The sequence below is a fragment of the Panicum virgatum genome, chromosome 2K (assembly GCF_016808335.1).
Source record: "Panicum virgatum strain AP13 chromosome 2K, P.virgatum_v5, whole genome shotgun sequence".
Taxonomy (NCBI): domain Eukaryota; kingdom Viridiplantae; phylum Streptophyta; class Magnoliopsida; order Poales; family Poaceae; genus Panicum; species Panicum virgatum.
Genome location: NC_053137.1, coordinates 61333976 through 61400452, shown reverse-complemented (window position 1 = coordinate 61400452; position 66477 = coordinate 61333976). Strand labels below are relative to the sequence as shown.

General features: G+C 46.7%; 8 protein-coding genes and 1 long non-coding RNA gene across 11 annotated transcripts; 4 read left to right on the top strand and 5 right to left on the bottom strand.

The window, feature by feature from the left end:
• Positions 1-17021: 17021 nt before the first annotated feature.
• LOC120692288 lies at positions 17022-17905 on the bottom strand. Its single transcript, XR_005682563.1, has 2 exons — positions 17747-17905; positions 17022-17666 (listed from the first exon to the last, which is right to left on the bottom strand). It is a non-coding gene; the product is annotated as an uncharacterized LOC120692288 (long non-coding RNA).
• Positions 17906-22954: 5049 nt separating this feature from the next.
• LOC120695556 (uncharacterized protein At4g14342-like) lies at positions 22955-24750 on the top strand (the record flags this gene model as incomplete). Its single annotated transcript, XM_039978775.1, has 3 exons — positions 22955-23061; positions 23137-23260; positions 24479-24750. Coding segments are annotated over 3 exons (279 nt in total), but the record flags the coding sequence as incomplete, so codon positions are not given.
• An 11562-nt stretch (positions 24751-36312) lies between these two features.
• Positions 36313-40712, top strand: LOC120692272 (organic cation/carnitine transporter 7-like). 2 transcript variants are annotated; one of them, XM_039975552.1, is made up of 5 exons: positions 36313-36680; positions 36991-37228; positions 37948-38065; positions 38946-39148; positions 40128-40712. In XM_039975552.1, the coding sequence occupies exons 1-5, from the start codon at positions 36403-36405 to the stop codon at positions 40335-40337; spliced, it is 1047 nt and encodes a 348-aa protein (XP_039831486.1). In that variant the 5' UTR covers positions 36313-36402; the 3' UTR covers positions 40338-40712. The 2 variants fall into 2 exon arrangements, with proteins under 2 accessions (XP_039831486.1, XP_039831478.1); XM_039975544.1 differs by having other exon boundaries at positions 37948-38443.
• Positions 40713-40903: 191 nt separating this feature from the next.
• Positions 40904-41828, bottom strand: LOC120695555 (GDSL esterase/lipase At5g03600-like). The gene is made up of 2 exons (XM_039978774.1): positions 41516-41828; positions 40904-41402 (listed from the first exon to the last, which is right to left on the bottom strand). Exons 1-2 carry the CDS (start codon positions 41826-41828, stop codon positions 41188-41190), a joined length of 528 nt encoding a protein of 175 aa, XP_039834708.1. The 3' UTR covers positions 40904-41187.
• Positions 41828-42836, bottom strand: LOC120695554 (GDSL esterase/lipase At3g09930-like). Its single transcript, XM_039978773.1, has 2 exons — positions 42304-42836; positions 41828-42171 (listed from the first exon to the last, which is right to left on the bottom strand). Exons 1-2 carry the CDS (start codon positions 42374-42376, stop codon positions 41828-41830), a joined length of 417 nt encoding a protein of 138 aa, XP_039834707.1. The 5' UTR covers positions 42377-42836.
• Positions 42837-44283: 1447 nt separating this feature from the next.
• Positions 44284-46657, bottom strand: LOC120695553 (GDSL esterase/lipase At5g03600-like). The gene is made up of 5 exons (XM_039978771.1): positions 46543-46657; positions 45332-45586; positions 44957-45225; positions 44597-44858; positions 44284-44498 (listed from the first exon to the last, which is right to left on the bottom strand). The coding sequence occupies exons 1-5, from the start codon at positions 46655-46657 to the stop codon at positions 44284-44286; spliced, it is 1116 nt and encodes a 371-aa protein (XP_039834705.1).
• A 1883-nt stretch (positions 46658-48540) lies between these two features.
• LOC120692265 (fatty-acid-binding protein 1-like) lies at positions 48541-51581 on the top strand. The gene is made up of 4 exons (XM_039975532.1): positions 48541-49054; positions 49141-49390; positions 50239-50330; positions 51130-51581. The coding sequence occupies exons 1-4, from the start codon at positions 48709-48711 to the stop codon at positions 51507-51509; spliced, it is 1068 nt and encodes a 355-aa protein (XP_039831466.1). The 5' UTR covers positions 48541-48708; the 3' UTR covers positions 51510-51581.
• A 2073-nt stretch (positions 51582-53654) lies between these two features.
• Positions 53655-58360, top strand: LOC120692249 (vacuole membrane protein KMS1-like). 2 transcript variants are annotated; one of them, XM_039975520.1, is made up of 8 exons: positions 53655-54021; positions 54830-55041; positions 55440-55518; positions 55618-55905; positions 56379-56509; positions 56857-56973; positions 57104-57289; positions 57807-58360. In XM_039975520.1, exons 1-8 carry the CDS (start codon positions 53934-53936, stop codon positions 57987-57989), a joined length of 1284 nt encoding a protein of 427 aa, XP_039831454.1. In that variant the 5' UTR covers positions 53655-53933; the 3' UTR covers positions 57990-58360. The 2 variants fall into 2 exon arrangements, with proteins under 2 accessions (XP_039831454.1, XP_039831447.1); XM_039975513.1 differs by having other exon boundaries at positions 53657-54021; positions 56367-56509.
• A 6700-nt stretch (positions 58361-65060) lies between these two features.
• On the bottom strand, positions 65061-65763 carry LOC120696202. Its single transcript, XM_039979338.1, has 2 exons — positions 65345-65763; positions 65061-65237 (listed from the first exon to the last, which is right to left on the bottom strand). Exons 1-2 carry the CDS (start codon positions 65757-65759, stop codon positions 65191-65193), a joined length of 462 nt encoding a protein of 153 aa, XP_039835272.1. The 5' UTR covers positions 65760-65763; the 3' UTR covers positions 65061-65190.
• Positions 65764-66477: the final 714 nt, after the last annotated feature.

The window sequence follows — 66477 nt, the reverse complement described above, 5'->3', positions numbered from 1 at the left end:
CGATGTACGATGTTACCACCACATTCTTGGCGTTTGAATTATTTCAATACACATAGGCCAGCCTGAGACAGACCTCTACACATAATATAGTTTTTTTATTATAATTTTTCATACCACAAGCGCTAAGGCGCAATTTGTCATGTCTGGGCAATGGTGCCAGGCATGACGAAGCATAGACTGCAGAGGCAGGTGGGGAGGGAGGGATGGACAGATGCCTCGAATGGGGAGGGAGATTGGACGGTGAGTAGCGGACGGGGCCTGTTTGGTTGCTGCCTGCCAGGCAGCTCGCCGGCCAGGCAGCATCATCCAGCCCCAGGCCACCCAAATCCAACGCCTGGGATTGCTGCCTGAGCCAGGCAGCTTTCCCAGGGTCGGAAGCAAACAAGCCCGGAGGACCCACATGTAAGCGGCTATTGACAGACCAAAAGTCAAAATACCGCAGAAACGGTCCGCTCTTTATAAATATGTAACGGTCCGCTCTTTATAAATATGTACTCCCTCCGTCCCAAAAAACAAGTTATTCTAGGATTCGAAATTTGTTCCAAAAAATATGTCATCTTACCCTATTTAAAAAGTGTATATGCATGCAAGAATCAATTAGTGCCAAATATGAGACGTAAATAGGAGCAAATATGGTCATTTTGCCTTTTTGTTAATTTGTCTTAAAATTCCTAGGATGACTTGTTTTTTTGGGACGGAGGGAGTAGAAATTTCAATACACGGAGACGGAGAGACGCCAGACTGAGAGACAGACCTCTACACATTATATACATTTTTTTTATTATAATTGTCGCATCGACCTCTACACATTATATACATTTTTATTATAATTTGTCGCATCGCCAAGGCGCAATTTGTAAGTATTGAAAACTGTGGGAGAGATCATGCTCTAACGAAATAGCTAGCGCTACTGCTTCACTATATATCAGAAGACAGGGATAACTGATATATATCCGTGAATAATAAACTCATCAAATACACTAGTATGAATAATAATAATCTACCAGGTCTTGAGTACTCTTGGGGCGTTGAGACGATAGAATGAACTCACTTTGAGGGTACGTACGGTGCTAAGCTCCATTAATTATTATCTGGATTCCTCCATGAAGGCGTACTAAAAGAGCGGGTCCCCCAATTCATCTTCAAAGAATCGCAGGCACGGATAGCCTACATCACTCATCTCTTTGATATCATCGGGCAGTGGGCGCTTGATCATTAGCATATCATACGCGACTATCCATTGATAGCTCTTTGTCCGGTTTGACATGGATCGACCAATAGTGCATAAGGCACTTGGGAAGCCTCGACACTGCAACAATCTTTTTTGCAATGTCCTCCATCCGTGCATTGGGATAGAGGATTTCATGGCCTACATAACACTTGAAGAGGTCCCATGCATCATCTTCTCCCAAGCACTGCATTTGGATGGTGTTGGCTGCAGTGCAGCCCATGGCGGCGCAGACAGCCTGATCCCTGGTGGTGAAGACGACTTTCTATCGGTGCCCAACAAGCGGCATTGGCAGGCCGATAGCTGAGAGATCAATGCCGCCGTCGCGCACATTATCCAGCAACAGCAGAAATCTCTTGTGTTTTAGACGCCTGGAGATGATCTTGGCGAACTGCGCGTCTGACATGTTAGGGCACCGGCCGCCTAAACCCATTAGGCCTCGTTCGGCAGTCCTGGATTCAGACAGCAGCCGGAATAGTTCCTGGAGAGGAACCAGTGAATCCGGCTGGTTCACTTGATCCAGCTGCTTACAAGGAATTGTTCCAGTGCAATTAATTCCAGCCCCACCAAGCTGTTTGGCAGGACAGTTTCATTCCGGCCAGATTTCACAAAGGAACTATTTCAATACTTTTTTTTTCGCGACCGTGCCTGAGCATATTTTTCATTAAAAGGAAGAGAAGCAAATTACAACCTACAAGTTAGTTTCGGAGAAAGGAAATCAACCTAAAACACAGCTATACACGATTATACAATAGATAATGTGCGACCCGAGCTTCTACCTAGAGCCGACATCATAGGTTCAAGCCAACGGAACCCTGCAAGATACCAGGCTACAATCTCCTCGACCACCCACCCTAGCAGTTCTAAAACTGATCTTCCAATGCGCTCAAAAGTTCTATTATTTCTTTCCTTCCACAACATCCAAGAAACCAGGATTACCACCGAGTCGAAGCACCGCCGGTTCTCTTTATGAATACTTTTTCTAGCAACAGTCCACCAAGCTGCCAGCCCAAGCTCGTGAGCAGAGGGAGAAATGGACTCCCAACCCAACTTGCGGGGTAAGTTGAACCAGAGCTCTCTAGAGAATGGGCAATTAATTAGCAAGTGATCGATGGTCTCTTGTGATTGTTCGCAGAGGGCGCAAGAATCATCATCCTGCAGCCTGTGCCTTCTCGTCCGGGCGGCCGTCCAACACCTGTCGTGCAGCACCAGCCATATGAAGAATTTACATTTGGGTGGTGCACGTGCTTTGCGAAGTAACCTCGCACCCTCCACAGGGTGCTGCCCAATGAAGAATGCTTGATAAGCTGAGGCTGTGGAGAAGGTCTTGTCTGCGGTCCATTTCCAGCACAGACGGTCTGCTCTATCGTCAGAGAGTTGGACACCCCGTGTCATGTCCCAAATGAGCAAGTAGTCCAGAATAACTTGTACTGTTAGTTCCCCAGCGATATCCCTGGTCCAGCTGTCCCCAATAAGTGCTTGATCAACAGTTCTCACCTTCTTTACCTGGGATCCCACCGATGCATAAAGACATGGGGCAATCTCAGCTATCGATTTTCCTTGTAACCACCGATCCTCCCAGAATAATGCCTTACGACCGTCGCCTAATTCCATAGAAGTGGAGGCGTGAAACATGGCATCGACCACAGAGTCCCGTTCATCGGGCAGAGAGTGCCAGGGACGAGAACCTTCCGTTCTTCTGAGCCATAACCACCGCATACGCAAAGTGTCACCAAAGTGCTGCAGGTCGGTGATGCCTAAACCCCCCAGTTCCGGAGGGCGACAAACCTTTGGCCAGGCAAGGAGACAATGTCCCCTGATGGCTGAACGAGCGCCTTTCCACAAAAAAGCACGTCTGATAGCATCAATGCACTTGATGGCCCAAGGAGATAGGCTAACAGCGAGCGCACTTGACCGCCGTGACACGAGGGGGGCGGCGCTGCACCTCCGCCGGGGCACGGCGTGCATCCGACATGAATCCGCCAGGGACCGGCGCGGGAGGCCTGGAAGCGCGAAGCTTGCAGTCATCAGAGGGGGATGCAAGCTGTTTACCCTTGAGACGAGCCAGCGATGACCGTGGCGAGTTGTCTTCACTCGAGGATGCCGAGAAGTGTAGCCAATCCGGGGTGCGGTCTGACACCCCAGCACCAGGAGTAGATCCTGCCCGGGGGACAAGGGGAGGGGACAGCCAAGCAGTGGGCGACTGAGATCCAGGCGACGAAGCGGTTGCCAGGTCGGCCGCGACCGCAGCGGCGGCTAACGGAGGTAGATCTGGCAAAGGGGATTCATCCCCATCAGCGACCCGCTCCTTCCTTTCTCTGACATGGGATTCGGGACCAAGGACCAGGACCAATGACCAGGAGCAGTAGGCGATGTGGCCGCCAGACCCGGAATGGGCACCGACGGTGAAGGCTGTGGCCGCCGGGACCGGAGTGGTCACCGGCGGGTGAGAGGGAGAGCGCTCTCGCGGCTAGAGAGAGAAGCTAGAGAGAGACGCGAAAGCTCATTAACTATTTCAATACTGTTTGACATTATTTCATCACTGTTCGATACTACGAGATGAAAATGTGTACGCAACTGATTTTCATATTCCATCTGAATTACCAGCCAAGAGGAAAATACCCGGCAAAAAATTCTCTAACATTCATGCAAAATCTTGCAACCACAGAACAGGTCTGATAAAGTGTGGCACAAATCAGGTACCAAACCTTGATTGCAAAGTTCATCTCACCAACTTAAGATAGGCGCTAATACATACATAGATCCTCAAGGAGTCGATGAACCTTAACCTCGCCTGTTTCTTCCGATGTATGACGTTTCTTCTTTTCACCCCCTCCAGCAGAATCCGTGAGATATAAGGCAGGCAAAATAAACAACATCATGTCATCATCGTCATCCTCCCTCCTCTTTCTAATGCGATCTCGCAATGACATACTCATTGTAGAGCTAAAGTATATAATTCAATGTCAGGTAGATGCTAAATAGAAAAACTAAAGCAGGAGTAACAAGAACTAAAGCATACCGTGTATACATAGATAGAATTCAGTACCTTTTGGAGTTGGTACCGGATCCCAAGAAGGGGGAGCTTCACCTTCTCCAACTCGAATGGGTGCGGGTGGGATCTACAAGTAAAAAAGAATTGATAGAAATTCTTCAAAATGATGTATCTGCTTTGTTGGCTATTGTCGGTACCCTGTAGCAGGGATACCCACTCCTACTGCAGCAAGGCAGGACTCGCGTAGTCATCCATAACTACGCCCTAAGGGGCGGAGCAGCCGGGCCCCAGGGGTTCGGCTCTTACCTCACCAGGCCAACGGCCCCGGACCCGTTCCCCGCTCTGGGAACGGGTCCGGTGACGCCACGTGTCCTTGAGGAGGGGAAGCTCCGCGCCAACAGCCGAGGGCTCGGACCCCCCCATATGGGTAGAGGACCTCCCCGCGTCCGTCCGGACCTCCCACGCGCGTAGAACCAATATACCGCCGGGGCGGGGTCCGGGGGCGCCACGTGTCCCGCAGGCGCAGGCGCGGGCGCGAGTTTTCCGCTTGAAGACTCTCCCACCCACCGCATTCAATGCGGGTGGTTGAGGCGTGCTCTGCCGCCGCGGCACGCGGGGCAACTTTTGTCAGGCCTCACTGTAGATCGCATATTACCAAGGTACACAGTGCAGCCGCATGCGCGCAGAGCCCGTCTACCGCATTAAATGGATACGACGGCACGGCACCCTTTCATCATACCGCCTACGCCGCAAGCTACACGGCCCATTCAGCTACGCGGCAGGCTACGGCAAGCTATGCCGCAAGCTACGCCCTGACTCCGTTTCGACAAGACAGGGCATGGCTATGCCGGACGGAAGATTCCCACAGGCAAAGCAAGGAAATCCAGGAATAAGGTCTCCGTCGTCTGCAACGCCATAATGTCTGTACAATATGTTATTTTATACTACATCGCTGGGCCCATCTGTCGTGGACCCAATGGCTATGTACACTCCTCCCTTGAGATATAAAAGGGAGGAGTGCGTAAAGCCAGGCCAAGCAAGCCAGACACAACACAAACTCGGATTCACTCAGAACAATCACGTTCTCAACCTCTTGAGAGCACAAGTAATACAACACACAGTGGACGTAGGGTATTACGCTCCGGCGGCCCGAACCACTCTAAACCTGATGTGTTCCTCGTGTTCTTGCATCTAGATTGGACTAATCCTAGCTACCCCCCGAGTACTCACCCTCTGAGTTTAGACGGGTGCACTACACCACCCGGCTGTGGGTTTGCACACCACGACATTTGGCGCGCCAGGTAGGGGGAGCTTTGGCTAGTTTTAGTTCATCACTTGCTCATCTCCATGGTTCCGGTGGTTGAGCACTCCCACCACCACCACGACATGGAGATGACGGAGGGTGTGGCGTCATCCGCGCCACGCGCCTCTCGCCTTCCTGCGCCAGGGGCAACCGTGCCCGTTGAGCAGCCACCGTCGGCAGCGGCGCGCGCTGCACGTCGGCGAGAGTCAGGGCGCCCGTCAAGGCCCCCCTCACAAGCTGCGAGCGGCGGAGCGCTGGCGGCAGCTAGGGAGTTGCTTCGCAACCCTCCGGCTGCTGTAGCCTCGCCAGACGCCCTGAGGCAGTGGCGAGACGACGTTGACCGTCTCCTCCATCTGGCTCAGGCCTCCCACAGTTCTGCAAGGACTGGGCAACGACCTCCTCCTGGCAATGCGGTGGTACCCTACCACCAGCGCCAGGGCGGTGCGTCGGCGTCCGTGCGCTCCCCCACGGTGAGGGGTGCGCGAACAGAAGACCTGCGGGCGGAGCTCAACCGCAGGCACGCGGGTGAGGACGCCCGCATCTCCGTGGAAAGAGCGCGAGAACGCCGCCTCAACATCGAGGGCCGCAACCTCAACGCCGACTTGGATGCAGCGGCACCCAAGCCTCCAGGAAACGCCCGGATACAGGCGGGCACCCCGGTGGCTGGGGTGGGTTGTGCTGTGCTGGCGGATCACCTCCGCGCGGTGGCATGGCCGTCCAAGTTCCGCCCGCACCTGCCGGAGAAGTACAACGGTACCACTAATCCGTCGGAATTCCTGCAGGTGTACGTTACCGCCATCACAGCAGCTGGTGGCAACGACGCTGTCATGGCGAGCTACTTTCATGTAGCCTTGACTGGGCCAGCCCGGACTTGGCTCATGAACCTCACTCCTAGGACGACTCAGTCCTGGGAGGAGCTCTGTGCGAGGTTCACTGCAAACTTCGTCAGTGCGTACCAGCAGCATGGTGTGGAGGCTCACCTCCACACCGTGAGGCAGAAACCTGGAGAGACGCTCCAGGCATTCATCCCGCGCTTCACCAAGGTACGGGGAACCATTCCTCATATCTCTGACGCATCTATCATTACTGCTTTCCGTCAGGGGGTACATGATGGGAAGATGCTCGAGAAACTGGCGACGCACGAGGTGGAAAGCGTTACCACGCTTTTCTCCATGGCTGACAAGTGTGCCAGGGCTGCTGAGGGCTGCACATGGCACTCAGCCCCCCAAGACGGAGACGCCAAGGCTGGTGGCTCCGGAGCTACCGTCCAGGGCGGTGGCAAGAAAAAGAAGAACAAGAACCGTTCAGTTCGATGTTGCGGAGGTGAACCTCCCGTTCAATGCCATCATCAGCAGGCCGGCTCTCTACCACTTCATGGCCATTGCCCATTACGGGTATTTGGTCCTGAAGATGCCTTCCCCTGCCGGTGTCCTCACCGTGCGGGGTGACCGTACCGCTGCCGTCACTGCAGTTGAGAAACTGCATGCTCTGGCGGCAGAGGCTGCACGTTCCGAGGAGGACCCATCCACCTCGCGAGCCAAGGTGCCTGCCAGGGCACATAAGGTTCAACCGTCCGACCCGGACAATGTTCCCGTGAAGATCATGCAGGTCGGAGCGGATTCCTCCCGGACCACCCGCATCGCGGGGAACCTGGAGGAGAAATAGGAAGACGCGCTCATCACTTTCCTCCGGGCAAATGTGAAACGTGTTCGCCTGGGAACCGTCACAGATACTCGGGATCCCCAGGGAAGTGATCGAGCACCATCTGAGGATCTACCCTGACGCCACGCCGGTACGCCAGAAACCACGGAAGCAGTCCGTGGAGCGGCAGAACTTCATCCGTGAAGAAGTCCGCAAGTTGCTACACGCTGGCTTCATCGAGGAGGTCCACCACCCCGAGTGGTTGGCCAACCCGGTCGTCATCCCAAAGGCCAACGGGAAGCTTCGGATGTGCATCGGCTACACCAGCCTCAACAAGGCATGTATTAGAGACCCCTATCCTCTTCCACGTATCGATCAGATTGTGGACTCCACCTCCGGGTGTGACCTTTTGTGTTTCCTAGATGCTTACTCTGGTTTCCACCAGATACAGATGTCTAGAGAGGATAGGAAACATACTGTTTTTGTAATAGTGGATGGACTTTATTGCTATATTGTCATGCTATATGGTCTGCGGAATGCCTTACCCATGTTTGTGCGAGCTATGAACAAAACTTTCTGCAATTTAATTAGAGATATAGTTGAGGTGTATGTCGATGACATCATAGTCAAGACTAAGGTAGGGTCAACACTAGTTGAGGACCTGTCCCTCGTCTTCGACCGACTGCGCGCCACGCGCACGAAGCTGAATCCCGAGAAGTGCGTTTTCGGCGTCTCGGCAAGGAAGCTGCTGGGTTTCCTGATCTCACATCGAGGCATCGAGGCAAACCCAGCCAAGATCAAGGCGATCGAGCCGATGAGGCCTCCTGGCCGCATCAAGGACATCTAGAAGCTTACTGGATCTATGGCTGCTCTTAGCCGCTTCATTTCGAGGCTGGCTGAGAGGGCCCTCCCCTTCTTCAAGCTATTGAGGAGGTCCGGTCCATTCTCTTGGACTGAAGAAGCTGAACAGCTTCCAGGAACTGAAGCAGCACCTCACCTCACTGCCAGTATTGGTGGCTCCAGAGCCAGGTGAGACGCTGTTTTTGTATCTTGCTGCGTCTGCAGAGGCAGTCAGCATGGTGCTGGTGGCCGAGAGGATGGAGCAAGTTCGCCAGGGGGACACCAGGGTCCCCCCGGCCAAGGATGGTGAGCCGGACCACGGACATGGGGGTCTGGCAACCACTCCTCTGTCTGAAGGTCTGGACCCCGGACAAGGTGGTCCGGAGGAGCCTCGACCCAGTGGGAACCCAGAACTGCTGGGCCCCAAGGACCGGACGTGGTGGACAAGGGCGAGCCGGACCCGGTGGCCAGGGTCCGGACCATCCAGAAGCTAGTCTACTATGTCAGCGAAGTCCTCCACGAGGCAAAGGCCAGGTATCTTGAGACGCATAAGCTTATCTATGCCATACTTATTGCGTCCAGGAAACTGCGCCACTATTTTCAGGCACACAGAGTTGTCGTAGTGACCTCTTATCCGCTGAGAGCGATCCTGCACAACTCCAACGCCACGGGCAGCATCGCCAAGTGGGCAGCAGAGTTGGCTGCGTTCCAGCTGGACTTCCAGCCTCGCCATGCAGTCAAAAGCCAAATCCTGGCTGATTTCATAGCAGAATGGACTCCTTCCCCAAGCAATTCTGGGGGTCCGGACCTCAACACCGGACCCCCGGAGCCGGAAGTCAGGACACCAGTCTTCACCGAGCCCCACTGGACACTCTTCTTCGACGGGTCCATCCGCAAGCAGTGGGCTGGAGCTGGTGTGGTCCTCATCGACCCAAACGGAGATCAGCTGAAGTACATGGTGCACCTTGAGTTCAAGGCCACCAAAAACATGGCAGAGTACGAAGCTTTGATCTTTGGCCTGACACAAGCCCTGTCTCTGGGGGTCCGGCATCTCCTGGTGAAGGGAGATTCTCAGCTGATCATCAAGCAGGTCTAGGGGGATTGCAGCTGCAACAATCCCCAACTCGCGGCATACCTCATTCACGTGAGGAAGCTCGAGAAGGACTTCGACGCCTTGGAACTGCAACATGTTCCCCACGAATTCAACTTAGCAGCAGATGACCTCTCCACGAGAGCATCTACCTGGGCACCCGTGCCCGAGGGCGTCCTCGAAAGACGGTTGCTGAGACCTATCACCCAGCCTGCCGAACTGGGTGAAGGGGATCAAGCTAGCACCTCAAAGCTAGCGGTCCCGGCGGCATTCCATCAATGGTGTCCGCCCAGGGTTGTGTGCGCTGTTGAGGACCCTGGAGACCTCATAGAGCAACTCCCACCTGCTCAGGGAAGTCCCGATGCATGGATCTCCGAGATCCGGGACTACTTGAAAGACAACATCCTTCTTGAAGATGATGCAGCCGCTGAGCGCATAGTATGATTGGCTAAACGCTACGCGGTGGTAGAAGGGGATCTCTACTACCGTGGCGCCAATGGTATCCTCATGTGGTGCATTTCCCAGGAAGAGGGCCGCGAGTTGCTCGCGGAGATCCATGGAGGCGAGTGTGGAAGACATTCCTCATCTCGCACGCTTGTTGGTAAGGCCTTTCGGCATGGCTTCTACTGGCCGACAGCACTCCAGGATGCAGCTGAGCTGGTAAGGTCCTGCAAAGCATGCTAGTTCCATGCAAAGCAAATACACACACACTGGCTCAAGCTCTGCAAATGATCCCGCCCTCATGGCCATTTGCCGTATGGGGCGTGGATATCCTGTGGCCGTTCCCCCGGGCCGTCGGCGGGTACCGATTCCTCTATGTCGCCATTGACAAATTCACAAAATGGCCGGAGGTTACCCCTGTGGTGAACATCACCAAAAAATCAGCAGTCGCATTCCTCAAGTCCATTGTGTGCAGATTTGGCGTCCCAAGCCGCATCATCGCGGACAACGGGACCCAATTCAAAAGCAGACTCTTCCAAGAGTACTGCGAGGACATCGGCATCTAGCTATGCTTTGCGTCCGTGGCACATCTCCGCAGCAATGGATAGGTCGAGAGAGCGAATGCAGAGGTCCTTAGGGGACTCAAGACCCGCACCTATAACTGCTTGAAGAAGCATGGTGCAAAATGGGTTGATGAGCTTCCGTGCATGCTATGGGGCAACCGGACCACACCCAGCCGAGCCACCGGGGAGCCCCATTCTTCCTGGTCTACGGAGCTGAAGCATGCCTTCCCCCGGAAATTCACCTGGGCTCACCACGGGTCCAGGCTTTTGACGAATCCATGCAGGAACAACTGCGGCGTGACGATGTGGACTTCGTTGACGAACGAAGGTGGCGAGCAGCAATCCGAAATGCACGCTACAACCAGGCGCTCAGGCGTTATCATCAACGGTTCGTGCACAGTAGGGAGCTCCGGGCATGGGACCTCGTCCTAAGGCGGATCCTGAACCGAGCAGGGCTCCACAAACTCTCCCCCAGCTGGGAGGGTCCCTTCAAGATTACAGAAGTATGCCGGCCCGGATGCGTTCGCCTTGCCACAGAAGAAGGGGTGCCGCTACCCAACACATGGAACAAAGAGCATCTGCGTAAGTTTTACGCTTAGACAGAGTAGGAAATGAATTTTTCCTTTGTAATTAGATAGGATCTGCGTGCGGTCTAGAGCGGTGGGGGTCCGTCCTCGTAAACCCGACCTCTGGCATCCATTTCACCATCGGCTAGCATTAACGCGCAACCTAGAGCGGTAGAGGTCCGCTCTCATAAACCCGGCCTCTGGCATCCATCACGCAAGCCATGTATATCAAGTTGCAAAGGAAAGATTTGCTCCCAGTTCTGTCTTTGTGTCAAAATTATATTTCGCATTTCGATTCTCGAGCTTTTCCCTTTCTAACTCCCGCGCGGACTTCCACTCTTGTCGCTACAGCTAAGATCTGTATTGAGTTGCCGGACTGCCGTACAGGTCTGGACCCCCTTACTGCTGGGAGATGGGTCCGGACCCCTAGGGACCTACTCTGGAGAGGGGGTGATTGTTTCCTGGGGTGGTCCGGAGTCCTGTGTAGCTGCTTAGATGGTTTCGTACCCAAAGCCTACACGCTCCACCACCTTGTAACGAGTGCTCTAGTACCCAGAGCTGGGTAATTAGGGGCCCAGACCTCGTTCTAGCTCAAGGGTTGGCTTCCTAAGTCCTACACGGCAGGTCCAGCTCCATATCTCAAAGGATCGAGTACGACAGAATGGCCTCACCCACTGCTATGGAGGGGTCCGGAACGTCGGAGCCAGGTCCGGTAAAGTCGTGCTTGTTTCCTGTAGTGGTCCGGAGCCCTGTGTAGCGGCTTAGCCTGGTTCCGTACCCTAAGCCTACACACTCCACCACTCTGTAACAAGCATCGTGCTGCCTGGACCTGCGTATCTAGAGCTCCGGACCTCATACTAGCTTGGGGGCCGGTTCAGAATAGGTCCCGCGGGCCTGCTACTAAGGTTTGACTTTGAGTGGTATGCAGGTTAAGCCTTGACTGGTGGTAGCTAGCCTCAATCCTTTGAGCCTACCTACCAGGGGGCCCCGGCATCCGCTTTAAGGCTTCATGCAGATCGAGGTCCAGTCTCGGTGGTAGACAGACTCAAACAACTGAGCGTGTCTCCCAGGGGCCCCGGAGCGTTCGCGTTGAGCCAGATACCAAGGATCGATTCTGCATGCGTCAAACAGCTAAGTTGCAGTATCATTACTACCATCCCAGCGAGTTTGATTTTCCTCTCTATAGTTTTTTCTGCTATTCAGGAAATAATTCGCTCGTTTGACTTACAATCTGTGCTACAACTATGCCCAAGAACACTTGTTCAACCTCATAGGGGGGTCCGGAACGTCTTCTCGGCTTGGATGGCAGATAGGTTCTAACAACTGAACCTATCTACTAGGGGGCCAGGGCGCCGAGGTGCTGCATACCGCAAACCAGAGCAACTGACAAACAGCTAAGTTGAAATTTCTTCTATTAAAATTTCAACAAGTACAATGTTTTTACATAACACAAAAAACAAAAGTCCTACTGCTGTGATGGTCCAGCTCAGGAATCTGCAGGCTCCTGCTTGAAATAAGTAGCAACAAAGTCGACGACCTCCCGCACGCTTTCCCGAGCAGAGGCTTCCGTCTCCGCCACTGGACCATCGATGACAGGGGCTAGTGAGATGGCAGGGTCGTTGCTCCGGAGGCAGGTCAAAATGTACTCCGCCACCATCCGGCACAGCTCACGGCCCTCGGCTTCAAAGTGGCCAACGAGGATATGCTCCAGGCGCCAGAGTCTCTCTGAAGCAGAGTCTAGCACCGGGAGGGTGTTTGCAATTGAAGCTGGCGGCTCCGCCACTTGGATTGGACTCATTTCAAGTGGCACTAGAGCTGAGCTTGCTTCGCCCGCCTAGTCGATGATTCGCTAGGCCCCCATGCGCTGGTCCTCCTGCAGCTTCCGGGCTGCCTCCTAGACCGCCTCCTGCACTTGGGCATCCAGTGCCGCCTGAGCCGCCTCCAGCTGGCGGGTCTTCTCCTGGAGTGAGGCCTCCTTCCGCACCGCTGACTCTTTCAGGGTCTTAAGAGACTCGCGCTGGCGCGCAAGGGCCTGCTCCATGCTGGTGGTGAGGGATTCCCGCCGTGCAAGGTACTTCCTCTCCTCCTCGAGATCCATCTCGGCAACAGCCTGCTGGCTGGCGGTCTCCTGCAGCTCCTGGCGCCATCGATGCAGGGACTCGGAGAGTTTGGCGAGCCCTTGCTTGCGGACCTTGAGTCCCTGGCTGCGAGACTCGAGCTCGGATCGCTGGGCCGCAAGGCTGGCCTCCTCCCGCAGCTCTAGGGCTTTCTCCCATCCCACCGCCGCGAGCTCCCAGTCGAACACCTTCCGGAGCCCTTTCCTTTAGGACTCAAGGTCGGCCTCAAGCTCAGACCGGGCGGCAGCGGCACGGGAGGCTTCGGCCTTCGTGCGCTCCTCCAGGCGGATGTGCCAGTCACCGAGACGCTGACGCTCGCTCTCTAGAGCTGCCCACTCCCGCCGGAATGCTGCCTCGGCGGTAGAAGTCGCCTCTTCTATCGTCCGCCGGACCCGGACCAGCACCCGGGGGAGGGGAACCGCATCCTCCTCTGGGGGACCCTGCAAGAGCCGCCTACCAGAGACCACCTCCAGCTCTTCCTCTGCTGTAGGTTGGGAGCTGGGGGTGGGGACATCTGGCACAGACGTCGGGCCCTCGGGTACCTAGGTGCTCGTCGTTGCTGCGTCCACTGCCGCTGTGCTCGCCGTCGCCAAGCCCGGTGTCAGCGCATCTGCCGCCGGGGCCGGGGCCTCGGGGGCCACCGCGTCGGGCGTTGTTGCGCCTGGCACTAGCGCATCCGCCGCCGCCGCGTTGGGCGCCATCAGGTTAGCGGAGGTCGCCGCACCCGAGGTTCCCACATCTGCCGTCGCTTCCGCCGTTGCCGCCAAGGCACCGGTCGCCTGGACCCCCGCTGACGAGCCAGCGGCGGCAGAAGAGCTGCTTGGGCGAAATGCCCTGGCGAAAAAAGAGAAGAAGCTCTTCAGTAAAAAGCGAAGCACCAGGAATAAAGGGAGTGAACGGAAGAACACTTACCCCGAACCGCCGGGCTTCCAGCGTCCACGGAGGCTGGGCGACCGCTGATGCCCTGGTGGTGGCGGTGGTGGTGGAGGTTGTTGCTGTTGCCGCTGCTACCCTGGTGGTGGCGGTGGTGGTGGAGGTTGTTGTTGTTGTTGTTGTTACTGCTGCTGCCGCCGAGGAGAGGCATGACCCGTCGGCGGTGGTGGCGGCGCAGCTACTCCAGGGGTCCCGCGTGAGCCGGGGGCCCGGGAGCTACCCTGGCCCGCGTCCTCAGCGGCCCTCTGACGCTTTGCGGCGGGCTCCTCAGCGGCCCTGTCGCTACGGTGCAACCTGCGCCGGCTAGCCTCCTCCGGCGATGCGCCGGAGCTGCTTCGGGCCTGGCTGGGATCGCTCGCGGCAGAGCTACCAGCCACGGCCTGCTTGCCCTTGGCAGAAGGGCCAGACCCCGCGGTGCTCGGCACGGCCTGTTCCTCGGACGCACCGGGGATCCGGATCCCACGGTCTGGGTCGCCCCCAGTTTGGCGCGGTGCTAGCCCACCGTCGTCGAGGGTCGGCAAAGTGGCCAGCACCGCAGTCCTCAGGCTTGAGTCCTCGCAGAGAGGAACGACACCCTGAGGAAGGATCAGGTGCTCCGAGACGAAGATCTCCCCAGTCACCGCCCGCACCACGACCTCCAGACCTCCCTGGGTCAGATCGCTGTCCTCCCCGCGGTGGGTCCTACTGCAGTCTTGGGGCCCGGTGAAGCTCTAGGCAGGACGCGGCCGCCACTTCAGAGGGGCGATCTGGCGCTTCAGGTAGTCCCCGAGCACGTGCAGCGAGGTGAGGCCGCCCTACGCCAGCGTCTTGATCTTGTTTAGCACGGGGTCAAACGCCGGCGGCAGGGACAGCTTGGCCCTCCAGGACTGGCGGTCGGAGGCGGGTCCCTCGGTCGGCATGGTGAAGCGCTCGTTGGCTTCGGTGGTGGCGATCACCCACTCCTTGCGCCAATCCTCCCACTTTCCGCCAGTAAGCCCGGGGATGTAGGGCGTCTGCAGATCGCTCCTTGTCTGGAAGTAGTACACCCCCACTTCATCCTTGCTCTTCCCGAACTTCACCAGGACGAAGAAGAGGCGGAAGAGAATGACGCAGGGCCGCACCCCCACGAACATCTCGCATAGGTGGACGAAGATCGACGTCAGGAGGATAGAGTGGGGCGTGAGATGCTGGAGCTGGAGGCCGAAATCCTCCAACAGCAGCAGGAAGAACGAAGAAATTGGCAGCCCCACACCGGTGGAAACGTGGGAAATAAACAGCACAAATTCCCCGGCACGCAGATCGCTGAGGGGAACCGAGCCTGCTCGAATTCCCCAGGCGGTCTCCTGTGAACTCCACCCAAGCAGGCGGCGCACCACGTTCAGTTCCGCCTCGGTTTGGAAACGACGGGGACGAACGAGGGACACCATCTTGCTGTGGAGGCGAGGAACAATCTGCGCAGAAGAGCAAGGGGCGAGCAGGCTTGAAGGCAAAGGGGCGCAAAGGTTTGGAAGGAAGAAGACGAATGCGGAAAAGTAATCGCGGCATGCGGTTCGGCCTCTTATGAAGCCTGATCCATCCGGCGCGCCCCGGAACCGTCGCTGGAAGCCAAGCGACGCTCACGACTGGTGTTAGCCGCCCAGTCCATGACAAGGGGGCTCAGGCCCGCCTGTCAGGAGAGGCGGGTAACAAACGAAGGTGTGAAAAGGCGGGATTCGAACCGTCGCGCGCGCGGAGCGAGGCGGAAGCCGAACCGACGCGCCTGTACGAGCGCTGACAGGGTCAGACCTTTCGGGAACCGCACTGGCGAAAAAGAATTCCTTTTACCCCGGCGGCAGTAGTGCCGAGCGACGTATGCGTGACTAGGCGCACCATTGTGCGTGGGGGTCTTGAGTCAGTGAGCTGTTGTGATGTGATGGGCCAGTAGGGAACCCAGTGGATGGACAAAGCCGGACAAGACTCCTGCAGCGCGTACAGTCTAACGCTGGAGGCTTCAAGTTATGCAGAGCTAGATCACAATAGTGGCCCCACCTGCGGGTTCGTAGCCTTTCCCGAGGTGGGCCCGGGCGCCACTGTCGGTACCCTATAGCAGGGATACCCACTCCTACTGCAGCAAGGCAGGACTCGCGTAGTCATCCATAACTACGCCCTAAGAGGCGGAGCAGCCAGGCCCTAGGGGTTTGGCTCTTACCTCACCAGGCCTACGACCCCGGACCCGTTCCCCGCTCAGGGAACGGGTCCGGTGACGCCACATGTCCCTGAGGAGGGGAAGCTCCGCGCCAACAGCCGAGGGCTCGGACCCCCCATATGGGTCCGGGACCTCCCCGCGTCCGTCCGGACCTCCCACGCGCGTAGAACCAATATACCGCCGGGGCGGGGTCCGGGGGCGCCACGTGTCCCGCAGGCGCAGGCGCGGGCGCGAGTTTTTTGCTGGAAGACTCGCCCGGCCCACCGCATTCAATGCGGGTGGTTGAGGCGTGCTCTGCCGCCGCGCACGCGGGGCACCTTTTGTCAGGCCTCACTGTAGACCGCATATTACCGAGGTACACAGTGCAGCCGCATGCGCCGCATCCGCGCAGAGCCCGTCTGCCGCATTAAATGGATACGACGGCACAGCACCCTCTCATCATACCGCCTACGCCGCAAGCTACACGGCCCGTTCAGCTACGCGGCAGGCTACGGCAAGCTACGCCGCAAGCTACGCCCTGGCGCCGTTTCGACAAGACAGGGCATGGCTATGCCGGACGGAAGATTCCCACGGGCAAAGCAAGGAAATCCAAGAATAAGGTCTCTGTCGCCTGCAACGTCATAATGTCTGTACAGTATGTTATTTTATACTACATCGCTGGGCCCATCTGTCGAGGTCCCAACGGTTATATACACTCCTCCCTTGAGATATAAAAGGGAGGAGTACGTAAAGCCAGGCCAAGCAAGCCAGACACAACACAAGCTCGGATTCACTCCGAACAATCCCGTTCTCAACCTCTTGAGAGCACAAGCAATACAACACACAGTGGACGTAGGGTATTACGCTCCGGCGGCCCAAACCACTCTAAAACTGCTGTGTTCATCGTGTTCTTACATCTAGATTGGACTAATCCTAGCTACCCCCGAGTATTCACCCTCTGCGTTTAGTCGGGTGCACTACGCCACCCGGCTGTGGGTTTGCACACCACGACAGCTATTATTATTAACTAATGATTTCTGCTAGAGTTCAATAAGATAAACACTAACAATTCCACTGCCAATGCCAGTGCCAGTTTCAGGTAGACCAAAATATAATAAGAACACAGGGCAAAAGAAGAAATTGAAAGACAACAATTTATAATAGCACATGAACTCCCTCACAGCAAGTAGATGGTTAAAAGCAAGTAACTGGAGTTGTGATAACAGCGGAGTGTTCAGACAGGAACTGAATCAACAAGCAAGGCTAGTAGATGCATGAAAGCCTACCAACTCATGTCTGAAACTGTCAACTCCTATGAGCATAGGCGCAGCATCCTTCAGTCTTTGCAAGTAGCTAAGCATCAACCGTAGTTAGCTTTGTAGAAAGTAGGCAAAGGATTAAAGAATGGTGGTGATGCCTGAAGACTAACACAAACTGACACGATGCTATCCGAGCTTTCTTCACAGAACATTGAGGTTCATTCATGCAGAACAAAACGGGATTGGAGCTAAGCAAACAAAAAACTTTACAGAACAGAAAAACACAAGATAATTTTCTGCATGGAATAGGATAACTAATGATCATGGATCAGCTCCACTGCACGGCACAGGTACTTGAACGAGTCAGCGAGCACGACGGCCATCACAAAGTGCTTTCCTAGTTAGGTTTCGTGAGGATTTTATTTCTTTGTTTGCCGTGCCGATCCAATAGCAGCAGGCCTGTGTCCGGAGAGGAGATCCCGCCATGGGGGACGGCGACGCGAAGGCCAAGAGGATAAGCCCGGAGGAGGAACACCGCCGCCAAGAACTGCACCACGGAGATGGCGATGGAGCAAGAACCTCAGAATCGGGAGGGAAGAGGGAAGGAAGACGAGGGCGATGCGTTACCGGCGAGAAGGTGGCGAAGAGCATGGACGATGGATGGGAGCAGCCGCCGCCGTCTCGTGCTGCACCGTCGCTTCCCCTCGCGACGCACCACCGCCTCGTCGCCCCCTGCGCCAATCCGGAGGTCATGAGGTGGGGATCGAATCCGGGCCTTGGAGTGCGGTGGGCCTGTTTCTTTTCCGGGCCTGTTTCTTTTCCGAGCCAGGCTGAAACGAACGGTCAATCCGGCTCCTAGCTGGTTTCTATCCGGGCCGTTTTAATCCAGCCGGAATGGGCTCCGGAACGGACCATTCCGAGACAACCGAACGAGGCCTTATCCAGGCAAGAAAATCCTAGATTGTGGCCACTGTACATCCACTGCCGGCTCGTAAGTGGAAGACGTGCTCGAAGGGGTGATAACTCGAGTAGGTAGTGTTCAGGAGGTAGAGAAGTGTGGACTTGCCAACGCCGTGCATGTCTGCGATCCCCAGCACCGAGGGCGCGCCGCCGTGCTCCAGAAATTGGAGCACCTTGATCTCGTAACCGTCCATGCCGCGCAGGTCGTCTCGGCGATGGAGCCCCGCCCGCACGAAACCCCACTCCTCGATGAACTCCATCTCTTCCAACAAATCTTTTCTCTTGGCAGGCAGGTGCGGAAAGGCGAGGACGAGAGATCGGGTTGGTTAGTATAGCGTTTTTTTCTTTTTTATATTTTTTAAAAATAAAAAATTCAAAAATATATGTCCGTTTTGAAATATTTCAAAAATACCCCCGGTCGCCTCCCCATAGGGCGACAGGCCTTAAGTGTAATTTTTTCTTCAAATTCGCAACGAGATCCCTGGAAAAAAAGGGCCTGTCGCCCACCCCTGGGGCGACAGGGGCCTGTCGCCCGTTGGGGGGGGACAGGGTCCCCTCCTCCTATATAAGCCCTGGCCGCCATATGCCGCCATTCTCTTTGTCATTTGAGCCAAAAAATTCAGGAAACAAGAGAGGGGTGAGGAGAAGAAAAACGGCGAAGCTCTGCCGAATTGCGTACTTGTGATCTACCGGTAACTTCCGTATGAATCCATTGATATTGTATAACAAATTAATTTAATTAGCGGATTAGCTGAATTAGATTTGGTGCTTTAGAACACTCGTTTAGTATTACAATTTCAGTATTTTTACAGACTTTTTTTTTAAATTAATTATGAATTAGAATAGAATTATTAAAGTATCTTATTGATATTGCAGCATAAGGCAATGGCTGCCTCCAATTGCGGAGGATTTTCATGGACTGAAGAAAAATCTAGTATAATACTTGATATCATGACCCATCTTGTTATCAGTAAGAAGTTGGATCCGTTAGCGGATGGTACGATAGAGACGGTGTTGTCCAAAATAGTAGAGTTTAAAGATTTCACATTATTTCGAGGTATTACGACGCAAGATGTAAAGGGACACCTGCTAGAACGTCGGAAGATATACATGAGAGTATGTGAAGTAGCGAATCATCCTAATATCATTGGATTCTTACAAAGTTCTTGTAAGATATGGATGCGGCCAGAGGTGTATGAGATGCGCATTAAGGTAACTCTCATTCAGTTGTAATCCCATCCGTCATTTCGAATCCATATTTATGAAACAGTAACATTGTTTTTTAATTATATGCTAGGATTACCCTGAGGACACATAGTTGATTAACAAAACGATACCAAATTTCCGTAAATTAGTATGTATCTTCGGTGGACTTATGCCGCAAACTAGACGAAGGAGGCGGATAAGATCTTCGGGTGATAGTACTTGGCCTGCGCAAGAACAGATGCCCGGAGGTTCGTCGAGTCATGCTTCAGCACCTCAACCACCAACTTGTGTTAACTGGGATGACGACATGGATGACTTCATGCCCCCCAAACTATGGCCTCCAACACATGATGTTCCTCCCCCTGTACATGAACATAGAATCAGAAAGGAGACAAAGGGAAAGGCAAGAGCTTCGTCAAGTCATGTTGCACCATCTGCAGCACAAACTTGTGTTAACTGGGATGACGACATGGATAACTTCATGCCCCCCAAACCATGGCCTCCAACACATGATGTTCCTCCCCCTGTACATGAACGTAGATCCAGAAAAGAGAGAAAGGGAAATGCAAGAGGTTCGTCGAGCCATAGTACACCACCTGCAACACCACCATCTGTCAACTGGGATGACGACCTAGATGATTTCATGCCATGATCTATAACATATGATGTTCATCAGTTTAAGATGTATTCGCATTTAGTATTGTTAATGTTGTATTATGCTTGTATGTATGTCTCGTACCAAACTTGCATTCACTGGATATGTACATAATGTCGAGTTTGAATCGTACTTAGTCGTAATGGAGGATCGAAGTATAAACATACCATCTATTGTATGTAATGGAAAATACGAGAGTGATCAGAGGCAAACGTTGAAGTGTATAAAAAGCACTAGGGCGTCGGACCCTCTTAGCCCTATGCTGGCACGGACATGGCCCTCGGAGCTTTTCATGTGACTAGAATACTATAAAGCACACATTTAATTAATATAACGATAAGAAATAAGAACTAAGAAATGCATTACATAATATGAACCATCAAATTTTACATCATAATACAACGATAATGAAACACACATCACACATGCAGTGGCATGGCAGAACCCGTTGCAAACTACGGTAAACAGATTCCGGACTAACCTAACATGCCTTAGGTAATTAAAAAAAACAGAACAAACACAACGATGCAGCAAGTCACTAGCACTAGGGTAGTTCTAGTAGCTGTATCCCCACGTAGCAAACTGCGTTGAGCCTTCTCCGCAGTATGCACCCATTGCAGGTGGTGCAGGCGGTGGTGCCGGAGGCGCAAGACCCTTCTTCTTGTGACAATGACAGTTGCAGTAAGGAAGAGTGCATGGTTCATCCTGTGAACCGGCAGCATTGCTGGTATCATCAACTTCGTCGTCTTTGTTACCCTCGCTCACTTCCTCATAATGGTTCACCTTGCATTTCAGATCAAAGATCTTTATCTGGAGGTACTCGATGAACTCCTGAACAGAATCAATTGGTGCAGGATCGACCCATCTATTAAACCACAGTTTTCTGGAGCATCGGAAGACTGCAAAACAAATTTCATGTAAGGTGTCTCATTGAAGATAAAGAAATGAAACAACCGAGTATTACCCATGCGTGTGGATATTTAAAGAAACGCCGACCGCCATCCATCCCGTCGGTGCACATCTGCACTAAGCAGTCCTCACCATGTCTGCATTTTGGCCATGGTTCTCTACGGTTATCGTATTGTCGAAGAGGAGTTTCATTGGTAAATTCACTCTTGTGCTGTGGTGGAAACTCAAACACTGGTTCCGGAAAGGAATCAGGTCCAAGAGGCCCCTCCCATATTATGGGGTCTCCCTTTCTTCCCCCTTTTCCTTTCCCAAAACCGTAGTAATTCTTCCCGCTAGACCCATCTCCAGACATTGGGTATACAATGAGCTTTGTTGTTTAAGTGCTGCTGGGAGTTCACAAACTTCGGAGTATTTATAGGCGCACAAAGGTTTGATACCCGGAGTGTGGAGTGTAAATGTACCTAAAAAGCCTACATGACAACACAGTGAAGAGGCTAGCTGACCTAACACTGAAAAGGCTAGATTCGATTCTCGAAATGACTACTCGATGCATCTCTGTGCATGCATACTCATAGCGCTGCATTGCTGCCGCTCGGTCGATCGCGCCTAGATGCTGTCTTCCCCACTACACGCCACAGACCTGCGCTGTAGAATGACAGGTCTGTCATCCTCGATAGAGAGACTGCTTTGAAGGTGAGCTGGAGTGGTTGCCGTGTTGTCACATCTTTTTGAAATGGTGGAAGGGCACTGCTATTGGGTCACGTATGTCTGGGCAATGAATGCGATATTTGGGAAACCCGTGATCACCGTGCTGAGCAGTGGCAACCTGTGATCTCGTACTCGCAGCTAGATACACTATGGTTCCTATTTTGAGCTATTCGAGCGTGTAGTTGTCATCATCGTCGGCAGGATCTCGACCGCTAACTCCTACCGCACCTAACTTGTCCTTCATTAAATTTTCTCTGTTGATTTTGGGTGCACAACCTCTTAAACAAGTTCTTAAGATCCTTGTTCTTGAAGTGATGTAACGTCCCGCCTCCCCGAGACCGGGCCCGCTTACATCTGGCTGCTTTCTAGGACATAGACTGCCCTCACAGACCAACACCAGTCTTTTCTGCACACTTTGTCCTCACTCATGTGCACCAGGGAAGAACTTCCCGGTCGGTCACCCATCCCCAAATTTCTCCGAGCCAAGCACGCTTAACCTCGAAGTTCTTTGGAGACCGGCTTCCGGAAAAGAAGTTGCAACTTGTTGGTATGAGTATCCTATTAATCCTATTAGGCCCTGGGCCGGGGCCGGGGTGTCACATGCTCACCCCCTTAAGAGACCGACGTCCTCGTCGGTCAATCCCAAGCCAGGAATGTCCTCTCTTGGCCATGTCCCGTACGTCCAGTGCTAGCAGCCCATGTGCCACGTCCGTGCGTCCAGTGCCAACGGTCCCTGTGCCACGTCCGTGCGTCCAGTGCCAACGGCGCATCCCAGATGCCCGCGCACTGACCCGCCACGCGCCCGTGCACATGCCGGTGGCATCTGCGCCCCCACGCGCCCGTGCTCATGCCTCCGCACTTACGCCCGTACCTGCCCGTGAAACCGCGAGAGTCGGCTCTGATACCATTCTGTAACATCCCGCCTCCCCGAGGCCGGGCCCGCTTACATCTGGCTGCTTTCTAGGACATAGACTGCCCTCACAGACCAACACCAGTCTTTTCTGCACACTTTGTCCTCACTCGTGTGCACCCGGGAAGAACTTCTCGGTCGGTCACCCATCCCCAAAATTCTCCGGGCCAAGCACGCTTAACCTCGAAGTTCTTTGGAGACCGGCTTCCGGAAAAGAAGTTGCAACTTATTGGTATGAGTATCCTATTAATCCTATTAGGCCCTGGGCTGGGGTGTCACAAGTGGTCATAGAAGTTTGCACCCATATGCCTAATGTACCACCTGTTTTGACTATTACTTGGTTTCGTAGAGGTTCTTGTTTTCCATTTTGACTTTGGTTCATCCCCCACCCCCTATAAATTCCCTTCCGATTATCTGGTTCATGGTCTTTACTGTGCTGTTTCATTGGCTAGATTGTTCTTTGGCATTTTGACCGCAAGATTTCTAACACAACTTACTATTTTTGAAGGCTAGCGATAGGTTCAACATAAATTCTCAGCTTGAGCATCTTCAAGCCAAATATGTTGGCACAGGACACGCGGACTTGACCAGATTGTAAGTATCTTTTTTCTTCATTAAGAAAAGGCTAACTGAATTGTGAGTAATGCTTAATATTTTTAATATGAACAGTGAGTGGGCTGGAAACATCCAGAGGGACAGCTATGCCTCTTATATTGGGCACTATCCAATGCTGGCATATTTTGCTATTGCTGAAAATGAATCAATTGGAAGAGAGCGTTACAATTTTATGCAGGTATGGAAGTTGTAACTGTTCTACTAAAGTTTGTTGAAGTATGTTTGGCAAGTTTTAATTGTTCTACTAAGTTATACTACAGCAAAGTATGCTTGGCAAGTTTTAATTCCTCTACTAAGTTATAGTACGGTGAAGTATGTTTGGCAAGTTTTAACTCTTCTACTACGTTATAATGTGATGAAGTATGTTTGGTGAATTTTAACTCTTTAACTAAGTTGTAGCACGTAAAAAGTATGTTTGGCAAGTTTTTACTATCTGCTAAGTCATAATTGGAAATTATGTCGAAGTGTATACCAAATCTGGGGCATATATATTACAGGTATGTTTGGTAAGTTTTAACTATTCTACTAAGTTATTGTTGAAAATTATTTCAAAGACTAGACCAAATCATGATGCTAAAAGCAGGGTCATCATTTCTCCCTGCAAGAAACGATATGTCTCGAGTAGAATAGAATCAATGCTGGTCATCCTAAATTTAACATAGAATTAGATATTTGTTGAAGTAGTTAATGATGCACTCAAATCAAAGTGTTAGTTTCTGTTAAGGTAGTCAGGCAACCACAGATGCACTGCTAGAAGATGTTTGAACTATTCTACTGATTGTCCACATATTGGTCTTGCAAACAGAATCAATTTTTAAAGCCATATCCATAAGGGATTGTTTTCCTGACATATCAGTATCTTATTTGATTGGGAATTGGGGCCTTTTGTTTTTCTGTATTGAATTTTTCCATATTATGGACAGCCACATCAACTGTTGTGCTAGATAGGCTAAGTCTTCACTACCTTGTCCTCTAAGATGTAGCCTGATACACAATTTTTAAGTTGAAGTTTCAAATTTGATGTCAAAGTTCAAAATATTTTGCTCAATCTCTAGTGACAGTGAATATGGGTATTTGAAAAATGGAGATAGTAGATGACATGATTTGGCACTTCAGCTACATGGTTAAATCAAGTTTTCTGTACACAACAGAATATGAACAGAACTGTTGTCCACAATTTGCTAGTGATGAGCTTCTGTACTAAATTGCCTTCATGCCTGCCATTAATTTTGTTGTATATCTGTCTAATCTATTAGCAGGCTAAAAGCGTTACATTTGGTACCATGACTTGCAATGTATACCATAATCTTTTTTTCCTACCAGTTGCCGATTACCTTGCAATTGTTTGATGACAATTTTAAATTAAGGATAATGATACATCATTTCTGTGTCACAGAAAATGCTGCTTCCATGTGGCCTCCCTCCTGAGAGAGATGAAGACTGAGGAGCCTCTGCATGATCCTGATGCATCACAAGAGTAGCTTGTCTTGAACTCAGGTTTGCTACCGAAGTAAAAGGGGGCGAGGCTAGTAGCATCTGTGTCTCTGTTGGAAATTTTTGAATTCCCTGATCGTGTATTGGACGCTTCTAGCTTATCCTACATGGATATTTATCATGAGAACCCAAAATTTCAAAATATTTATGCGTTTTCAGGAACGGTTGCAGCTATGGGTTGGGCTTTTCCTCGAGTAAAAACAATTGAGCTTCCAATTTGAGGTTCTCCGGGTACAGTGCCATCTGTCATTGAGAACGAGAAAGGAGTGGCCAGTTGGCCACTACGGATGGGGACTTGTGTTCCCAAGGTCACTGGCGCGACGCGCCCGGGGCTGATCGGATCCCCACGGGCCACGGCTTCAGGGTTCAGGCGCCCATAAGAACGACGCCCTGATGAACTCCCGTTTCTTTTAAACAGATCACTCCTCTCATCTCTCCTAGCCATCTCGCGGCTTCACATCAGCTAGCTTGTGTGCTTTATCGATCGTGTCGTGTCGTGTCGTGCATCATAATGTCTCGTGAGGCTGGTGACATGCCGGTACAGGTAAATGGTGTTTTAGCATGCCCAACGGGGTGCATATCGACATCTCGTTCGTTAATTGGCCACTTTACACAATTATATCTGCTATAAAATATAAGTGTGCTAGTCAGATTAGCACTATATAAGCATCCTTGTGGCAATTGTTAAATGATTCTTTCTAATCTGCAGTTGTTTTTTTGTAAAAAAATAAATCATAAACAGTATAAGGACATTTGATAAATGTTTATCGTCAAAATATGTCAAACCGATTTTTGGATTAAAAAATTAACATAAACGGTATATGTGTGGACCTATATATGCGATACCCACCTTCTAAGAAATATTAGCTACATCATTATGAATAACTGTCCCGTCAATAGTTGAGCATTGGACCTGTGAACAGTAACATCATATCTAGAATTGTCAAAAACTTTTAACTTTAGTCTATAGGTATTTATTAGGACAAGGTTTGTAATAGAAAACCTTAACTAGCAATAGCTATGCAAATACATTACCCTAAATAGAAAAAAGAAAAGTCCACAATGCACCCTCCAACTATCATAGAAGTACGATTTTCAACACTCTACTACAGAATCAGATAATGGAGGCTATCCAACTATGAAACTGAGTAAATTTGGTCCCTTGGGTGGTTCCGTTGTGTAACAATTAAAAAATCCACTTTAATCTAAAAAAACTTATAAATAATTCACTTTAAATTAAAAATTATGAAACTAGCAACATCACTTTCTTTAAATTAAAAATTATGAAACTAGCATCATCACTTTTATGAAAATGTATCTGCTTGTCCGTTATATAGACCAAATTTGTTCTTTGTTTCTAGTGTTTTTTTGGCTTGTAGGTGTGCGCATTATCTTTAAATAAATAAGACAAAAATAATCCAATAGCACACCAACATATATTTATTTTAAAAAAATCTTGGTACCAATTTTATATTTTTTCTGATCTAAAATGAATTAGTTTTCAATTTTTTATGTAAAACCAGAATTTTTTAATAACTTTTTAAAATAGAAACACCCAAACCTGTGTGTTGTAAATTATGATTTTCACTAGAACTAGTTACGATATTGCTAGCTTGTAATACAATGTTAATCTTGTTGCTCCAGTCCATTTGATCAATAGAACAATCAACTTTTTAGAAGGACTTAACAAGATGAGCTAGCATTTCTGTTGGCTTCCATTCACATACCAAGATTTTGAAAGCACATATAACATGCAAAAATGATTTTTTGTTTTGTTTTGAGAATAACAAGGATACAATGACAAACTCTTAAAGATAGAGGATCGCAAGGAGGCACCGGGTGGAGAGCACTAGTGCTGATTCTAGGGATCGAACTCTGGTGGGCATAGTGCACCACCGCATTGCTTCTAAATTAAGCATTCGTTAATTCTTTCTACGTTCAAAATCTCTATAGCTGCGCCGCTTTCCAACCGAGCTACGGTGGTTTCTTCTAAATTAATCACTAATCGATTCTTTCTACATCCATAACCTATGTAGCCAAACAAGCGTTACAACGGTTTCTTCTAAGTTAAGAACTCATCGATTCTTTCTACGTTCTATAGCTCTACATTCATACCACTTGCCAACCGAGCTATGGCGGTTTCTTCCAAAATTAAGCACTCATCGATTCTTTCTACATAAGAATTAAGCTCTATTCTTTTAAAATTAATAATAACATGGTAGTTGTGTATATGTACCATAGCTGATAACCATTTCCTGGGCTTGAAGTCATGAAATATCACAACTTAATTTAGCAAGATACCGCTACCATTACGTGTTTGCTGTTCTCTACCAATTAAAACGTGATGACATCATTCCGATTCCAACTGAATTAAGATACCCCAATAATGCACCATAATTTAAACTCATCATGGCATTTGAAAGTTGTGACTACTAAAATTAATTTAAGTACATATCAAATTCGAACCATGACTAAGAAAACTCGGTGGAAAACCATGACTACATCTCCCTAAGAAGATTACAATAATTCTTGCAACTTTGAAAAAAAAATGCCCGACTAAGAATTAAAATAGAGCTAGCTAGTAGCTAGAGAAACCTAGTACATTAACAGCATGAAATGTAAAAATACTATAGTATAGTATGGGTCCTGCTCCTAGAGAGTAGATATTACATGTGCATCTTTCATTCACTCTTCAGATTCGGAGCCATCATATGAGACTTCTTCATCACTGTCTATCAGTTAAAGCATCGTTCTTATTTTTTGATCAAGAAGTTAAAGGCTCGTTCAGAATAGTAGATGGAGCTGGAGTAATTTGCGAAGACTTGGGCAAGAGTGAATGGCTGGTTGGAGCCACCTGCCATGGTAGCCACATCAAATATTATGTCCTGCACTTGGTCAGCGACGTGAAAAGTGGTCATGAGTGAGGCCTGGCGATTGCCTGCTGTTGTGACTGGATATACAAAGTAGATGCAGCCTCCTTCGACGCCCTGGAACTTGCTGGCTTCAACAGAGAGGCACCTGACATCACTGAGGAAGAGAGCTCGGTTGCCAATGCTGGTTACCAGCTCAAGCTTATTCCTCTCTATGTCCACCCTTCGGACTACCGGTTTTCCATGTACTTCGTACCATGGCCTTGTCACAAGGAGCAACTCTCCCCCAGACTTGACAAGATGACAATCCCATGCAGGGTCACCTTCGGCATCAGGACGACGACGAATGGTGCTGGCCATCGAGATTGTTTGTGCAGAGCGGTGGCTGCTATGTTCCTCGGCGGCGACGGAAGTGGATGAAAAGATGGTTCCTTCATGGTCACTGACATACACTTTGCTCTCAAAGGGCGTCATGGATAGAGATCTGTTGCGGTAATCAACCCTAAACTCTTGGAATTTCTTGCTATCCTGATCAGCCCACATGATCTTACCAGCTTCGCTGGAGATGATGAAGAGCATCATCATCGGCGATGTCGCCATGGTAGCCTCCCTAACCCATCCAATAGTGGGCAAGGCCGCCTTGAAACGCACAATTAATCCCGTGAAGGGGTTGAGCACGCGAACCTGGTGGGGGGATTTTGACTTCTTAAGGATGATCATGCCGCCTCCTGTTGCGCCGACGAACAAGTACTTGCGGATGAGGGGAATGTTCTTGACAAGGAACCGACCAGTCTCGACGTTCACGAACGTGAGGACATGATCATGTCGGTCGAGCAGCGCCCACTTGCTGGGCTCGAAGCGGTCGGGTTTGGCGACGTTCTTGGTGGGACGGCGCCAACTCTTGCAGACGGCGCGGAAGTCCATGTAGCTGTAGATGTCGTTGTCTGCCAAGAGGCAATCGCCTACTTGGACGACGAGGTCGTCAGGCAGGGAGGACCAACCCTTGATTGGAGCCGCCCCCTTAGCAGGGCGAGCGCCCCTTTTGATGATGGAGAGAGTGCAAGGCATGGCCGCATGGGGGGCTATGCGCGCTTCGTGCTTCTAGGTTTGATGTGTTTCAGTGTGTGGAGTTCAGGTGGGGAGTTCTTGACTATATATAGCGAATATAGATAATCGGTGGGCACCAGATATATTTAGCAAGTGTTTAATGAAGCTTGTTTGGAAACCTGGTGCTATGCAGCTGTAAATGGGTAGTAAATTGCTCTGCTATCTCAAAGTTCATTTGCATTCATTTCTGTCTAAAAATAGCACCTCGGCGCTAGAACTAGTGTTGGCAATTTTGGCAGTAGTGGTTAGCCTAGTAGTAATATGCTAAATTGGTAGCACTGCATGTTTAGAGCAAAGTTAATAATACAGCCGGCTTCTGATTCTAAGAATCTTTGCAACTTATATTTCAACCTACTTGTATAATGGTTAGATCTTCGCCATTAATACGTGGTTCATTTAATTATTTATCTCTCTCACAAAATTTTTTAAGTTTTGGTGTCGAAGCTGGCGGTAAGCTTATAGTCCGCTTTTCTTCTCTCTCCTTTTCTCTCATCTATCTCATCATTTAGTCTGCTTACGTCCTATTACTATTATTATATTTGCTCTTACCAGGAATTAGCTAGCTGCCACTTATGTGAAATAGGTAACGGACTTACGACGCGCATCACCTGTAACAATACACGTGATGGATGTCACAGAGGCCCGTCATGGATATGGCCTTCATGCCACCTCTAGATTCTGGTCCAATGTGACATCTGAGCAAATTTAGACGTGGCCCAGTCCTAGCCCATGCTTACTGTGTGCACACTAATAGCACCTTGCTAGTTGAGTAAGGTGGAGTTAACTTATAAATATTTATCACCTAGTGTACTATAAAAAATGATTTACCGCGCCTCAGCTTCCACGTGCCCGAATTTGCCGCCGACGGACCGGATCCACGACCGTGGTGGCCGGATTTGGCGAGCAGCGGGCGGATTTGGCGAGCAGACGCAATGGCGGTGCGGATCCGGCGAGCGGTGGTTCGTGCGGCCTGTGGATGGGCTCGCTGGGCCTGTTCATTGGATTTTTTTGTTTTTTTAATTTGATTTACCGAGGAGGGCACGAAACCATCTGGGTTGAGGTCATGATTAATCGTGACCTTCGGTTCGAGACGGTTGCAAAAAATGTCTCGGTTAATGACTTTTGCCCGCCTCCATAAAGTTTTATGTAGTTGTGGCACTTTCACATTAGCCTTTATTTTAGTTTAGTGTAATCATAACGGAAACGTATCAAATGCAAACCAATATCTTCGTGTAAACCGTACTACAAACTTCAATCTGAACCACCGGGTCAACATCCAAGGGGCATGCGGATTGGATAATTTTACAATTAATTACACGTTTCTAATCACAATTTTGCAAATCCCCCTGCGCACCCCTTTGGATATTAAATCTGGTAACTCAAATTAAAGTTTGAACGACATGTACGAAGAAATTGGTTTGCACACGATAGATTCCCGATCACAATGTCATGTGTACGGAGATCCAACTTTTGAAAGATTGAGCAGTACGGTACATCCAAACAAAACCTACCACCTATATTTTGCAGCTGACAAGTGTTTACGGCCCGTCACGTGTAACGAGCGAGGTTGGCAGGTATTGTTAAGTCCCGTTACCTATAACTTACCGTATGGCGAAGGGCATCGATCCGCCCATTACTTCTTTTGCCTATATAGCTAGGTGCTTCGTTATTTTGAAATTACCAACTTCAAATATTATTTTTTTAAATTTACACAATACAACTCAGACACCCACTGAAAAAAAAATAAAGACCAGCACAAACTATTCCATCCATTTACAAATTATAATTCACTTTTAACTTTTATAGATTTATAAATTTACTATACGGTACATATACACTATATTTACAGTACATAAATTTTAGTGTGTATTTAGAAATTCCAAAACGAAATATAGTTTAAAAATGGAGGGAGTACCCCCGTTACCCGCGGGCAACGTTCCGTGCTGCCACTGCTAACATAATCTTCACATTCGATTTTGGTATATTGGATGCTCTCATATTTCGTCTTCTCCTAATATTTATTTCTGAACTATGAAAAAAATTAGGGATGCAAGTGGATAACCCAGTTTGAAAAACTAGTACAATATATTAAACTAAAAAGGGTTGGAGGTGCCCCTAAAAGTCACTCATTGACACCCCTAAAAAAAATCTAATTTAGTTCCTAAATTATTCTAATCGGTCCAACTTTATATGTAGGCTTCTCCAGTTACCTCCCAATCAATTTGAGGTGTAAAATACTCTTTTACATTTCATCCATAGAATAGATTTAATACAGGCAGCTATTAGCCCGCATCGAGCTGCTCCCACCCCTGGCAGGTGCCCAGGTCACTGCCCCTCGCAGGGTCGCTGCCTGCCTGCCCCCTCACCACCCACATCTCAAGCTGACTAGACGACGATGACTGGAGTAGCCTACGTGGAGGCGTGCCATGTCGGATTAAGGACAAAGTTAGACAAGTCAATTAGTATAGTTTAGAAACTAAATTAAATATTTTTAGGGACTAAATTGAGCCGAGCAAAAAATATCATATGATTCATATAAAACCTCAGAAGAACCCTCTCTCTCTCTCAACCCTCTCTCCTACAGTCTCCCCTCCACACCGACGACCCCTGTGGTGGCCGCCGCCGCCCGACCGGCCGGTCGCCGCTGGCAGCGGTGGTCCGCAGCTGCGCCGAAGTCGGCCGGCCGCCTTCATCCCTCAGCTCCTCTCTCCCTCAGCCCCGTCACCTAGGTCGCCCCTCCTCCTCTGTTTTAATCGCCGGTGGCCGGATCTGCCTGCTCCATTGCCGGATCCATACCTCCCTTTGGCCGGATCTGGAGTGGCGCGGTGTTCCTCCGCCCGACAGTGCCAGCACTGCTTGCCCACCCTCTCGCGCGTGTGCTCGTGTGGTGGTCGCTGGCCGCAAGGCTGGTCGCTGCAGGCGTTGACACGACCCCCACCTCCTCTGCCAATGCTTGCATGTACGGCGGCGATCTTGCCGCGAGGCTGGCCGGTGTGGGCCCTGGGACTCGCACGCGGTTGGCCCTCCTCCGCTAGGGGCAGTCGTGGCTTTGGTGGGGCCCGGTGGGCTTTCTTGGCCCCATTTCGCTCGCTTCACCTGGCTTTCTTAGCGTCGCGTTCTCGAGGAAAGGAAGGAGGTTTAGGTGAAAGCCATGACCGCTTGTGGGTCGATGACGATGACACCCTCGGGCGTTGCCTACCTTGTTGAAGGCGTCATCTGTTGCTCCCTTCTTCCCTCCTCTCCGGCAAGCTTTCTGGGTGAAATCTTGACTTTCTGGTCCGGCAACAGTGGCGCCAGTGGTGTCACTTCCTTCTCGGAAGCTTTGTTGTCAGCGCTCTGGCTTTGGGACCATGGGGTGGCTACCCTACCCAACATATTCAGGCGTTGTAGGAGGTTGCCACTGTTGCCTGACCCTCCGATCCAGCCTTTGCTTCATCTGCCCCACGCCCCCACCATCACTTTTGGTTGCTCAGGTCGCTTCAGTCCGGCGGATGCTTTGCTGCCTTGCTGGTTGAAGTTCGTTTAGGTGGATTGCCGCCTCTACTTTGTTAGGATGGATTTTTTGCCGTCGGGATTTGAGCCGGCCGTGCCTTCCGGTGGATGTTTTGCCACCTCTTTTGGTTTGGGCGGTTGCTTTTCCGTCGTGGTTCTTCTTCACCTTTTAGCAGATGCTTTGCCACTGGGATCTTACTGTTGCGATGGAGATTGTGCAACCTTAGTGTTGTTGTGTTTGTTTTTTCAGGTTCAGTTGTAGCGGTGGTGTGGGTTCCTTTGATTTGTGGGTTAAACACGTTGCCTGTGTTGCTTGCTGCTGTTGTGTTTTCTCGCTTGTGTGTGTTTTTTCAGTATTTTTTGTTTTTTAGTTTTTTTTGCTCTTGTGTCAATTTTTGTTTGGCTGCATCAAAATTGTGCCTATGACTATTTTTTTTAATAAAAAATATGTTCCGACGTGATCGCGAAAAAATAAATTGAGCCGAGACAATACTTCAGGATGATTTTGTTTTACCAATATATTTACGGATGTGTCTCTGTGTCAATCGACTGATATTTTGATATCTGTCAATCGATGATATCAATAGTCCGTCCATCACCCAATCACCCAAGGGCTCAGCTGCTACCTGACTATTACTGGGCCCGTAGTTTATAATAGCGCATTTGTTTATAGGCACGTCTATATGGGGTGCGCAATTGGTTTGTAGACCTGTTAGCATTCTGGGCCTATTTTATGTCTGTTTTGTGGGCCTGTTAAAAAGTGTTGTTGCTGTGGTTACCGGCCCAGGGCTTGTTCTTTTCTTTTGGACAACTAGAATAGAAACCAAAATCACAACAAAAACAATAAATCAAAATTTTACATGTGCAATTTTTGACCTATAATAAAATTACATATACTATTTATCCCCGCTGTATAACTAGGATCTCTATTGAAGGTAACAGGCCCTAATTGTAAAACTGAGCAACATGCCCAACACACATACAGCTACTAGTTTTTTTTTCTTGGAGCATTTTCCATATACAACAATTGTAAACATGCAATTTACTACACATGCAAAATGTTACGTACAAAAGTATAATATACTCGTAGCATAAAATGGAATGCTAAAAAGTTACATCTCCAAAAGATCACATATTGTATCCAACCAAACATATATCCAATATCCCAATTGGCCAAACTTCCAAGCCAAAGCAGATAGCCATCACCACCACAAGTGGAAGAAAAAGTAGAAAAATCGATGAAAATACCTCTTTCTTGAAAGCTGAAAAAAATACTAACTGTAACTTGAAATTTTTACAAACTACAAAAACTTATGGAGTAAAAATTCTCTGGTCAAAACAAAAAAGAGTTGAATTTATGTATATTTGAACAGAGCACCTAGTAGCAAAAGTATATGCACACCTGCTAATCCAAATCCACCAAAGACATCAAGTTAGAAAATAGGTGTTGTTTGTGATTCAATCATTTCGAATGCCATACGTACAATCATAAAAACTGACAGATACTTGAGTTTTGAAAAATCCAAGAGATATGTACAGTACAAGGATAAGTAATAAGTTCAGACACTTCCTCATTAGATCAAATTTGATATACTAAAAAACCTCCACCAAATGTAAATCTAGGAACAACATTTTGTTTTTTTATAAAATATAAACATAGGTAAAAAGTAAATATAAAAATCTACATAGGGACTATTCAAGTTAACAATTTTCTCTACCTGTAAATTTAGTATAATGACCATGCAAGTTTTTCATAGCACAAAAAAGTAACAGCTGATTGCTACCAAACAGAAAAGGAGATGATAAAAGAGAAAGTGACTTAGCTAGTATAATCCTTCGACACTCTTGGCCCCATTGGTCCTACAAATTGGCTCCTCATCTAGCTGTCACAATTGAAGGGACAACAACATATGTCACATTTGAAGTAGGATCAGTTCATGAGCCTAAACCCAACGACAGTGTCCATCTGACATACACTGCAGCTACACTACAAGTTGCAGTGCAATTATATCACAACTAAATGACTAATTCACAGCATACAAAAAATCACATACATTTTTCAAATTTACATTAACCCATCAAAAAAAACTTAAAACTGATATGTTAGCAAAAGTAGAGTTACAGTTTTTATGATGGATGTAAAACAATGGTATCATATGACTTAACACTTGTCCGACTTGATTAAATTAAAAAAATTACACTATAAATAATGATGGAAATGTTGTAACTGAAACATATAAAATTCCTTCAATAATATATTACTATAAATTATCTAAGCTACAAAACTCTTTAAAAATTAATATGCAATCTCATACCTATATATTGCATAGTAAAACTTATGTTTTTTTTAAAAAACTTGTAATATGTGCAGAGGAACATTATAGTAGTTGAAAATTTGTTAATTGCATAAAAAGTACACTTAGATATGTGTGTATAACTTTTCTTGCTAAAAAAATAACTACAAGAATAACACAATGCACCGTATTAAATTAATACAACTTTGACAAAAGCAGTTCTAGGACCAAATATAGAAAGATTACCATGTTAAATGGCACTGGTAGAAAAAGCATGTTAGAAAAAAAATGGATTTATCTGAAATAAATGTAAACATTTTAGGTGATGAATGTTACTTTAAATTCTAGTCGAGGATACCAAAATAAAATTCAGATATTCCCATTCCAGGGTGCACTAACAATTTATACATCCCCATAATCACTTAAATCACCAATGAAATAATGTGGATCAGTTGGGGAGCTTAATTTTGAAATTGGTTAAGAAATTAAAGAAACACTAATTATAGATCTTATAAAGTTGGCAGCAAAAAATGATGTCGGGGACAGAACTGCTAAAAAGCTACAGTGGTGAATAGTGAAATGGGTGAATATTTCAACCTGCATTTGTTAACACCCACCAATGAGACAAATTTACCAGTGAATAGTAAGCTCCCATGCTACCTCATTCGTTATGTCTACAGGAATGGCTTATTTATCCTTCAGGAACTGCTGAAAAGGAAGCCTTCACAAGCAAAAATAACAGGTAGAGAGTTTGCATCTTACAGAAACTATCAGGAATCACGAGGGTACCAACTGCTGCAGAAGCAGCAAGAATATTTAAAAAACTGCCATTGCCCATTGCCTTGCATCAGTTAGATGAAAAGCCACAGTCCCAAAAAAAAAATTTGGACAGCACAAAGCAGGGTGCTAGCAATTACAATTGCATGCACATGCATGACTGGCATAAAAAGAAATTCAAAGCTGCATGCTACGAGAGAAATTCAAAGTCATAGACAAAAAAAATGAGCTAACAATTACATCCACACACAAACGTCATTAACTTCTTAAAAAAACACAAGCGTGATTAGGCAAGACATTTCTTCTCGGAACTGCAAGCTAGAAGAGGAAGTGTATGTTTCTACAAAGTACAAACACATAGAGTTCACAGTTAAAATAATAGACACAAGCATGATTACTGCATACTATATAATAAGAGGGAGTTTCATCCGAAATTAGACACACAGAGTTAACAGTTATAAATCACACGTGTTTTTTCCTTTGTGCTTCATCTGAAGTATTTTTTTTAATTCAACAAACAAGATTTGAGTCAGCAAGATTCTTCCATCCCCCGTTCCCCCAAAATCAAGCAAATCACATCTCCTACATAGGAACGCGTAGGCTAGACAGCAACACCCCTGAAATGTATACAGATAAGCCATTCCATCACCTATCACTGTCCCTGGATCTGCAAGGCCGCATCACCATGAAGAAGAAAAGTGAAGATCCCACACCTGAGCAGTAGCACATGGCTCAGGAGAGAGAGGAAGAAATCAACAAGAAAAAGAAAGGAGGAGATCCAGAACATGGGGGAAACGAGGAAAGAAATGGAAGTCACTCAACTTCAGTTTGCTGCAGAGGGATCGCACCGCCCCTCGAAGGCCTTGCGTCGTTGCGGCACAAGCTGCGCGGCGCTGGCTCCTCCGTCTCTCTTGCTCACGCTAGTACACCCAAAGGGAGGAAATGGGCCGCGAATGGATCGGATGTGGCCATGTGGGGACGAAGGGCCCAAGGAAGCGGAAGGGACACAGGGGTGCAGCAGGATCCGGTAAACGGGCCCTCGTGAACTCACGAGAGCGGACCCGGCTTTATGGATTACGCGCAAATCGATCTCTATCATCCGTTGCCGATCCGACGCTCCTGTGCGTCGATTGACAGAAAAGCTAAATCTCAATCAGTTGATAAGGAGCAAAACTGTATATTTACGGGAGATAGCTCAATGTGAGTCAACTCTCCCCTCGCCCTTCACTTTCGTGCGGCTCCCCCCTGCCTCGGCGGCACTCCTCCCTTGCCCGACCCGAGGCGGCATGGCGGGAGGCGGGAGCGGCGCCGAGGCGTACACAACAGACGAGGCGCTATCGCGGCTCGGCTTCGGCCGGTTCCAGGCGCTCCTGCTCGGGTTCCTGGGCACCGGCTGGGTCGCGGAGGCCATGGAGGTCATGCTGCTGTCCTTCGTGGGCCCGTCCGTGAAGGAGGAGTGGGGTGTCTCCGGCGGGGCAGAGGGACTCATCACCAGCGTTGCCTTCGCCGGCATGCTCCTCGGGGCGTGCGTCGGTGGTCTCGTCTCCGACAGATACGGCAGACGGTATGTTCAGAGCTTCAGTTTTCAGACTTTCTGTTCAGTAGTTCAGCAAAAAATCTTTCGGAGTAATACTGATTCAAGAAATTGGCAGAAAACGCATTTTAATTCATGCGATTAATGTCAGTCTCGTTTTGTGATCCATGGACATGTGGCGGAAGAAATAGCCAAACTATTACTGGTCCAACAACTTGGAACAAAAAATGCACTTGTCTATTAGTGAGTACTAGTATTCTTTGTATACAAAATAATAAAAAAAAGATTTCCGATTATATCACGCTCTAGTGTATTGTCTATGTTCTCTTTTCTTTTGCAGGGCTGGTTTTCTATTCACTGCAATCGTCAGTGGTGTGCCTGGTTTTCTCTGCGCGTTCTCACCTAATTATGCCACCTTGCTGGCTTTGCGCTTCATCGTTGGCCTTGGCCTGGGTGGCAACCATGTGCTCCCTACTTGGTTCCTGGAGTTCGTCCCGGCTGAAAACAGAGGTTCCTGGATAGCTGCTTTTACATGTTTCTGGACCCTTGGAACAATATTAGAGGCTCTACTTGCTTGGGTACTTTGCTTTCCATACTCGACTTCAGTTATTGTCAAATTATAAGTTTGTGCCCGACTTGTTATTTCTATTTTCATTCATGTGGAACCTCCCAGCCAAAGATGTCAAAGTTTGATTTTCATGTGATGTGCATCACCATGTATGGCATTGGCATGCCTTAGCTACATACAGTATATGCATATTTTGGAGCAATTCTTTTTTTTTTGAAAAGGGAGCAATTTTTCATATACTGTTCAGATAGAGACAATGGTTCAACTTTATCAGTTAATGTTTTGAAGCATTTCTTCATATACTGTACCAAAAGCAGGAGTAATCAAAATCTCAATAAAATCTGAGTTAACAACATTTGAAGCATCACTAAATCAGCCCTTCGATTGGCATTTAATGTTCCAAATCCTCGTCTCATTGACCAGGTAAATATTTGCCAGATACCTGGACAAAACCTACTTAGGAAAGTTTTTAACGCGCTAATGTATTTACTACTAGGAGCTGGAATTTCTAGCCAGCCTAAACAGTTGGAGAGCATCAGCAACTCCAACATATAGCAGTAGGCAGTCTTTTGAAAAGATGTACTGCATCTTTTCAGAAAGCAGAAATAAAGTGTTAGTGACATTCGAGGAACAATCCCCTCGGTCAGTTATATCACAGCAACACCTTCTGTTCTTGTTGGTGTCAGCATTACTCTTATGTCACATGTGCATAATATATGCTGAATGCAGGCTATCATGCCAATACTTGGATGGAGATGGTTACTTGCATTTTCCTCCGCGCCATGTTTCATCCTGCTTTTTTTCTCTAGTGTGATACCTGAATCACCAAGATACCTTTGCTCAAGAGGTAAAGTAAGTGAAGCTATGCTCGTCCTGGAGAGAATGGCAAGAATGAATAACAGTTCTCTCCCTCCTGGCACTGTAACCTCTGAACCAAAAAGGATCAAGGACAACTATGATTCGTCTGTTACAACACTTCTACTTATGACAGAAGACAACCTCGGACATGATAAGGGCACAAGCACTAAATCCAGTTACAAAAATACATTTCGAGCTTTTTGGTCACGCGATCTGATTGGATCAACTCTTCTTCTTTGGCTTGTCCATTTTGCTAGTTATTTTGCCTATTATGGACTAGTATATCTTATCTCTGAACTAAGCACTGGTAGGAGTCAACCTAAGGATTCCACCGTTTACATAAATGTGTTGGTGACCAGTTTTGCAGGTAATATTGTGGGCTTAACAAAATTTAATCAGAATGATGAATGTTCCTTCCGATTTTCCAGTAGCTGCTGCTAGTTTGAGTTAAGATATGACCACTAACTATCCTGGAAGAAACTTCTGATTTGCATGTTGTACATATTATTCCTAGATATTTTCTTGGCAAACGATTGTTGTTCTCATTTGGAATTTAGATTTACTCTTCTGGGAGTGTGGCTGTTATCAATATAAAAAAATCATATCCTTTAATCAAATACTAGATAAAACAAAACAATTAAACTGCAGCATATTTAGTAACTGCAGAACATGGTTCTAGAGACACTGTTTCCTGTTTTCTCTATCTTATTATGAATAATTCTTGCAACTTGCCAAAGAAAATGAGAAGGTTATTCAATTATTGATTGTATTTAAAATTGTTGTTCTGTTAAATATTATTCAAATGCTACTTTCTAAGAAGAATTAATTAAGTATTTTAATAACTAAAGCCTTTGCTTTATTTATGGCAGAGTTTCCTGGTCTTCTTTTGGCAGCGCTACTGGTTGATAGGATTGGTCGGAAAGTGACACTGGGAGGCATGATTTTGTTGTGCTGTGCCTTTAGTGCACCGCTTTGTATACAGTTGAGACAAGGTTTATCAATTATCCTTCTCTTCTGTGCACGCACTTGTGTTATGGGGAGCTTTGCTGTTCTTCATGTTTATTCCCCTGAGGTCATTGCCAAACACCACTTACTTCTGCATATTCATTTTTTCATATTGGTCTCCCTTTGATAGGTTCCCCGGATTACATGATGTATATGTTACCTTATATGTTCATAACTACAAAAATATAATACTGATTTGGATATAAGGAAAAGTCCGGTTTACACCCTCGAACTATCACAAAAGTTCGATTTTCAACCTTTAACTACGAAACCGGATAACAAGGGGGCATCCAACTGTTCAAACAGGGCAATTTTGGCCCTTTAGGTGGTTTCGAAGGTGGCTTTCCATTTTGTGAGAATTAAAAATATTCAAATTTAAACTAAAAAAATTGATAAGTAATTTATTTAAATAAAAAATACGAAATGGGTATCAAAGTTTTCTAAAAATGTAACCAATCTATTGGCACGATACTTGTCAGTTATTCATATCTATTTTTTTATATATTCATAATATTTGGTTGCTTGTAGTTACGCCTATTATTTTTTAATAACTAATATTCAAATAGAGCAGTAATGGATAGGTTACATTTTTAGAAATATTTTGGTACTAGTTTCATATTTTTCTGAATTTAAATGAATTAGTTTGATTTTTTAGGTCTAATTAGAATTTTTTTATTTTTTTTAAAAAAAATACAAAGCCACATTCGAAACCACCCTAAGGGCCAAATTTGTCCGGTTTTGACAGTTGGATGGTCTCGGTTATCCGGTTTTGTAGTTGAAGGTTGAAAATCGCACTTTTGCAATAGTTCGAGGGTGTAAACTGGAGTTTTCCCATTAATATATCTAGTTAGGCCCATGGTGATCAGTACTGATGCCTAAGAGTATAGTTACATGAATAACATGAGAGTCAAATGATTTAAATCGGTATTTTCAGAAGATGCATATATTGTGAAACAGACAATAATGTAACCATAGAATACAATAGGTTAGTACATCTCATTCCATTTTTTCATAAAGAAACTCATTTAGTGTCAAATTTTGTGCAGATATACCCTACATCTTGTCGCAACACCGGAGTTGGGTTTGCTAATTTCATTGGCCGAGTTGGAAGCATCGTTGCTCCTCTCACGATAACTGCATTGATAGAGAAACATCACCAGAAAGAAGCCGTGCTTGTGATGGATCTGGCACTCTTTCTTGCAGGAGTGGCGTGTACCCTGTTTCCTCTTGAGACCAAGGGCCGTGAAATTCATTGATATTTCAGAATCAGATGTATATCATTATCATCTCATTGGCAGCATCATTGTTACATTTCTTATACCATCAACTTCGTCGGGCTTGTATAGCCCCAGCTTTGACGATGGAGCTACTGCCTGTATAGATAACTGTGGATAGAAATAGGCAAATCAAAGTTCTTCCTTTTATTTGCTCCTTTATATCACCTGCCTCAAGTCCCAAATTTGTATTGGAATATGTGAATACACGCTCTCAAGCTGTACTTTCATATGTAGGCTAGTTATATATGAACAGATTGTTGTAGCTGTATAAAATTCGTGTACAGAGTCTATTTTGTGATCGTCAAAATTGATTTTTCTATGGATCTGGAACGCGTGCTGCACGTGCACTCTTCCCTTTTGAGATCAAGTCATGGCTTCCCCTGGTGTTCCCTTAAGCTGGCTATGATTTATCCTGCGCAACCACTAGATCCACATGGGACTGAGTGGATAGCCTGTTTTTGTGAGTTCTCAGGGTTATAATTGATCTGGTTGGAATTATCTCAGTCTAGAAAAATGTATGCTATTTTCATAAGGAGATCATTGCAGAAGTGAACCAGCACATTTTCTTTGTTTTATACCTCACGAGATGCTCATTCATGGAAGATCACAAAATACCAACGTAACATGCCAATAATCTAGCAGCACGACACCAATTACCCAATCTAAAGTTCTAAACTAAATATCCCTACCCAATTTGTATAGCTAGATATGCATGGAATTTCTGGACACCAATGCCTACACCAAGAATGAACACGCCCAATCTCCAAACCTAACCTAACAAACTCTTCCGTGCAAGGCAAGACACGACCTCAACCAAACTGCCAAAGAGCTAGATGCCCAGATACTCTCTGATGGGGCCTTCGAGCTGCTCCATGACGGCCTTCCATCCAGCCTGCGTTGGGTTGGTGCTGTCCCAGTAGAAGTACTTGTACGGTCTGTCGCACAGCGTGTACTCCAGGTTGCCTTCGCCGTCCACCTGCCCACAGAATCCGCTCTCGTCGATGCTCTCGCAGCACGGCGTGTGCCTATGGTAGAACAGCTTCTCTGCCATGATCAAGTCGAACAAAAAAAAAAGGTCACATCAATATCACATTAGACGATAGTTCTTCGATCATTTCACGAGATGTAATTTTCACAAGCAAGCCAAGCTTTCTTACCGGTCTTGGGAGTGACGATGCCTTTGAAGACGGCGTTGAGGTCGAGCAGGAGGACCGAGTCGTCATCGCGCAGCTTGTGCGTGAGACGCTTGTTGTGGGCGCCCGTGATCTTGTCCTTCTCGCACCTGGCGTAGTTGTCCGCCCTGGTGTTCAGCGGCGCGCAGCCCAGCGGGGGCAGCAGGTTCACCAGCACCGCTCCGACGCCCAGGTCCTGAAGCTTCCTCACGCCGTCGACGATCCCGTCCGTCACGTTCGAGATGTATTGGGCGAACGCCACGATCCAGCAGCAGCGAAAGCACATGATGAGCTTCATCAGTTCTCAGCGCGCGCGCGTGCGTGCAAGGCTGGTCGAGAGGCCATGGCCGTGTCAGTGTGCGCGCTCACCAGGGGGTCCATGGCGGGCAGGTCGCTGGGGGCGTCGGCGTAGTCGGCGCCGGACGCGATGGAGACGAGCGCGACCGACTGGCTGAGGTCCTTGCCGATGATCCTCTTCCGGAGCAGCCTCTTGAACTTCTTGACCTGCTTGTCCAAGTTCCACCCCGGGAACACGCCGGAGCCGGAGCTGGCGAAGTTGACGCCGGAGGACAGGTCCACGCCGTCCTGCCGCCGAAGCCTCTCCGGCGGAGGGGCCTCCTTCTGCCCCAGGATAATCTTGGCTGCAATAAACGTAAGGACGCCCAATACATTGATCTATCTGAGAGATGTGACCTACTACTACTAATGAGAAAGATGTAACAGCGAGCAGGCGAGCAACATTGATCTATCTGAGAGCTCACGTAGTCGCGTACCGAGGAAATCAGACTGAACCAAGCCGTCAGAGCAGCGGCCGGTGGGTTTGTTGTCGTGGTCGTCGTCCGACATGCCGGAGGGCTCGTACCAGCCTCGCGTCTCCCATTTCAGATCGCCCTTGCGGAGGTTTCCGGTGTCGGCGAAGGAGTCGCCGAACACGAACAGCTTGTCGTATCGTACGACGGCTTGTCGTCGCCGTCGCCGTCGCAGCGGCACCGCCGAGACTCCACACCAGCGGCTGCGCGTGCAAAATCCCAAAACATAAAACACGTAAAATTCCAGCAAGAGATCGGAGCAATGATGAGCAGGGAGAAATGACACGGTCGACCGAAGCACAACCGAAATGGTATGTATGATCGATCAAAGCTCAAACGAAATGACATGGATATGATCGAGCGAAGAGGAACGAAAACATGGATGCGCGCGCGCACCATTCAGGAGGAGGAACGCGAAGCAGGCGGCGGCGAAGAGGGCCTCCATGGTTGCTGCTGCTCTCTGGCAACGAGTCGACGATCACACAACTGCAATGCAAGCAAGGCGTGGGTGTGAATGGAGGTGGCACCCAGCACACAACCTATTTATAGAGAGAAACGAAATGGATAGATATTGGATCGAGAGAATCTAAACAGTGCGGCACACAACCTAACCTAACGGAGCCTTGCTGGGTTGTTGCGGACGCAACAGCAGCATCCAAACGAACGAACAAACGGTGCCGGCGGCCATGGGGCAGGGCAGGTAGGTAAGCGGGGAGGCCGCCTCACCGGCCGGGCGCCAAAATTCAAGGGCTCCAGGCCTCCAGCCTGATTGATCCTTCGCGCCATATTTCATTCTGCTTATTTTCTCTAGTATAATATCTGAATCTCCAAGGTACATTTGCTCAAAAGGTGAATTAAAGGCTGTCTTGGAGAGAATAGCAAGAATGAATGGCAGGGCTCTCCCTCCTGGCACTGCAACCCTCTGAAAGAAAAAGGGTTGACAGCAACTATGAATCGTCTGTTACATCACTTCTGACAGAAGACAGTCTCGGAAATATAGTTCAAGCTTTTTTGTCAGTTGATCTGATCAGACCAGATCTTCTTCTTTGGCTTGTCCATTTTACAGGTTATTTTGACTATTATGGACTAGTACATGTAGTCTCTGAACTAAGCAGTTGTAGGAACAAACCAAAGGACGATTTCAGCATTTACACTGATGTGTTAGCGACCAATTTTGCAGGTAATATTGTGCGCTGTACAAAATTTGATCGGCATGATCATTTCCTTCGGATTTTAAATTTCTGCTGCTAATTAGTATTCCCGGAAGAAATCTATAATTTGCACGTTGTACAAATTATTCTTTTCTTGTGCAAATGACTGTTTCTCTCATTTGGAAATTTAGATTTACCTTTTTGGAAGCCTGGTTAATAATTATTATCAATATCAGAAATCATATTTTTTAACAAACCGCGGTTAAAGAAAAAAAAAGATGGTACCTACCTTTTTTATCAGATTTACTAAAGCATCTTTCTAACACGTCAGCATAGGAAATTATGACTATTTTTCAGAACGGAAAATGAGAACACCAAAAGGGGACACTTCGCATGGTGTCTCTTCAAGTTGGGTGTGATCCTCAATCCACGTGGGCTAGACAACCACTAGATCCACCTGAAAGGATGATCACATTGTTTTCGTGAATTCTCAGAGTGCGGGTTGAATCTGTTTGGAATTATTTCTGTTTAAACAAATGGTTTTTTTTTCATCCGGAGATCATTGCAGAAATGAATCAGAACATTTATTTGTTTATCATGACCGATGAACGAGCGAGATGCTCATTGTATTCAATAAAAAAAATACCAAACCTAGCAGCACGACACCAACGACTATTTCAAACTATATTCCTACCCGGCCAATTGCATAGCTTGATCTGAAGATCCAAACCTAACCTAACAAACCCTTCCATGCCTGGCAAAACTCTCCACCAAATAAACTACCAAGAGCTAGCTAACTGCCTAGAAAATCTTTGATGGAGCCTTCGAGCTGCTCCATGACGGCCTTCCATCCGGCCTGCGTCGGGTTGGTGTTGTCCCAGTAGAAGTAGTCGTCTGGCCCGTCGCACAGTGTGTACTGCTTGTTGCCGTCGCCGTCAACCTGCCCACAGAATCCCTCCTCGTCGGCGCTCTCGCAGCACGGCGTGTGCCTGTGGTAGAACAGCTTCTCTGCGACGACCAAGTTCGAAACAGATCACATCATTAGTGCGTGATTTCAGAATAACATTGGTTGTTCATTTGTCGCAGCACAGAGTTTTTTTGTTTACCGGTTTTGGGAGTGACGATGCCCTTGAAGACGGTGTCGAGGTCGAGCAGGAGGACCGAGTCGTCGTCGCCTAGCTTGTGCTTGAGATGCTTGTTGTGGAGGCCGGTAATGGAATCCCTTACGCACTCGGTGTAGTTGTACGCCCTGGTGTTCCACGGCGTGCAGCCGATGGGGGGCAGCAGGTTCACCAGCAGGTCGTTGACGCCCAGATCCTGCAGCTGCCGCACGCCGTCGACGATCCCGTCCGTCACGTTCAGGATGTACTGCAACAAATCAAAATCACAAGCATGAACTCACCCGAGGTAGGTTGATGGATAGACCAGGGCTAGCTAGCTAGCTGTGCGTGAACTCAGCTCATCACCTGGTCCAGGTCGGCCGGATCGCTGGGGACGTCGGAGTAGTCGACGCCGGCGGAGATGGCGACGAGCGCGACGGACTGGCTGAGGTCTTTGTCGTCGACGATCTTGTGCCGGAGCAGCCTCCTGAACACGTCGATCTGCGTGTCCAGGTTCCACCCCAGGAGCACGCCGGCGCCGGCGTCGGCGAAGTTGATGCCGGGGGACAGGTCCACGCCGTCGTGCCGCCTCACCCTTTCCGCCGGAGGGGCCTCCTTGTGCCCCAGAATCTTGGCTGCAAAAAAGCGCGCGGCGAAATTAAACGAGATGAGATTTCGGTGCAGAGATAAACAGCGATGGATCGGAGCTGCACTGATCTGACTGAGAGCTTGCGTACGCACCGACGAAATCGGACTGGACCATGCCGTCGGAGCAGCGGCCGGTCGGCTTGCCGCCGTGGCGCGCGTCGGAGACGCCGCAGGGCTCGTACCAGCCCCGCGTGTTGAGGCCCAGGCGGCCTTTCAGGGCGTTCCCGGCGTCGGCGAAGGAGTCGCCGAACACGAACAGCTTGTACGGCGACTGGTCGGAGCTGTCGTCGACCCCGCCGCCGTCGCCGTCGTCGTCGCAGTGGCACCGCCGGGACTCCGCACCAGGGGCTGCGCGCGCGAAATGCGAAACAACAACAACGCACGTGAAGTGAAACTCGAGCGAGAGATCGATCAATGACGAGCGCAAGCGAAACGATATGATCGAGCGAGGAGGAGGAAGGGAGCACCGTTCAGGAGGAGGAAGGCGAAGCAGGCGGCGGCGAGGAGGGACTCCATGGTTGCTGCTCCGGTGCTCCCTGGCACCGAATCTCGGTCGGCGATCACAATTGGAAGCAAGGTGGGTGTGGATGGAAGTGGCACCCAGCACACAACCTATTTATAGAGAGAAACGAAATGGATAGATATTGAATTGGGAGAATCTAAACAGTGTTCCTTCATCAAAAACAAAAAAATCTAAACAGCGCGGCAACACGACCTAACGGCGCCGTGTTGGGTTGTTGCTACGCAACAGAAGCACGATCCCAACCAACCGTGGGGGAGGCCGCCTCCTATATCTTCGGCAGCCTGCTGCGGTGTCAGCCCAGTTCGGCCCACCAGGCCTAGCAATGTTTACCTCGTTTTATTTAATTTATTTATTTTCCATTTTTCAATCTGTTTACATACTAATTAATCTCTCAATACGATTCCTGCAAGAAAAGCGGGCACCCGATAGTGTCCCATCACCCGCTAAACTGCTAGCCGTCGGATCAAACCAATGAGCGACGTGAACCATTCGATACGGTTAGAGGGTCTCTCACCCATTAAGCGAAGAATCGGGCGCTCCACAATATTCGCGAAACCTTCCCGTCTTCAGCCCTCTGCCCCGCCCAGCGATGGCGTTCGTCCCCGTCGTGTCGCAGCGAAAACAGGACCATCGGCTCTCCTGCTTCGCCACCGGCCTCGACGTCCACATCGGCGCATCCTCATCTCCGCGCGCTCCGCAGGTCCGTCGCGGCGGGCGCCCGCGTTCTTCGAAGTTCGACCTGGAGCTCGAGCCCACACTCATCGGCGGAGAGCCTCCCCACTGGCCGGAATCGGCGCTGCGAGCCCGTTCCCTTGCTTCTCTGATCGTATGGTTCCGGCCGGCCTCGGGACCGCGTCGGCCTGGCGCAGCTCGCCGGCGGCAGCCGCCGCCACCATGGCTGCCCTTGGCACCAGGGCGGAGTGACGCCTCTTGGATGGCCGACAGCAGTCTGTGGTGCAGGGGTTGCTGTGTAGCTACGCGAGAACCGCGAGGACGGGTGGCGGCGTGGAGCAGCAGCCGAGCAGCAAGGACCACGGAATGGCTGCGGCGGTGGGGGGTACTCCGACGATGACCACGACGAATTCTGCCTCATCAACTCCTACTGTCCCACGCCGTACACTGCTTCCTCTGGCACAACCCCGTCACTCACAGCAGCTATACGAGATGAGCCAAGCTTTTCTCTCCCTAATACGTTAGATTTCTGTTTAGATTTGTGCTATCACACTGTACTTCTATAGCACTATTGCCTGCTAAAAACCAACCCTCACGCACCGGCACCTTTAATCAGTTCAGTTTAATTTTCCTCTTTCCAATCCTCTGATTTGCACATTAATGTTAAATTCTAATGTTACGCTCATATACTTCTTCAACAGTCTACATTTCAGATTGATTTACCAACATAATTCGGAGTTATATATATGCACAGACCTCTATTCAGCGCGTCATATTTTCACTAGATAGTAATTATCCATTTTAATGTGTATTTAAAAGAATTGGTACTAATACACTCATTTGCATTTCAGAGAAAATATTGTCTGAATCAACTGAGAGAACATCTTTGCAGAAAAGACATTCAAACTCAATATATAATGAGTACAGAACTAAAATATTCATATTTTCTTCGGCTATCGGGAATTATGGGTTGATTCCAGATTGTGTTCATACAACGTGACCAAATCTGAGTAACAAATAAATGGGCGTGCAATGCTTCCTGAATTTTTATGCCTAGCATTTGTAGGGCAAGAAGCACTGTTTTTTGTCCAGTCACTGACATGGCATTGTGTATTTGCTTGGTCAGATTTCTTAAGTAGGATTTGAAGGTCTCACTGTAAGTTTTTTTTGATAAATCAGTCTAATTATTATCACAAACTAATGTCTAAATGCTTATAAAAATCATTCATTCATCAGCGTTGTGCAGCAATACCTCCATGAACTTCGTAACAGGAGCAATACCATATCTCGTTCACTTGTCAATTCAATGAGTCATCATGAGTGATCTTTCCCTGTTTTATTCAAAATCATATCTTCCAGTGGAGCAAAAGATCTTGATCCATAAGTTGATCTTATTTATCTCTCCGTTCTCCAGTGAGTAGCAATGCTACTTTCCCATTCCTTGCACTCCAACTGAATTAAGTTTGGTAATGTAGTTTCGTTGGGAACCTTAGATGTACTTTTAAACATTTGTTTCATATTTGAACCTTAAGAAACATGTTTTTGATAATGTGACATTCACCAACTGGTTGGATCACCGTCCTTCTATGGCTTCTCATGCTACCTCCACAATAATGTATCATATTTTAATATAACCACTACTTTTTAAAAATAACATATTTATTAATTGCAACATGATTTCACAAATACATTAAATTTCCAACTAATTGTGCTCTGCCCTCCTTAATAAATTATTTTACATCTTCTTTCACCTCAACAAAATACAGCAACAAATGTCATAACTCTATTTCAATACCCAAAATAATAGATTACTTGAACAATAGTGTGGCCATAATAAAATGCTCAAAATATATACTAAGTGCAACAACGGGTTACATACCATGACACCTATGCAAAAATAACGAAGCGACAGATTTAAACTACATTTTTTTAAAACATACTACAACCATGACGTCATGCAAAAATAACAAAGTGACGGATTTAAACTACATTTTTTAAAAACATACTATATACATTAATTAAAGTTTACATCAACGACAAATACTACAACGTGATGGATACGGGCACCGCGCGGCAAAGCCGCGGGCCTTTCTAGTTACACCGGAGATGCCGAGAGAAACGTAACAGGAAAAACAGAAACGGGGTCACCTCGCCGCGGCCACGCGCCACCCGGCCCACATCGACTCCTCCGCCCCCCGCGCGGCCGCACCTCACCTCCGCTCCCCAAGACCCAGTTCTCCCACCACCCTCCGCCTCGCCACTCGCCGGCGCGGCCATGGTCTCCCTCCGCTTCCCCACCGCCGCGGTCCCCCGCCTCCCGCCAAAGCCAGGCCCCAGCGGCGCCGCCATCGCCGCCACGCTCGCTGCCGCGGCGGCGGCGGCAGCCGCCAGCCTGAGCCTGACCCTCACGGCCAAATCCGCGGGGCGGCCGGTCCCGCTGCCCTCCCCTTCCGCCCCTCTCTGGGCCTCCCTCTCCCTCGCCGACGGGGCGGCCCCCGGCTCCGTGGAGCCCCGCACCGGCGCGGCATTCCCCACCGAGGCCGCCGGGCGCCGCCTCCTCGGCGTCGGCCTCCGGAGGACCAGCGTCCTCGGGCTCAAGTCCATCGACGTCTACGCCTTCGGTAATCCGCTGAAACTGACGCCATTGATCTCTCCATCGGGAGAAAAGCGCTGTAAAGAGGGGGATTTGAGATGTCGCTTTGCGTAGGCGTGTACGCGGATGGCGACGATTTGAAGCAGCAGCTGGAGGAGAAGTACCGGAAATTCTCGGCCTCTGAACTGAAGGGAAGTGCTGAGCTGATCAACGACGTGCTAGAGCAGGACATACGGATGACGGTCAAGCTGCAGATTGTATACGGGAGGTTGAGCATTCGCTCGGTTCGCAGCGCCTTCGAGAAGAGTGTCGGAAGCAGGCTTCAGAAGTTCGGTGGACAGGACACTAAGGAGCTGCTTCAGAGGTAACTGTAATCAAGGTTCCTTTTGGTTGCGTCTTTGGGGGACAACTGCAGAAATTTCTTCAAGACCTGTGTGTTGATGAGCTTGCTACGATGCTTTCTTTAACCCACGCACTTATATTTTACTATAGCATTCGCTTAGTGTCACAATTGTCAAGTTTGTGTTTGGCTTAATAACTGAAGAAATGGTCCACAAGTAGTAATATATTCAGGTTCATCTTGAATTCATGATCATAAGACTCCACCAAATCCATATTCACCAACCTTGAATTGTTTGTTTGGAGAACAGGAAATCTTTTAGGAAGTGCATTCCTCCAAAATCCCCATTGCATTTCTTTTCTCTCAAAAAAGTTCGCATTGCATTAATTCTGTACTAGGGAGGAACCTTTTATTTATGTGATGTAAGCTTGTTAATGAGTTTGGAAAAATTAGTTTGTTGATTAGTTGTGATCCTTCTGCTGTATGAGACATTTCTGCTATTGCTGATGGAGCACTGAATGCTGAATAATAAAAGCGAGGGGAAATATTAAAGAAAAATGGTCCATGCCAATGTTGCTTTTAATGATTCTTGCAATATATTTCAGAACAATATGATTAATTAATTGATAGGATTGCGAGGATGTTGGTATTTTACCATAAGCTCTGGTGTTCAGACTTAAGAAGCTCGTTAGATACTAAAACTTGAGTTCTCAAATTTATGAAGTGTTACAGTGACATGAATTTCTTATTCTAGCTGAAAAACTAATGAGCTCTTTAGGAAAAAAAATGATGCTATTATGTTACTTTGTTATTATCAAGTATTCAAATTTCATAACCTATGTACATCGTATTCATACCTTGATCGTCCGCAGTTTCGTTGCACTTTTCAAGGATGAATACAAACTACCGAAGGGGTCTGTGATTGAACTTTCCAGGGAATCAAACCATGTGCTTAAAATAAGCAGTAAGTTCATTTATTCTCAGTTTCCCTTTCCCTTTTTGTTGATTTCAGTACTTATGTGGAGTATTTATTTTGGGTTGTCAAGGAAGATGTCTTTATGTTGCAATACATGTGTCCCTTACCTGAGTACCTGGAAACATTCTTATACTTAACATTGTTCACAAAGTGACAGAGTTGCTCATATGCTGAATCAAGTAGACAAGTACTCGGTACTTACTGCAGCGAGATATTTTAGACAGTCCATACCCCCTTTCCACAATTTAGGAAATCAACCTTATTTTTCTAAATGTTCGAAGAGTTCTGTGGAGGGAACTTCTGACTGAACTGATATTATGTTTCAAAGCATATAAAATTTTAGGTGCCCAGTGTAACCAAAAGCTGTTGAACCAGCTACCTTACTGCTCCACCTCCTCCCTCCACTCTTTTCACGCAAATTAGAACTCCAGCTGCCACTAATCACCACTGTGCTCCACCGCTCTCTCCCATGGCAACAATCTGCACCACCCTTCCTCTCACCCTGGCCGTCCTCCTCCCTCAGCACCGCTGCCATCAACTGGTGCCTAGCATGGCATCACCAGTCACCTACTGCACCCATAGCTTTGCATATTGCTTCAGAAAATGGCAAGTACTAACATCAAACCTTGTCCTCCTGTAGCTCCAGAGCTCATTCTTGTTCATTTTTGTTAGAAGATATATCCCTTGTGTAATGGCATTTCTACGCACTGATATATTCGACTATGTCTATCTTATTCAACTGTTTATGTATTTCTAGCATTGACCTTTGTTTTTTCTACGTGTACAGTTGAAGGCGAGGAAGTGGGGAGCATCCAGAGCAATCTCTTATGCAGGTCTATCTTAGATCTTTACATTGGAGATGACCCCTTTGACAAAAATGCAAAAGATAACGTCCAAGAAAATATAGCTAGCATTCTTAAAAGTTACAAGGGATGTATGTTTGAGGTTAAACGGTCCTGGGAATTTTTCAGGGAACTCATATTTTTGTTCCAGCAGAACTCATTCTACGACCATGTGCTCAATGTTCTTTTCTATTTGCTTCTATTTCGGGACTCAAGTTCCTTGCACAAAGGAGCCAGAATGAGGTACTGCTGCACGACCCAAATAGATCAGAGAAGTCTGGGCATCCATGCCGGGTCGAATTTCTGTTGTTTAGATTACTGGTAGATGGGTAGATGTAGTGTATTCTTCCAGCAACGCCGATTCTAAAAACAGAGTAGGGTTGAATTCTGTTGTTCAGATTACTGGTAGTTGTCTAGTCTACTTCGCTCTCTCTCTCTGCTGAGCTCGTGCAAGAATGCTTTGCTCTGACTCCTGTTGCGCCTAGCACAAGTAGCACAAAAATTTTGACCAATAATTAGGGGTACTAAATAAAGTCAATTTACAAAACTAACTCCACAACCTTGCTCTACTTCGCGAGACGAACCTAATGAGGCCTTTGACCTCACGATTTGACGATGGTACTGTAGCATCACTGTAGCCAATCATCGATTAATTACTATCATTAGATTCGTCGTGAAAAGGTTTTGCAAATAAACTTCGTTTAGTACTCCATACATGTGAGATTTTTTTCTCGGGAATTGTGTGCTATGCTATGATAGGGGGAAACAAACAGGGCCTCTCTCTGTGAACGTGAACGCCCATGCAGTCATGCTGAGCTGCTGCTGGCTTGCATAGCAACAAAATCTGTGGAAAACCTTCATCTGCCAGTAGCTGTCATCTGATGAGCACAGAACACCCAGAACCCCATAGCTGACCAAGACCAACGATGCTTGGCCTGAAGGTGACTTCCTCTAGCAGACAACCCCGGTTCCTTGCTACTGGTGCGCACGATGCGGATACGCATCCGGCTGCACGGATTCGCAAGCCTCCCTCGAGTCGCCCCCCAACCGGATCGATTCCTTTGCGCCCAGGAGGCGGCCGCCCGGGGCGGACGCCATCGTCACGCGGCTCGCGCCGCCGCCGTCGGTTCTACCTCTCAGCGAGGTTTTCTGTCGTTCCTGGCGTGCACGAAATCTCCGCGCCGTTGCTTTCCCCAACCGGAGGACGGGAGGAGGATCGGGACGCGCGATCCCGGCGTGGCGGGCTACCGCTCCTCGCCGAGGTCGCCGTGCGGCGGCGGCGATGATGGCCGACGGCAAACGTCCGCTACGTCTCGATCGGAAGGCGGCAGAGCAGGCCATGAGTAGAACAGGTCGGCTTCCACAAAGAGTAGAACAGGCCATAGAGGTTGAAAGTGATATCCGAGACAGTTAAAATATGAATCGGGGAAGAGACAAGCTGTTTCTTGGCAGACGAGTCTGCTTGCATCCCTATAAATATACAGTGCATGCTATATAATAAGGATCAAAGAGAAGGATATGTGGTATAGCAATCATCCGCCGTTTTGAATTTTGTAAGGCCAGTTTGTAATCTGGTACACCTACGGCCACATCTACATACCAATCTCATACAACTCCTATACAATCAAGAGATCAAACAAAGAGCTCAAAATCACTCACTTAATTTCTCAATTATAAATTAGATCATGTTTAGATCATTTAGAGCATTTTAACTCTGTCTAAAGTTTTGTGCAACTTAAATTTAACATCGCCATCGCTACAGTTACTGGGTGCCTGGATAAGAGAAGACTCTTTTGCTTGCGAGGGGATGCTTGTGCCGGAATGAGGGGATTAGTTGGGGATATTCTGATTCTCATAATAATTCATTAGCTTCTCTCTTCCAACTATCCCCTCATTATTATGCTAAATTTCAGTCATTTAGTAAAGCACAAAAAGATATCTTAACTATTTGGTCGTTGTTTCAAAGTCATGCTGATCCAGTCATCTGCATCAACGGGTGATTAGCAATGACACCTTATTTTCTTTTGGATGTGGTATTGAATCATGTATCGGCAAAACAGTTGTACATTTTCAGTTTGCACTTTTTTAAGCAACAATGAAGTTAGAAGTAGCAGCAGCTCATAACTGCACACCAGAAATTACGGGCCAGATTACTAGTTGGTTTAGGGCAGTCCCAATGTAGACTCCACTCGTAGAATTTAAGTCTCAAAGACTCCATCACAAGAAACTATATTTCTCAATGCAAAGTGTGTTACTTTGGTTTATATGACCCACTTATCTCTCTCACATTCATTTTTGATTTGTATGAAGACTTGGAGTCTAAATAAGACTTGGAGTCTAGAATTTGTCTCCTTATCAACAAGACACAATAAATAGAAGACTTACACAGACTTCATCAGTTAGGATCGTCCCCCTCGGCTCAAGAAACGCCTGACGTGGTAAATCGTGAAACCCCGGGCACGTAACCACATACTAATAAATAACGGAAAGCTGTTCTCGCCAAGCTTTTCCGGTTCTCCCCCTCGCAGCTCGCGAAAAAACTCATCTTTTCCGGGCGAAAGGAGCGATTCCTTTGCGCCCCCGCGACTCGCCGAGCTCGTGCTCTCCGTCGTCGCCGGGAGAAGAGGCGTTCCTGCATCAAACGGGAAGAAGCAAACTCGCTCGCGCCCTTTTTTCCGCGGTTCATATACCGGCAGCTGCGGGCCGCGGCGGGCTCACACAACACAACCACAGTGCGCTGCTCAGATCTATGCGGGCGAGGGAGATAGAGGAGGAAGCCGGAGCCGCGCGCCGCGGGATGGGGCCCGCCATCGAAGCCGGCGAGGACTGGTTGTCCGGTGAGTGAGTCGATCGCGCCTTGGAAGGGATCGCGCTGTTTGGTCGGTCCATTGTTCTTGCAGAGGGTTGGTTTAGTTCTTGATTTTTCTTCTTCTATATATCATCCCGGTTTGTTCATACTTCGACTACCGTAGAGCCACGAATATGCGTGTCGTTGAGGTTTTCCAAGGAAGTTGGAATTAGAACCTTTCGCGTTTTTTTTAACTTACTAAGAAGTGGCGAGTTGGCGATACGTAGTCGCTAATTCACTTCTATTTTAGGAAAAAAAACTTTTGTTGGATTTTTTTTTCCTGCTCGCGATTGAAACAAGCATTAAACCGTTCTTATGTCTAGCGAAATTCCATGCTTGGTTTTGGTTAGTATAATCTCGATTTGTGATTCAAGCATTGCATCGTTTAGAGCGCTTTTGAATGCTAAAATTGAGGTTTTTGTTCGATTTTAGTTCGTCTTGGGGGCAGGTGGCTTCCGAGAGGATTAGTTTTTCTTCATTTTTATCTTCCAACTGATTTTTCTTAACAAGACTGGCATCTAGGAGTGGTAACTTCGCTAATTTGTTCTTTCTTTTTTGTTGCCTTAGTCCTTTTGGATTAAGATCTCAATGCATATTCAATTTTTCCATCGGGGAGTTCTTTTTGGACAGAATAAAAATATCACTACCCCCAAAGCCTCCCTTTCGAAAACTATGTTATGGAAAGTAGCTGCCATATTTCGGAAACCAAAGATTTCCCAAACACTCTGTTAAACGAGTAATGATGATATAAAACTGCAGTTTAGACCATGATCTAACCAATGCACTTTATATTTCAGAGCTCCGGGGAAAACATCGTGCGGACCTCAAGAGACTAACAATGACGTCGCAACCTATTAAGACATCAGCATTCTTTGTGTTAGCCATTGCTCAGAGTTCGGGAAGAACATGTTCATCTGTTCTGAAGAAGGGTTCTTGGTTGAAAATTGTAGTGCTTTCGATTGTTGCTACCTGGGGTCTGCTATTGTTCACTGATGGCCCACATGAAAAGGTATCGTCTTCTTCCAAAGTTATTAAACACCTGTTTTCACAATATTTAGAACAGAGGTGCTAAAATATTAGCAAATGAATTGCGCTATGGTGAGCGTAACTAACAGAAAGTTATGCCTTATCGTTGTGATATAAATATTTGAAACTGGATGATAAACCAAATGGATGATAAACCAAATGCCATATAGTCTACTCTTTAGGTTTTTATATATATTTAGGGCTGTCCTGGGACTATCTGCCACTTAGCAAATGGGCCTGCATACTATTCAAGAGAATTTCATCTCCATTGCAATAGCTTGTTCACATTAATGGTAGTTTGGTTCCAATATCTCCCATTGCAGTAGTATACATGGTCTCTTTTGCAGCTTGGATTAACATGGTATCTTATCATTGATGCAGCATGTACAGGAGCTACTTTGGTATGTCAAATTTGGACTGTGGTGGATCATACTAGGTGTCGCTTCATCCATTGGATTCGGTAACTGTAAATAGTTTCAGATTGGTGAAATTGTGCAGGGAGTTAATTAGTAAACTTAAATAGATCAAGGATTTTAGCTTACATGTAATTATTTTGCAGGGTCTGGTTTGCATACTTTTGTATTGTATTTAGCTCCCCACGTTGCCCTATTTACTATCAAAGCAGTTCAGTGTGGCAGGGTTGATTTAAAAAGTGCTCCTTATGACACCATTGTCCTTAAAAGGATGCCGTCATGGTTGGACAAAGACTGTCTCGAGTTTGGACCCCCTATTTATGAGGAAACAATTCCATTCAGCAAAATACTGCAGAAAGTTTATCTCGAAGCTGTTCTTTGGGGTGTTGGAACTGCACTGGGAGAGCTTCCTCCATATTTTCTCTCAAGAGCAGGTTCTGTCCATACTGCTTTGCACTTACCACTTAGCAACTATAGCATAGCATAATTTACTTGATTACTTCCTGGAAAGAAAAAACCTTGATTACCTTTGTCTTCTCTTACCTGTCTACTTGATCCACCACTTCCACTTTGAATCATCGGTTGTCAAGGGCTGGTTAAAATATGCAATCCTTCTATTTTTCCTCTTGTTTGTAGCTCTCCCACTTTGAATCATCTTACCTGTCAAGGAAAAGTGAGCCTGTATCTATCTAAAGAATTTTGAAGCTCTCTTGTTTGTAGGGTTATCAGGCTTATAAGTTGACCACAACCATCCATAATAAAAAGTTATATTTAGGCTCGGTGTGATTATAAGATTATGCCCTTCTTTGGAAACCATCAAATTGAATGATGCAGTCAGCACATTTTGTTAAACTTACTTTATGTTGCTCATTCCTTTCTTATAAACGAACCACAGCTACTATGTCAGGCCGCACAAAAGATGAGTTACAAGATTTCAATGCTCCCGTTACAGAAGGTTTCCTATCCTTGACTTTGCATCGGGCCAAGGGATGGATCTTGTCTCATTTTAGCTTCAGTATAATCTTGCTACTTGCTTCGGTTAGTATTTTTCTATTCACATTTCAAGTTTGCTCTGGTCATATTTCAGTAGGCTTCTTTTTCTCCAGATGCTGTCTTGCCTTGCTGCACCTTGCCAGTTTAGGCTGTTAGGAAAAGGCCATGTAAAATTGTTGAGAAACCCATGTTCACACTTGACTAGCATTGCTATAGAAATAGTACATTTCAAAATATATCCATGGAATGACTTATTGTTAAATATAACACGTGGAGAAACGTCTCAAATTTATTGTGCATGGTCTTTGCAGCAGTTCTACTGTATTGAAACACTATTCCTTTTTTGTGAGACATGACATGTGGGAAATCTCCATAACTCTTTCTTCTGTCAGGTGCCAAACCCTCTATTTGATTTTGCTGGTATGCTGTGTGGACAATTTGGCGTACCATTCTGGAAGTTTTTTTTAGCAACTTTGATTGGAAAGGCTATTATTAAAGTTTCTATCCAGGTTCGTCAAATTTGTTGGTACAATTTATTATATAATAGTATTCTTTTGTGTTTTGTAATCATAGTATCATACAGATTTCGTCTCATCTTTGTTAAACCAACTAACTCTATTTTACAAATTACTTTTCTAGATTACATCAGTGATTACTCTCTGCAACAACCAACTTCTTGATTTGGTGGAGAAATGGGTTATATGGGTATTGGGCAATGTCCCTGGAGTGGCATCCGTCCTTCCCTCTTTAGTTGCCAAGCTGAAGACAGCAAAGGATAAGTTCTTATCAGCTCATGTTGCTGCATCAGCTTCTATTGCTGTGAAGGTATGAAATTTCACTCAGACTCTGGTAGTTACGAATATCCAACATTCAGCCTTGAGCTTTACTTGTTCCAATCTTTAAAGTGATCTGGCTATAGTCGTTGTGGCGGTAGTCATACTCAAAATTATCATTGGGCATGCAAATACAGAGCATGGTAAATCTTACACTATGGAAAGTTGTTCTATAATTTGTTATAAAACAAAGCTCTTGATCTGGGGCCTGGGGGCCAATTCTGGTGCTCATAATGGTTAAAAGAAAAAAAAAAGAAATGCTTTATGTAGAACCCATTTTCATACAACGCAACCACCATCTAGGTGATTTTAACAGTTAGGTTATGAGAGTCAAATGGTTTTACACGTAGCAGTACTAAAAAGATATATACTGAATTACTGATAATGATAAGGCATTTAACACTGAAGCTCCACTGATTTACTCTGCCTATTTTACTAGCATATTGCCATCTTGGTTCTTCTTATATCTAATTGTTTGTAAATGTTCATATTGTTTGATCCATGTTTAGGGAACGTGGAATATGTCATTCGCATTGATCTGGAACACTATTGCGTGGCTCATGGCCCTGAACTTCTTTATCCAGATAGTTACTTCTATAGCACAGGGTTATCTCAGAACACAACAGGAGCTGGAGATCAGTAAAAAGTTGTCAGAGATCAAACTTTCTGCCTCTGAACCTTATTCTGGCTAATCAAAATGATTCAGCCTGGGTATTCAATCAGATTTCTTCGTTTGTGTGTATATACTTGTATAAAGTTTAGTGAGGAAACTTGCATGAAGAATGTGGTAACTGATTTGGGAAATTCAAAGTATTGTCACCAACAGTCTGGTGCTACTATTCTTCAGGGAAGAGCATTGATTCATTGTACATAACCACCCCACCAACAGTCTCCTGCACTATGCGGAGCACTACTAATTGCGGTATTTCATTCAAAACCCCCAAAAGAGAAAAGTTTACCAGTGCTGATAATGTAATGCCACCCAGCTACAATTGTGGGCTTTGTACATAGCAACCAAGATATTAATTGAAAAATGAAGGGAAAATACCAATTATGTGAATTATGTCTCCTGTCTTCATTGCTGATTATCTGTTGTATAAAGATCTGTCTTTTCTATGTTGATCGTGACGAGACTATTTCTGTTCCTGTCAATGCCAACACAACATGCCAGCTGGTTACTGGGGAAGTTGAATCTCTATCAACTTTTTTTGGTGATGTTGCAGTTGGCTGTTGGCATTGTTTGCATGCACCAGAGAGTCCAGCTCCTGACGCAACTTCACTGGAGGGGTTTCCTTTAGTTCTCTGGAAAGTATGTTGGGGTCGGGCCAAGTTAACCTGTGACCAGAAGAACTGGTGAGGAAAAGGATGGGCAAGAGTTCTAGATGAACCCTGATTTGGAGCCTGCTTCAACTATTTCTGGTTGATTGGAAGCTGTTACTTGCTGATTGAGCAAGTGCACTCAGTCCTCACTCCTCACTCATAGGTCATTCATGTGGTACTAGTGTTTTTGCCCGGAAATGAACAGGTCGCTGTTGTTTGTGATTTGCGGTGTGTACATTGGGCTACACCGCTAGGGATAAAAAAACAAAATTGCCCCTTGTTTAGTTGCAAAATTCAAAATTCTAAAAAAAATTCCGGCACCTGCATGGAGAATTAAATCTAGACGAAATAAAAAACGCATTGCACAATTTATCTGTAAATCGCGAGACGAATCTAATGAACCTAATTAGGCCATAATTAGACGCTAAATTACTACAGTAATGCTACGGTAAACAACCTCTAATGATGGATTAATTAGGCTCATTAGATTCGTATCGCGATTTACAGACGAGTTCTGTAATTTATTTTGTAATTAGTCTATGTTTAGTACTTCAAATGTAGAAAGATGCTCTTTCAAAAAATTTACACAGCGCAACTAAATAAGGCCTTGCCTATGTTGTATGTGGAACTGCTATGATTTAGGCCATGTTTAGTTTCCACCTCTATAAACCCCGTAAACGCAAAAAAAAACCGTGACATCGAATGTTTTGACACATGAATGGAGTATTAAATGAAGTCTATTTACAAAACTTTTTGTATAGATGGGCTGTAAATCACGAGATGAATCTAATGAGCCTACTTAATCCATGATTTGCAACAGTGATGCTACAATAACCATCCGCTAATTATTGATTAATCATGGATTAATTAGCATCATTAGATTCGTTTCGCGATTTACAACACATCTGTGAAAAAAAATTATAAATAGAATTCATTTAGTACTTCAAATTAATAAAATTCCAACGCAAAAAAAAATATTGCGCTGGAACTAAACAGGCCTTACCCAACATGAACTGAACCTCCAACCACTAGTGTAGGGTGTAGGCCTAGGCCTTAGCCTTTGTTTGAGGTTACTAAGAGGTTAGGCTGTGATTTGCATTACTTAAGGAGTACTAGGCCTGATGCAAAATATTAAAGTACAGTTTTAGTCTCTGATTCTTTTATTCTTTTCAAACAAAATCGCTCATTTTATTAAAAAAGGGAACAGATGTTGCCGGAGTGCATACAACTGAAACTTGTACATTTAAAGCTCAATAGACTAGACGTGCGTATGAACGCCATTTACAATTGCTACTGTACAAGGTATACTACTGTATACAGGCAGTATCACCTGAGCAACAGATTTTACTGCACCAACTGATATGATAAATGATAAATGCAGTAATGCACGGTCCCACGCCTGTTCTGGGCCCATGCTATTTCCTACACACTGCCTACCAACAGTACTGGTCTAGGGGATTGTCCTTTTTACCCTCCACTGTTGCTACAGTGTCCATGCCGCTACTGCGAAGTGTGATCCTAGCGTAGCGAACCTACCATCAGCTGAAGTGGAGGGAAGGCTGAAGGGAAGAGTCCAAAGGCTGCTTGCCTGCCTGACTGCAAGCTAGGAGAATATGATTCGTGCTCTATGAAACTACCCATCAGATCTGCAAATACAGTACCCGTACCAAACCATATTTTTGCAGTAGGTTTCTAGGGATTCACGCCAAGATATAATACTTGTACATTTCTTTTTTTTCTTTTCGAAGAAAACGAATACACTGTACACGTAGGGTACAATGGTACATGAGAATATGAGATGATATCAATGATCTTCTTTGAAATGTTGGTATTCTGGGGGTAACATGCCAGCTATATTTTAATATTCACAATAATACAGAGTCATCGTGGACAAATAATATACTACTACAAGTTAACAACTACTCTCTGGAAGTAGACTGATTCTATTAAAATTTAAGACGTTGTTAGGCACTAATGACAAGCCATTCTAGATCACTCTTTCCCTCTTTCTTGCCACGCGCTACTCCCGTTAACTACTCTGTAGAGTCCAATCCAATCCCTCTCAAACCATTAACACGTACTTGTAAAGTAATCGATGTGGCGCTAATATAGAAAAAACAGGTTGGCTGCAGGGAGAACAGTTGTTTAATGATGAGGATAATCCTGGCACATAAACAAGTGCTAGGGCTTAAACAATGGTTATGTGTATGGAATTGGCCGTGCATTAGCACCAGCATTATACAATATGGTTCAGATGTGTGCTCATGCATGGTAGCTATAATTGTAGTGGTCAAACAAAGGTTCCCAGGCTTGCACTTGCCCTAAATAATTGGGCCTACCACCAAGTATTTTGTACCTAGTGGTAAACACATAAACAATATTATAGCCATGCTAGTAGAATATTGAAAAAATTCATGTGGCACCAAGCATGTGAGGATCAAGCTCTAGTGGAGGTGGCAGCAGCATTTGGGTTGCTTTGTCCATGTCAATGTGGGGTGGTTTGAGAAAAAATTTAACCTTGAAACATGATCCCAGATATAATAAAACCTTGGGCCCAATAAAGTAAGCACAAAGAACACAAAATACTAGAACCAATTCACATCGAGTTGCCTACTGTTTGAATTAAAATCAACACAGTGCACGATCAAGATGGATCTCTTTCACTTTTCTTTGTTCAAGCACAAGATGTTCCTAGATCTAGAACGTAAAGAACACAAAAGTACACTGAGAGGGAGAGAGACCTTCTGTACCACCATTGGAGCTCGAGCCGGCGGCCATCTCGGGTTCGTTGATGGAGATCCGCTCAAAGGCGGCGACGAGCAGTGCAGAGAGGTCGACGCCGGGCCGACGGCGTCGAGGACGGTGGCGGCGACGGCGGGAGGGAGTCGGCTGAAGTACGGTGGCGGTTTTCCCACTGCTCCAGCGCCCCCCTAGTAGATCGGCTTAGGGTTTCTGTGGGTGAGGGTGTAGGCGGTGCGGCGAACCTTGTATTGCGTGCCCCGGCCCCTCACCCCCTTTTTATTCTGGCGCTGTGCAGCGGGGGCCCACCAACCATTAAGGGTTGGGTGCCCCCGATCAGGGCGCGGATTAAGGCCCTAATAGACCGTTGGGTCTATTAGGAAGGAGATCAATCTTACATTCTCCCCCTTGATCTCACTTTGTACTTTAACTTTATACTTTAACATGAAACTTTTTCTTTTAGTTGTTCCATCACAGATTGATAAATAGAGCATGCTTTATCGTCACGGTCCAAGACCGATAGACTCAACAGCTACTATATACATCACTGTTTTGAAACAAATTCTTTTTATGTTTTGGGCCCTTTTGTTTTCCAGAAATCACAGGCTTTCCCTTAAACCCATGCCGGCTATGTGTTCCATGAACACATTGGGTGGTAAGCCTTTAGTTAGCGGATCCGCAAGCATTTTCTTTGTACTTATATGCTCGAGTGTAATAGAGTGATTCTGGATTTTCTCCTTCACAACATAAAACTTTATGTCAATGTGTTTGGCAGCACCACTTGACTTATTGTTGTGAGCATAAAACACTGCTGGTTCATTGTCGCAGTACATTCTGAGTGGTCTTTGAATGCTGTCTACCACTCTTAAACCGGGTATAAATTTCTTTAACCATTCAACCTGCCCCGAAGCCTCATAACATGCTACAAATTCAGCGTACATCGTCGATGATGCAGTGACGCTTTGTTTGGAGCTTTTCCACGATATAGCTCCCCCTGCGAGTGTGAACACATAACCGGACGTGGACTTTCGGTCATCGATGTCCCCCGCAAAATCCGCATCTGAGTACCCTTCTATCTCTAGGGAGTCGGATTTTCTGTATGTTAGCATGAGGCCTTTTGTGCCTTGCACATAACGTAATGCTTTCTTTACCATAATCCAGTGTGCCTGTCCTGGATTACTTTGATATCTGCCAAGTATCCCGGTAACAAAAGCTAAGTCAGGGCGTGTACAAACTTGAGCATACTGTAGGCTTCCGACAGCTGAAGCATATGGAACCGCTTTCATTTGATCGATCTCATACTGGTTCCTGGGACATTGAAATTTCCCAAATCTATCGCCCTTGACTATTGGAGCAGGTGAAGGCTTGCACATATGCATACTGTATTTCTTTAGAACTTTTTCTAAGTATGCTTTTTGTGACAATCCTAATACCCCCTTTGTTCTATCTCGGTGAATTTTAATTCCCAAAACAAATGAAGCTTCACCGAGATCTTTCATATCAAAGTTTGAGGACAAGAATTTCTTTGTCTCCAGTAGCAGACCAACATCACTACTAGCAAGTAGAATGTCATCCACATATAGGATCAGGAAAATAAATTTTCCACTTCTGAACTTTGCATAAATGCAATTGTCCTCCTCATTTTCTTTAAACCCAAATTTCCTTATGGTTTCATCAAACTTTAAATACCACTGCCTAGAGGCTTGCTTTAATCCATAAATGGATTTCTTTAAGCGACACCCCATATGTTCTTTTCCTTTCATGACAAAACCTTTTGGTTGTGCCATATAAACATTTTCATACAAATCCCCGTTAAGAAATGCCGTCTTTACATCCATCTGATGTAACTCTAAATCATAATGTGCCACCAATGCCATTATAATTCTGAAGGAATCTTTACACGAAACCGGAGAAAAGGTTTCGTTATAATCTATCCCTTCTCTTTACGTGAAGCCTTTTGCCACGAGTCGTGCTTTGAACCTTTCTACATTCCCTTTGGAGTCATGTTTTATCTTGTAAACCCATTTACAGCCTACTGTTTTGGCTCCTTTAGGAATTTCCTCTAAGTCCCAAACATCATTGGAACTCATTGATTTCATCTCATCCTTCATAGCTTCCAGCCATTTAGATGAGTGAATACTTCTCATGGCTTCTTCATATGAAGTGGGATCACCCTCCATATGAACCTCTTCTGTATTATAAACTTCATAGTCGCTAGAAATAGCCGACCTTCTTTCTCTTTGTGACCTTCTAAGGGCCACTGCTTGTGGCACATTTTGTGCCTCAACTTCTGGCATATTTTCCATAGGGGGCTGTAGCACCTCCTCCTCATGTCCAATCGCGGGTTCAGGCGGTTCCTGGATGACAGGTTCCAAACCTTCGCTCACTGTTGGTATGGGTGGAGTTGCGACAGGTGTTGACACCGTAATAACTGGAATAGTTGGCGCAGCAACAACCGAAGAAGGTACTGACGTCACTATTTCAGGAACTTTTGGTGCAGCATCAACAGGTAGTGAGAAAAATGGCTCTTGAATCATAGGAGTAGGCACATACACCCGCTTCTCCTCAAGATCAATTTCTCTAGGTACCATGCTCCCCCTGATCATTTCACTTTCTAGAAAGACAGTATGTCTCGTTTCTACAAACTTTGTATGTCTGTTTGGGCAGTAGAAACGAAAACCTTTCGACTTTTCAGGATAGCCTATAAAATGGCAGCTTACAGTTTTGGGATCCAGTTTTCCAATATTTGGATTAAACACTTTAGCCTCAGCTGGGCTCCCCCAGACCCGTAGGTGAGTCAGTGAGGGTTCTCTTCCTGTCCATAGCTCATACGGCGTTTTGGGCACCGATTTGCTTGGCACTCTGTTGAGAATATGGATGGCGGTTTTTAACGCCTCCATCCACAGACTCAATGGCAATGTGGAATAACTCATCATACTGCGCACCATATCCATTAGTGTACGGTTGCGCCTTTCAGCTACTCCATTTTGCTGAGGCTCCCCCGGCGTAGAGTATTGGGCAACTATACCATTTTCCTGTAAAAACCTCGCAAAAGGTCCAGGAACTTGTTCATAAGGGGTATGTCGACCGTAGTACTCCCCTCCACGGTCTGATCTTACTATTTTAATTCTTTTGTCAAGCTGATTTTCAACCTCAGCTTTGAATATTTTAAATTTATCCAATGCTTCAGATCTTTCTTTGATTGGATAAATGTAGCCATAGCGGGAGTAATCGTCTGTGAATGTTATGAACGAATCATAGCCATCCACACTTTTCACAGGAAACGGTCCACATATATCAGTGTGAATTATTTCTAACGTTCCTGCACTTCGTTTGGCACCCTTTTTAATTTGCTTTACAAATTTTCCTTTAATGCATTCAACGCATTGTTCAAAATCAGAGAACTCTAGCTGTGGAAGAATTTCACTTTTCACTAATCTTTCAATTCTCCCCCTCGAAATATGGCCTAAACGACAGTGCCATAATTTCGATGAAGTATCTTGAGTTCTCTTTCTTTTCTTTGTTTCTTTCTCTGACAAGGATTCATTCACATTCACATTACATACAGAATGCACTTTATCACGCATAGATGATAAATAAAGATCATTGTAAAGGATAGCATCACCAATACAATTATTATCAAACCATAGTTCACATTTGCCATTCGCAAAATGACAACCAAAACCATCTGTGTCTAAGCGTGATACACTGATCAAGTTTCTTTGAAGCGAAGGAACAAATAAAACATCTTTTAATACAAGCATGAAACCATTAACTAGCTCGATGGAGACATCGCCAACAGCTTCAACATCTGCTTGTACTCCGTTCGCGACTTTAATTTGTCTTTCGCTTCTTAGCGTAGTCCTTGTCGAACGGAATCCCTGTAAAGAATTTGCAACATGCACAGTTGCACCAGAATCAATCCACCAAGTAGATTTAGAAAACTTTAAATACAGGGATTCATTAACAAATGAAATTATATTCTCACCATTCTTTGCCATTATCATCTTTAAATAAGCGGGACAATCTGCTTTGCGATGTCCCTTGTCAAAACAGTGGAAGCACTCATCTGGAGCTGGAGTGCGCTGTTGCTGACGCTGTTGCTGATACTTCTGTGGCATAGGGGCTTTGTCTTTAGCTTTAGATGAAGAAGCAGCTTGGAAAGGCCTTTTCTTGTTATTATGCACAAAATTGACAGACCCACCATTCTGTTTCTTGAGTCTATCTTCCTCTTGTGCACACATTGCAATTGCCTTTTCCATGTTCCACTTCTCTGGCTGTGAGTTATAGTTTACAACGAACGTTGCAAACTCTTTTGGCAGAGAGGCGAACACCAGGTGCACCATAAACTCTTCTTTGAGATCCAAGTCCATTGGTTTGAGCTTGGAGTTCAAAGCACACATCCCCATGATATGATCTCTTATCGTACCGGCATTGCCATAGTACCTTTTTGTGATCAACTGCTCTATGATCTGTGTAGCATAAGTCTTTGAAGAACCAGTAAACTGATTCTTTATCTTTGCAAGGTACTCAGCAGCTGAATCACATTCTCCAATTGAACCCAAAATGTTAGGATCAATTGTGTTCTTTATAACTGCCACACATTTCTTGTTGGCGTTATTCCACTTTGTCTTTTCGAGATCATAAGCCATCTTTAAGGGAGCATAGTCCCTTTGCTTTTTCTGCCACTCAGCATCAGTGTCAGATTCCCCTCTCACTGGAGCCGGTGGCTCAGTGGGCTTTGGAGTGGTGATGATCTCATCCACCTCTCCACAGACGAAAGCAAGATCAACCTTCTTGATCCATTCGCCATAGTTGTCTCCTTTTAAAGTCGGAATGTGACTGATGAATCCCATCAAGTTCATCCCCGCTGAAAATTTCAAAAAATAATGAGAACATAATAACAATAATTGCATGTAAAATTCCAACGTTGGTCAAAATAGAACATACAACTGTTTATGCAATTAAATCTATATCACCGTTGGGCAGAAATAGAAGTAAATGCACAAAAACTATGAAATTACAGTATTGTAATTAACAACGTTGGTCAGAAAAATAACAATACCATAATGCTCAAAAATAATCTTTTAACCATGCTCTTAAACTTTAATTGTCTCGTTG

Excerpts from the sequence above, each read along its gene's own strand:
- LOC120692272 (XM_039975544.1), top strand. The coding sequence starts at position 36,403 with ATGGCGGGAGGCGGGAGCGGCGCCGAGGCGTACACAACAGACGAGGCG. Across the intron at positions 38,444-38,945 it reads GTTGGTGACCAGTTTTGCAG|AGTTTCCTGGTCTTCTTTTG; the intron begins GTAATATTGTGG and ends TATTTATGGCAG. Across the intron at positions 39,149-40,127 it reads TTCATGTTTATTCCCCTGAG|ATATACCCTACATCTTGTCG; the intron begins GTCATTGCCAAA and ends AATTTTGTGCAG.
- LOC120695555 (XM_039978774.1), bottom strand. The coding sequence starts at position 41,828 with ATGAAGCTCATCATGTGCTTTCGCTGCTGCTGGATCGTGGCGTTCGCC. Across the intron at positions 41,403-41,515 it reads CATCGTCACTCCCAAGACCG|AGAAGCTGTTCTACCATAGG; the intron begins GTAAGAAAGCTT and ends TGATCATGGCAG.
- LOC120695554 (XM_039978773.1), bottom strand. The coding sequence starts at position 42,376 with ATGTCGGACGACGACCACGACAACAAACCCACCGGCCGCTGCTCTGAC. Across the intron at positions 42,172-42,303 it reads GGTTCAGTCTGATTTCCTCG|CCAAGATTATCCTGGGGCAG; the intron begins GTACGCGACTAC and ends CGTTTATTGCAG.
- LOC120695553 (XM_039978771.1), bottom strand. The coding sequence starts at position 46,657 with ATGGTGGCGGCGGCTGCCGCCGGCGAGCTGCGCCAGGCCGACGCGGTC. Across the intron at positions 45,226-45,331 it reads GGTCCAGTCCGATTTCGTCG|CCAAGATTCTGGGGCACAAG; the intron begins GTGCGTACGCAA and ends GCTTTTTTGCAG. Across the intron at positions 44,499-44,596 it reads CATCGTCACTCCCAAAACCG|AGAAGCTGTTCTACCACAGG; the intron begins GTAAACAAAAAA and ends TGGTCGTCGCAG.
- LOC120692265 (XM_039975532.1), top strand. The coding sequence starts at position 48,709 with ATGGTCTCCCTCCGCTTCCCCACCGCCGCGGTCCCCCGCCTCCCGCCA. Across the intron at positions 49,055-49,140 it reads CATCGACGTCTACGCCTTCG|GCGTGTACGCGGATGGCGAC; the intron begins GTAATCCGCTGA and ends CGCTTTGCGTAG. Across the intron at positions 50,331-51,129 it reads CCATGTGCTTAAAATAAGCA|TTGAAGGCGAGGAAGTGGGG; the intron begins GTAAGTTCATTT and ends CTACGTGTACAG.
- LOC120692249 (XM_039975513.1), top strand. The coding sequence starts at position 53,934 with ATGCGGGCGAGGGAGATAGAGGAGGAAGCCGGAGCCGCGCGCCGCGGG. Across the intron at positions 55,519-55,617 it reads CGCTTCATCCATTGGATTCG|GGTCTGGTTTGCATACTTTT; the intron begins GTAACTGTAAAT and ends ATTATTTTGCAG. Across the intron at positions 56,974-57,103 it reads TTATTAAAGTTTCTATCCAG|ATTACATCAGTGATTACTCT; the intron begins GTTCGTCAAATT and ends TTACTTTTCTAG.
- LOC120696202 (XM_039979338.1), bottom strand. The coding sequence starts at position 65,759 with ATGTGTGCTTTGAACTCCAAGCTCAAACCAATGGACTTGGATCTCAAA. Across the intron at positions 65,238-65,344 it reads GATGATAATGGCAAAGAATG|GGATTCCGTTCGACAAGGAC; the intron begins GTGAGAATATAA and ends AATTCTTTACAG.